Source organism: Pogonomyrmex barbatus, unplaced genomic scaffold (genome assembly GCF_055798465.1).
Source record: "Pogonomyrmex barbatus isolate J1 unplaced genomic scaffold, ASM5579846v1 scaffold1, whole genome shotgun sequence".
Lineage (NCBI taxonomy): Eukaryota > Metazoa > Arthropoda > Insecta > Hymenoptera > Formicidae > Pogonomyrmex > Pogonomyrmex barbatus.
The window spans coordinates 21,601,474-21,662,683 of NW_028297098.1; the positions used below are offsets into that span (position 1 = coordinate 21,601,474).

The 61,210-nt window shown below is 25.8% G+C and overlaps 5 protein-coding genes across 9 annotated transcripts; all 5 read left to right on the forward strand.

Moving 5' to 3' along the window:
• Positions 1 to 13,133: 13,133 nt before the first annotated feature.
• On the forward strand, positions 13,134 to 22,125 carry LOC105422826 (nose resistant to fluoxetine protein 6-like). Of its 3 annotated transcripts, XM_089077535.1 has the most exons (14): positions 13,139 to 13,457; positions 13,531 to 14,152; positions 15,700 to 15,944; positions 17,058 to 17,251; positions 17,432 to 17,544; positions 17,777 to 18,034; positions 18,107 to 18,320; positions 18,664 to 18,829; positions 18,905 to 18,984; positions 19,063 to 19,158; positions 19,228 to 19,357; positions 20,806 to 20,986; positions 21,229 to 21,371; positions 21,461 to 22,125. In XM_089077535.1, exons 2-14 carry the CDS (start codon positions 13,933 to 13,935, stop codon positions 21,608 to 21,610), a joined length of 2,190 nt encoding a protein of 729 aa, XP_088933661.1. In that variant the 5' UTR covers positions 13,139 to 13,457; positions 13,531 to 13,932; the 3' UTR covers positions 21,611 to 22,125. The 3 variants fall into 3 exon arrangements, 2 of the variants coding, with proteins under 2 accessions (XP_088933661.1, XP_088933656.1); XM_089077530.1 differs by having other exon boundaries at positions 13,139 to 14,152; XR_016139399.1 differs by lacking the exon at positions 20,806 to 20,986 and having other exon boundaries at positions 13,134 to 14,152; positions 21,461 to 21,598.
• A 1,641-nt stretch (positions 22,126 to 23,766) lies between these two features.
• Positions 23,767 to 25,779, forward strand: LOC148938239 (aminopeptidase A-like). Its single transcript, XM_089076036.1, has 3 exons — positions 23,767 to 23,824; positions 24,462 to 24,961; positions 25,320 to 25,779. Exons 2-3 carry the CDS (start codon positions 24,471 to 24,473, stop codon positions 25,777 to 25,779), a joined length of 951 nt encoding a protein of 316 aa, XP_088932162.1. The 5' UTR covers positions 23,767 to 23,824; positions 24,462 to 24,470.
• Positions 25,780 to 25,946: 167 nt separating this feature from the next.
• Positions 25,947 to 34,437, forward strand: LOC148938240 (aminopeptidase N-like). Its single transcript, XM_089081008.1, has 9 exons — positions 25,947 to 26,122; positions 26,444 to 26,600; positions 26,857 to 26,938; positions 29,401 to 29,750; positions 30,429 to 30,703; positions 30,899 to 31,080; positions 31,794 to 32,150; positions 32,256 to 32,325; positions 33,402 to 34,437. The coding sequence occupies exons 1-9, from the start codon at positions 25,991 to 25,993 to the stop codon at positions 33,522 to 33,524; spliced, it is 1,728 nt and encodes a 575-aa protein (XP_088937134.1). The 5' UTR covers positions 25,947 to 25,990; the 3' UTR covers positions 33,525 to 34,437.
• Positions 34,438 to 38,268: 3,831 nt separating this feature from the next.
• LOC105422833 (nose resistant to fluoxetine protein 6-like) lies at positions 38,269 to 47,255 on the forward strand. Of its 3 annotated transcripts, XM_089076532.1 has the most exons (14): positions 38,273 to 38,587; positions 38,661 to 39,282; positions 40,830 to 41,074; positions 42,188 to 42,381; positions 42,562 to 42,674; positions 42,907 to 43,164; positions 43,237 to 43,450; positions 43,794 to 43,959; positions 44,035 to 44,114; positions 44,193 to 44,288; positions 44,358 to 44,487; positions 45,936 to 46,116; positions 46,359 to 46,501; positions 46,591 to 47,255. In XM_089076532.1, exons 2-14 carry the CDS (start codon positions 39,063 to 39,065, stop codon positions 46,738 to 46,740), a joined length of 2,190 nt encoding a protein of 729 aa, XP_088932658.1. In that variant the 5' UTR covers positions 38,273 to 38,587; positions 38,661 to 39,062; the 3' UTR covers positions 46,741 to 47,255. The 3 variants fall into 3 exon arrangements, 2 of the variants coding, with proteins under 2 accessions (XP_088932658.1, XP_088932654.1); XM_089076528.1 differs by having other exon boundaries at positions 38,273 to 39,282; XR_016139167.1 differs by lacking the exon at positions 45,936 to 46,116 and having other exon boundaries at positions 38,269 to 39,282; positions 46,591 to 46,728.
• A 1,646-nt stretch (positions 47,256 to 48,901) lies between these two features.
• Positions 48,902 to 59,620, forward strand: LOC148938241 (aminopeptidase N-like). Its single transcript, XM_089080329.1, has 12 exons — positions 48,902 to 48,959; positions 49,615 to 50,114; positions 50,473 to 50,928; positions 51,097 to 51,277; positions 51,599 to 51,755; positions 52,036 to 52,117; positions 54,602 to 54,951; positions 55,630 to 55,904; positions 56,100 to 56,281; positions 57,005 to 57,361; positions 57,467 to 57,536; positions 58,595 to 59,620. Exons 2-12 carry the CDS (start codon positions 49,624 to 49,626, stop codon positions 58,715 to 58,717), a joined length of 2,724 nt encoding a protein of 907 aa, XP_088936455.1. The 5' UTR covers positions 48,902 to 48,959; positions 49,615 to 49,623; the 3' UTR covers positions 58,718 to 59,620.
• The last annotated feature ends 1,590 nt before the right edge of the window (positions 59,621 to 61,210 follow it).

Sequence of the window (61,210 nt, forward strand, 5' to 3'; positions counted from 1 at the left end):
GAAATATTTTTAAGATACACAAATACTGGAAATAGAAATGAGTATAACAAAATTAAAAAATTTTTTTTTTTATTTGCGATATAAGTGATTATTCAGAATTTATAGATATAAATTCAATAGAAAAGAAAGTTATTAGATTAGTCAACCGAATAATGGCCTCTCCGATTTGTTGTTTGAAAATTTGTAATATAATCGCAATAATATTTAATACAACTACTTGCAATATGATTCTAATAATGTAATTCTAATAATTACACCAAAATGAAAGCTAACCGCCGTTGTATTGCCATGAATACGCGATGTATTACATGTGTGCCGTCGCAAACGGCACGAAATGGATTGCAGGCTTCTGCCGGCCACCGCCGGAGATTTATGGGCGCTTTAAAATGCTCGATGCTGTCGACCGCATCGTTAGAACCAGCGGCAAAAATCGATGCATTGGTTAAATATCCCCGTTAAACCCAAAGCGGCACATCCAGCATGTTCTCGCGCGCAAACAAGACCGAGCGTTCTCGACGAAATATTTTTGATCCGCCTATATAGTTCACAAAACTAATATTTTTCATGCGTTATGCAAACGCGTCAAGAACCTTCTATGACTTCCATATTCTATAAAAATAAATGCAAATATCTACATTCCGAACAAAACTTTTAAAGTAAAATATACGTACATCACTATGCAGCTTTATTAACAAAGTACATGAATAATGAAAAATCAAGAATTAGGAAATCTGAGTATATACGTTATTTCTTTACAAAAGACTTTTACGTCCTCTGAAAACCGATATTTTAAAAAATCTTTATAACAACTACATTGATGAAAATTTTATGAAAATGTTTTAAAATTCCTTTGAGAAATATTCACGATATAATATTGTAATATTTTTCAAAGTAACTTTTAAAGAAAAATAACGTATAATAAAGAGCATAAATGTTTTAATTTTATTTAATTTTAAAACAACTTTTCCTCGTGCAATTTATTTAATATAACATCTATTATACGCTCACACAACCGACTAACAAAAATTTTTAATAAAAATAAAATTCTATTTTACTTGTTACTTACAAGAACACGATATTTTTAATTTTCCTTGCGTAACAAATAAAGATTATTCTAATAAAGAAGCATTTATTTTGCACTACCATTATCTATTTGTTGAAATAAAAATGAGAAAAAGATACTAAATTATTATCAGATAATATATCGTCGCGATGTAACAATGTGTCGGCCGCAAACCACGATGTATCCTCGTGGCAAACGGCGATAACGAGCAACGGCGTTGAACGCTTATAATATCGGGACTCCCTACAGAGAGGGAAGAAGTTAGACTGTGAGGGACGAGAAGGTGTGATCCTCCAGGGAGTCGTACGGGAGACCGTAATATTGCATCTCCGATATAAGAGAGATACAAATGAAAATAAGTTACGCTTTGTCGGGAATGAGAAATATTTTACATTCTCGTACTTCAGTTAAAATAGTTCGGCAATCAAATTAGGAATTCTCATGGCAATATTCGTAGCTCGTGATGGCAAAGCTATCTTTTCATTTGGCTTGTATGCGGGAGAGACCGTTAAATAAAGGAGAGACATAAATAAAAAGTTACTTCTTCAGAGGAAAAGGGAGAGAAACAGAGATGTGATGAGAAATTCTTTATGCCCTTATACTCTTTATGTGTGAATGTAAAGAATTTTCAAGTAGAACTGAAAATTTTTAAAGTAATGTTATCGTGTGATGATGAAGTTCTTTTTATTTGTTTTGATAGTGCAGAAAATTAGAATATCGTGGTAAAGGAAAGATATAAAGAGAAAGTTAGAAGTTAGGCGAGCTCCCTTATCATTTTTCAAGACTAAGACATTTTTAGAATGAGATAGAAACATTTTAAAGTAAATAAAACAAGATATATAATAGTTCTAAAATAAGCAAGTCGTAAAAATTGTCTTTTCTTTTTTCTCTCATTGTTCACAAATTATATATGCAGATATATATTTTTATATCCATGTATGTATGGATAAAAAAACAAGGTCAACCTACATACAGATTGTCCAAACTATTATTAAACTATTATTCAAACTATTATTAAATTTCGTTTTATTTGCTTTAGCTCATTTCTATGCTATTCTTGAAATTCTTTATTTCAACTGTGAATAAGAGCAAAAGACACAACGATTCTTCTAAAAATGAATATGTGTAATAAAATAAGAACTAATTAACTTTATATGAAAAAGTAATATTTTACATAAAAAAAGTAAAAAGTATCATGAGTGAAATAAAAAATTCGACCTCGCAGCTCTCTCGCTTACGGTACGTAGCTCGTTAAGAGATGCTACGAAATGCAGATGCATCCGGTTCTCGCCAGCTCAAAGTTCTTTCCCGCTCATCCCCTTTCTTCTCTACTCCTATTTTTCGCAAGGGCCACGAATCCCTTAGGCGTCCCATCGCCCCCCCGCGGAAATGAGTTTTCACGAGAAACTTTCGAACTCAAGTTGGACTTACCGCCGCGGGATATTTCGCATCTCCGTTCCTCAACGACCGAAGTTATTTTTTCTTCGCGATGGGCGGGTCGCGTTGCTCCGCGAATTTTCATCCGATTGAAATTGCACGAATCCCATCTAAAAATACGTATAAAACATCAAGTACTTTCGCATGCGAATAAAAATGTAAAATTAATTCTTACATTTTCATGTAATATAAATATCGTGACTATAATTTTTATATTTCCAACGATGTAACAATAATAGCGATAAAAGAGATGACTATGGTTCTGTTGAAAATAACAATCACGTAATTTTTATGCATAAATAGAAGTACGATAATTAGAACAATCCGTGCATTCCAATGTGCAAATAACATAACAATAATATAAATATTATAATTAGATTTTATAAAAACAATGTAATAATAATAACAACAACCATTTTCCGTTACAGATTATTTTCTATATGAAAAAGCGTAACGTAAAAATTATTGCAAACAAACTGTTGCTATCTTCGCTGTCTGCTTCATTGAAGTATTCAGAGAAAGGGGGAAGGGTTTAAATTAAAAAATTTTTTAAAAAGTTAAAGTATAGTTAAAATTATAATTTGAACTTAATATTAAAATCTAATACCTAAAAACTTTTTCTAATTCAAAATCAAGAACGAGGAGATATTTTAAACCTTAAAACATCCAAAAAAGCAATTTATTTAAGTATTAACAGAATTGATAAACCTCCTCTCCGAAAAGAAATCTTAGATACACCCTGACCTTTTTCATTTCTTCAGAATACTCACGTAGACATGAATCGACTAAAACTTTGCGCTGATCATTGAAAATATAGCACGTATTTCATGTAAAACTAAAAGAACAGTGGCAAAAAAAAATTTGTCACAACGTTCGCACAACATTTCCAACGACACTATAGGCAATTTGAAACAAGGCGGCAACTTCGCGCCATTATGCGAGCACCAATCCCGAAAATCTATCGAACAAATCGCGATGGGACAATCAAGTTGAAAATTTACCCTCCGAGAGTATACATTCTTTTCTCATCCCTCGACACATCCGATGTGCTCGCGTGGAATGTTCGTGGAAAAATGCGCGAAATACGCGGAGCGATCTTCAAAGATGATGCGATACAACAAACTGCGCGATGACGTCATCAGAGGATATTGTAAAATTAAAACAATCAAAAACAACCGAGAATTCAAGCGACGCAGTAAATAAACAGAATCGTTGTACTCCGATTCCCCGTTATACATTTGGTCGATGCTGAGAAACAAACAAAATCGTGTATAAAAATAATCGTTATATAAAAATAATATACTCAACCCTCCCCCCTTCTCTCTCTCTCTCTCTCTCTCTCTCTCTCTCTCTCTCTCTCTCTCTCTCTCTCTCTCTCATATCTAGTAATTCGATACTATTTTTATACTATTACTATTTTATATTTTAAATGTTATTAATGCGATAAAGCACTAATTTAAGATAAGGAAACATAATAACAATCAAATAAATTTTTATAGTTGAAGTATAGTTGAAGTTGCGATTGCCATATTTAATTATAATTTATATTTTTATTTCAATTATTATATTTGATTATTATATTTTATTATCATCTTAATATTATTTTTTATTATTTTATTGTATTTATTGCACAATGCAATTTAAATATCAAACTTCAAGCTTATTTTAAAACGCGCCCATTTTCTTCTTAATTCGCAGCTTAATCGACTGTAGCCTCTTTCCGTATTTCCGTAGCATTTCCGTATTTCCGTTTTCGTTTTTTTCATCATAAGCAAGTTTCAGCGTACGATCGAGTATCGAAAGTGTCGCGACAAATGATGGTTCGTCATGAAGCGTTACATAGACGTATCCAATATTTTTTTAGGGGGGGGGGGGAGGATTTATCAATTCTGTTAACATACAAAAATTTTTTGCGTTAATGAATTGTTTTTTTGAATATTTCAGAGTTTAAAATATTTCCTCGTTCTTGATTTTAAATGAGAAAAATATTAGATTTCGTAAATCGTAACTTTAACTTTAACTTTCTTTTAATTTAGAGGAGTTGGACAATCCAATCCTCCATCGCCGATACGCCCAAGCGTTAATGATCGCCGCGAAAGATCGATGGCAATGCATCGCGGTATATATATCCGATATACAGCATTCCTCAAGATGTTTTCGTCTTTATCAAGGCGTATTTATGTGGATGTAAGAATAGGAAGAAGCGTAATATACTGCGGGAGAAGTACTAAGGGTGAGCGGAACAAAATATCTACTATAACGGATAACAGGAACCAAGATGACAGTGATGAATAATTTTACAGAATGTGATTTATTGAAAAAAATGTTTCTCACTTGAAAGAAGATTTTGTCATACTATTTTGTAAAATATATATTAATGATTTTATCAACATCAAAAAGATTATATTATGCTATCGTATTTATATTTTATATTATGCTATTGTATTTATATTTTATATGTAACAGTTTTTAATGCATATTAATCCGATGTAGTTTAGGTAAACAAATCCATAGTGTATCATTTCATCCGTTGTGTATCAATTACAAAAACATGTTATTTATGTAAACAATATATTTTTTAAATATACGTCAAAATACATCAAACAATAATGAGAGAAGGAAGAAATCGTTGCAAATGGTTAACGTCGGGCAGAAAAATAGATAAAAATAAATAAAAATAGATAAAAAAGATAGACATCGCAGATCGCAGATGGATCGCAATATTTTTTTCTTTCACATCAGATATTTCATTCTTTGTATTTAAAAAGATACTTTATTCTCCTTCCTGTTATTCATTATCCACGGAGGGGGAGGGGGGGGGTGGAATGTTCAATTCTTCCTCCGAAATTTAAAAAAAAAGTTAAAGTTATGATTTACAAAATCTACTATTTTTTTCATTCAAAATCAGGAACGAGGAGATATTCCAAGCTCTAAGTTTATATATTAACATTAATTTAATTGATAACCGCCCTCCCCGAAAAAAAATCTTGGGTGCCCATGCTATTATTCTTATACCCTTAATCAAGATGCATTGCTTCATTCATTTCATGCGAATCGTGCACGTATATGCGACTAGCAAACATACACGACTTGCTAATTAAACTCCCAGAGAGTAATTAGCCGCTCTCATCGACTCTCAAGTTCACGTTTCCTCACAGACGAACCATTCGAATGATTCGCGTATCGATGCGAAGTTGGCGCCAAAGTAATCCGAATTTCTCGTCGGAGTGGAGTTTCAAATGTCTTCTAACGCGAATGTCGCGTCGGGAGTGCCGTGCAAACTGACAGACGATCGCAAGTGTAATTAGTGTTTTATCGCATCCACGCGAATGAGCAATTGAATATCGGAAGCAATAAAATGGCAAGGAACAAAAGAGACGAGAGAGGGGAGAGGAACAGGATACAAAATCGGGTTGTAGAGAGAGCAGCAGTTTGCCCACATCGCGACTAGTGAGTATACTTCATCTTTACATAACTATTGCTTCAGGTTTACGTAATTATTGCTTTTCCCTCCATTCCTATTTTATTGCCTCCCCTCACGATAATTCAATTTGTTTAAATATTCAGATTTTCCTTCGTAATATTTTCTTCATAAATTGCCAGTCCATTGTACATAGCTAACGTCATTCAATGATAATCGACACTGGATGCTTGTTTAACAAGAATATATAAATACTAAAATTATCGATTCGATGTCAATATTAATTTTTCGCTATGTCGAATTCTCATGGACGTTTTTAATAAATTTAAGCCAACAAATCGTTTTCTTTCTGTATTCGTGTGTGTTAATTGGAATAAAATTGCGGTCGTTTCCATTATTTATCGTTATCAATGCATGACCGACGATTTATTTGATTTATTAATACGGTACATATTACATTGCACAATGAAGCGGAACGAGATGAAAATGGCGTAAAATTTGGAAAATAGTTTAATCGAGCGAGAATATAATGTAACTCCGATTAGTAGGTTAACTATGTCTGTAATATTTATTATTTTGTAAGGCTACATTTTACTAATTCAAAAATTAAAAAATTTAACTAAATATTTAAAGCAAAAAAATATAATTTTGAAAGGCAAATTAGAAGGAAAATTAAAGATACATCTGTAAAAATAAATATATATAGACAAATATAGCAGAGAGGAAAAGATAAATTAAAAAGATGTAAGGTAGATTTTAAACTTATCAACAATTTTACAATAATTTTATTGTTTACAATAATTTTATATATATAATTGCAAAATTTTTTTGATTGTAAATATAGTTAAGTTATAGATATATAAAGTTATATATATATATGTGAAAAAAAAGACAAAGACATTTAAAAATTATTGTAGTCATTTTATGTATATTGTATATCTATTTACTTCATATTTACATTTTGAATTATTATATACATAATTATTACATATATATTTATTTCTTTATTATATATGTCCAATAATCGCTTAACTATAAAAAAGTTAATAAGAGTCAAGATCGCTGGTAACAATGTATATTTTATTTTTTTGAAAGAATTTTTTATATTACACTTCTTTACCTTGTACATTTCGGCTTAATTTTATGGCTCAAAAATTGAGCCAAAACGTACAAGATAAAGAATTAATGTAAACTAAAATTAATGTAATTAATGTAATTATGTGTAATATAAAAAATTATTCCAAAAAAATAAAATACGCATCGTTACGCAGCACTCTTATTAGTCTTTTTATAGTTAAGTGATTGTTAGCTTTCGAGAGTCAGTAAGTTATTATATTAATTTGTTTTTATATGTCTAATAATTGTTATATTTACCTAGTATTTTTTATATTTTTGGAATTATTACAAAATGAAATATTATCTCATATAATAGATTTAATATGCAATATATTAAATTTATGGCTTTATGATTTTATTATACCTCAATATTTTGTTCAATTATCTCGTTATATTTTTCTAAATATCTTTTTTTTTAGATATCTTTTGCTTCGTATTGTTATCATATATTTGCTCCAGAAAATCTTAAAATATATATAATAAATTCATTTGGTTTTTTTTTTAATTTCTGAATTTTTGTATTTAAATCTAACATCGGCACATTAGATATCATTCATGATAATACAACAAAATAAGCAATAGCGAAAAATTAGGTCATGATTAGTCATGATATACATCATGCATGATAGCGTTTGACCTCGATAAATTGAACTCGCAAGTCATATTAGTTTCCAGGTCATGATTTTTTCTACGCATCTACGCATTAATTACCAAAATGCCAAAGGCGCTTTCTATATTCAATTTTATTTTCTTATTTATTTGTTATGCAATTTCTTATTTAAACAATTTAACAAATTAAATAATGAAATTTAAGTTGAAATCACGTTATAAATAATAATTACTTAGAACAATATTACTTAGAATTAGCATTCTATTATAATATTAGTATTCTAAAATATTATAATAATAATATTAATATTACAATATTAATATTTTGAAATAATTACTTAAAATATAATTATTTAGAATAATAGCAAATAAAATTGATATTATTTCGAGATTAATCATGAATTTTATGTATACTTGAAACATTATTCATGATTTTCTGTAATTCTTTAGTTGATAAAGTTGAACATTGTGTTGCCGTCAGATTTCTATTGATTTTGCTTCAATACAACAGTTTAGTACACCAGCTGGCACCACACAACGGTCAGATAGAAACTTGAGAGCGGTTCTTCTAGTATTTTTCGTGAGACCATCAAAGTCCTTTGTACACTACTGCTATTACATACATTTTTGAATTTGTAACTTCTTAGTTATATCTATTTTCCGATGCTGATAAAATCACATGTCTGTGCTGCACTCACAATGGATAAAAAATATGCTTAACTTAAAAATTACATACTATGTAATTGTTTTTTGTTGTAGACTAAAGTACTGATTAACTTTAACATAGTATATATATTTATCAATAATTCATATTTAGATACATAACAGATAAATACATAACATTTTTACAAAAAAAGAAATTTTCTTCTTTAACAAAATAATGATATTAAAATAAAATGTTGTATGTTGTATGTTATATTCCTTTTATATAAATGGTATATTGATAAATGTATATATGTAATGTTAAAATTAATTTGTATTTTAGTCTATAACAAACAAAATTACATAAAGTTGGCACGACGTTTTATTAATTTTTAAAACAAAGTATAATAATTTCAGTACTTTTTCTTTTCATACTTTTTATAATTCTACAGGTCTATAGTTCTACAAATTTCTGATAAATATTAAATAAAGTTTTGCATTTTTAAAATTAAAAATAAAAAACGAATGTACAAACTTTGCGTTCCAGCATGACATATCTCTTTTAAAATATAAAAAACAATCGAATATTATGACATTCGTCAAAAATTCTCGTTATTTCAAAGTTAACTTAATAATTACTAACACTTTAAAACAAAATAATCTAATAATTTTGTGTCAGTTACGAATATTCGTAACAGCATAACATTAGGCAAAAATACATCGTGTTGGTTATTTATCATCAGGAGACACGGTAGTGTCTCGGATGTCAAATCAATTGAGAACATTATCGTGTGACTTTACGCGAGTCGGCGAGATGCGAGCATTCGAAATTATCGGATTTCAATAACAGCTAAACCAATCATGTTCTAAGTAGCCTTGATCGATAGCTTGAATTCGACTTGCATGATAAAAGTATTTTTATTTTTCTGCTACGTGCCCTACGAGCGGAGATATTGCTACGCAAAGTTCAATTTGGACATTTTTACTCTAAGAAACGTCATCATTATTATCGTCGTCGCCCATGTATGGTTACAATTTCCGTTACGAGAGACGTTGTCCCAAGTAGATCCAATGTACACTGCCCGCCAATGATTCGCTCGATCTTACAGTCCATTACAGAAATTTATTACTAGTTAACCAGTAATTAATTACTTATTTTGAGTATTAATTGCAGTGTTTTTAAGTATTTCTTAATGATTCAAACCTAGTAGTGCTTCCAAGTAATTCAATGCTTAAGACTACAATGATGAAATACTATATTTTGTTTTACATGAATATTTAAACATTAATGCTAAACATTAATGCTGGTGTAGTAATGAAATTTCAACATGAACTACTGGTCAGAATTAAATTGCTGAAATTAAACACTCATATCAATGTTTAATTTCATATTGAAATTTCATTACTACACCATAAAATACTACATAAAATAATTATTTACAGTTTATTTCTACAGCGGATTTGTACCAACGTCATCCAAGAAAGATTGTTTACTATTACAAATTATTATTTATTATTACATATATTGCAGTAAATTTTTAATTTATAATAAACTTACGATGACAACTTAAATTTCGAGTCTAAGCAAGACATTTCACTCCTTCATTTCCTATGCTTATATGTTAATGAAAAAATTAACTTGAACATACAAATCATTCTCATTTAGTAAATCTAAAAGTGCATAAATACTGAATTTAAATTTTCGTTTTCTTATAAAAAGAATCATTGATTTATTTACATAGATTATTACATAGATTATAAATAATTATATTTATAAATATGTAATTACTAATATATATAAATATTAGATATTAGTACATTTTATTGTTTGCATTATTTTTAAAAAATATTAAATTTTCTCTACGAAAATATAAAATTCAAAATTAAATGAAAACAAAACTTAAATTCTGTCAATATTAATAAATTACGTTTATTAAATTATTATATAAATCATTTGTAGCTAAATCATAAGTTAGTTATTTAGTATTATTTATCATCTAAAACATTTTTTGATAATATAATTCCATTATAACTATAAATAGATAAATTTAAGATTTGAAATGTACTTATACAATTAAATATATATTCAAAATATTAAAATTAAAAGTTTAAGATCTTGTTTATAACATAAGTCGAATAAAAATTCTCTTTAAATTAAGAATACGTACTCATAATTAAAAACACAGAAATAATAAAATTCTTCTAAATTAAGGACGAATTTAGTTACTTATAAATTGAAAAATTGTAATTAATGTTAGTATTATGTCAAAATATAATATAATTAATGCAGTTATATTACATTGTTGTAGAATAATATACAACCAATAATAATAATAATAATAATAATGGTACCAATATTAAATAGCTATACATACATACATACATACATACATACATACATACATACATACATACATAAATATAAATATATATTGCATATGCATATATATTGCATAATATAATTATAGCATTGCGTGTATATGTTTTAATTATCTCTCTAACAAATTACACGAAATTTACAAATTACAAAAGTAAATATATATATATATATATATATACGCCAATATCTATTGACGAATCTTTCATTTTATTTATATATTTATTCAAAAGCTTTCTACAAATAATATCACATAATTAATTAATATAATATAAACGTAATATATAGATGAGATATGTAGCACAAGGAATTACATATTCCTTGAAAAACGTATTATAAAAAAGATAATTATATGCACATATATCATTACGTTATATAATGTTACTTTCAATTATACAGGTCCATGACATTTCTTTTCAATTTTCACATTGCCGATCACATTTTGCCAATTCATTTCAAATTCATATATTCATTTATCATTAAGGTTATGTCTTTTTTTCTTATATCTTTTTTTCTATATCTTTTTTTGTTAGCAATGCAGTTCAGGACCTGCTTCGTATTGATGCTCGCACACAATACATCCGTTAATTATTTCATTTCAAGCGCCATGAGTTTAAAATCTGATTTCTTAAGCTTATATTTTACACATTCATTACATACATTTCCTTACTTTTTTTTATCTGTACATAACATTTATTATTATTTAAGCAAATGAAACCAACTGGATAATTTTGAATTTGGATAATTGAATAGATAATTTTGAATTTGAGCACTGCCAAGCAATAACACATATTTGTATTAGTCAATTAGAAGTAAGACTAACGCTTTTGTCTTTGATAGTTAAAGAATTGTCACTTATATATTTTCTATCATATATGTACGTGGAACGAAGAGACGAGCGAACACCAAAGATTTGATAAGATAAATAAATTTGATCTCAATAACATAATAATAATTTAATTACCGAGTTGAGAAGTCAGTTTCCTGGCTGAGGTAATATTTTTCGCAATAAAAAATTTTCAAAAGTGGGGGATTAATCGATTTCAAATTTGATTATCGATTTAATAGGAAAAGGGTGAATTTAGATTTAGCTTTGAATAGGCTACGTTGTAAGATGATTTAACGACGTAGTTCGCAATAAGCATTGTCTTGAAATTCAGAAAAGTAAAAATTATTCGACTCAGTCTGCTGATGGAAGCCATCTATTGTCTGCTTGTTTGATAAAATAGTTAGTTTTGATAGTGAATAATAATCTATCTTTTATAGCGGATTATATGATATATGATATTATATGCCTCATCTAAAAGGAATTGTTTGCTATTACAAGTCATTATTTATTATAACATATAGCAATACATTTTCAATCTATAATAAGTTTACGATGACAATTTGCAAAATAAATTCCGAGTCTAAGTAATGCATTTTTATTCATTTATTCTCAATACTTGTATATAACGAAGAAATGACTAACTTAAACGTATATAATTCTTAGATTCTCATTTAATAAATTTACAAATGTATAATTGTTGAATTTAAAAGGTTTTCTTATGAAAAAACCGTTGATTTATTTAAGATTCATAAATTACAAATAATCATATTTATAAATACATAATTAAATATTAGATTCATGTATTTAAATATTAGAGTTTACTTTTACATTATTGTTCACCTTATTTATCATAACATTCAATTCACTATAAAAAATTAAAGTAATAAAAGCAACACATCCCAAATTTTGTTAATATAAATAAATTATATTTATTAAATTACTATTACTATACTTATCTAAACTCTTTGTAGATAATTGACTATTTAGCACTAAAGTATTCCCTAATAATGAAATTTTGTTATAATTGAAAATAAATTCAGGGTCTCTCTCTCTCTCTCTCTCTCTCTCTCTCTCTCTCTCTCTCTCTGTCGTAACTCTAATCTTTGTTGCAAAGAAAAGGTAATCACAATTAATCCAATAAAGAAATATCTGCAAAATTAATGTCTCTTTGTTTTGGATTGAACAATAAGATGATTTATATTAATAAAGTATAGTGACTTATGTTCATTAATTACAAAAATTACAAAAATTGTATAAAAGATTTAGATCTTTTTGCTTCATTTAAATTATTCTATCTATACATTAACAATGTATAATTATAAGATTTCTTGTATATCGTTTATTTCTCTTTGTCTAATTAAATGACAATAAAAATTAAATAATGCATCATCACAGAGATCCTGAATATTGATACAATATATTTATACTAATTATATTGTAACGATACTAAGTTTGATTTTTTTTTAAATAAACTTTTGCTCTTCATTTATTCCCCTTTTTTTCATGTTAGAGAAAGAAAGCAGAAAAGATGAATAGTGCAAGAAGTTCAATTTAAAAAGACAAACATACTATTAATTTTTTTGTAAAGTTTTTGTATAATTATGTGTTTACAATATTAACTCACATACTTATGTAACGCTAATGCATTAGACGATTGCATTAAAATAATTGCATTAAGACAATTGCATTAAGACGATTAGATAAAGGAAAATGAATCTTGCTTCCTACTTAACATCTCATGAATTGTATATTGATTCAATTCTCTTCTGTTTATTAAGATGTTTGGATTATTGGACACAAAACATCTATAAAACAAAGGATAAAAAGAGAGTTTTGTATCGCGTGCTATTAGGAAAAGACAATAAAAGAGTTAGAGTTCCTGATGCTAATTACGATCGAAATTCGGCGCTCTCGACAGAATGACACACACACAGTTCGCGAAGAGACACGAAAGAGACTACATGTAAAGTAAAAACATAATAAACTCGTAATACTCGTAAGTTATCTTGATTAGTTTGGCTCATTTATTTCATCAGAAGTTCATCTATCCAAATTCAAGGATCGGAATCAAGTGTTATCTGAGAATTGTCTCAGTGAGACTCGATCTAATAGCGGATCGCAGAAGAATATTTAAAATAATCAAAGGAGCGATTATGATATTTTCTTTGCAACCGGACAAGATTTCGACAAAAAAAAATATACATTAGATTCAAATAGAAAAATCACAATGATCTAGTGATAATATTACTTCTTTGGCGTTAATAAAAAAAACATATTTAAAACAAATGTGTATATCTATATTGTAAAAAAATGTATTATATTAGTAAAACAACTTGATTCTTCTGTATTTTAAAATTAATATGCTGGTTGTCAAAAATACTAATTGAATCGCAATACAAAAAGAAATAAACGTGATTGCTGTTTGCTAGAGCCCCATTATGTTGCCACGACAATTTATTTTGTACATCTGTACAATAAACTTTATCACATTATTTAGTGTCTCTGCTCATAGTCAAAAATTTAGTGACGCTCGTATTCATACCCTACCGGCTTATGCCATTGCTTCAGTAGCTGATCTTATTGATTCGACGATATGTGGAAAGGAATTGCATAAATTTCGAAATGCTATAGATCAACGAATATTATGGGGCTTGAAAGGTAAATAAAGTTTGTAATCATTTTTAATCGTATTGATAACGCACTACTATTTTAAATCAGAAAACATATTTTGAAGAACAATCATTTATGTTTTATCCATAGTGCATAAATTAATTGTTATATTGTAGAGATTTAATTATATTTCAATTAAGGTTAATTCTCCACAAATGTAATGTAATTATTATTTAACATAAATAACAAATAAAAAGCGATTTGAGAGTTCTAACTGAGAGCTTTAATTATTGATATAAATAAGACATAATGTAAGATATGTTACTATCATTTATATTATAATTTATATTATAATTATGTAATTTCATATTATACTCTATAATCGGGTAGTTAAGCCCATATAAATTACTTTTTTATTTATCTGTTATATAAAAAAATAATAAAATATATCGGGTTGTATGTTATATAGCAATTGTTATGTCGTTGCTATATAGAATATCTGTAAACTTCTGCTTTTCCTTTTATGAGCAGATTCTTTAATATTCTAAGACGAAAATTGAAACTATAATAGTTTTTCAAATATTAAAAATTAAAGTTCACAAATAGAACTAAATCATTTTGCGCGCTCAGGCATAGTATATAATAAGCTATTAGAAATGAAGTTTCTTTAACGACATCGAGATTCTTAAATAATGATATTCTTATTAATGATATTCTTATTAAGGGTGGAGTCTTATGTACACTGTTAGATATTAGAGTCAAATTTGACTCAATTCCTTAAGTTAAATAATTTTAGTTGTTTTTAACTACCATATATGTTGAAATTCACTATTTTCAATGAAAAACATGTCAAAAAATACAAAAAACTGGATTGTACGAGTCAAGCTAGGTTGTTTATACATTGAAAATAACTAATATAAACAATAACAATTTACATTTACAAACGTTTCGACTTTTAATATGGTTATCTTCAGTGTGTAAAAAATTCGTTATAACATTCGGAATTCGTTATAACATAATTAAAATTGGTTTTGTTACAAGGAAGAGTGCCGTATGGTTATCAATAGATAAAGTCATTATCGCATAATTGAACTCGGAACAAATCTCTGGTGCAAATCAAGAACAATTGTTTGTTGGTCATGTATGTTCGTTCGAGTTATAAGCAAAGACGCAATCAGAGTTCCAAGAAAAGTCTTAGGATCATGCGTGACCAATAATTAAAATTTATTTATAAGCTAAAAAAAGTAAATCAAATAAAATTTAAAAAATTAAAAAAATTAATTCAAATACTAGATTAAGAAAAATAAAATTCGAAATACAAGTGAGTTATTAAATTAGATGATATGAAATGTCAAACGAAATAAATAGTAATAATATTAACAAATATAAATAATACAAACTAATTACGGAAATAATATAGTATGAATTAAAAATATTGAATAATCAAATATCGAATAATGATCACGTTAAGACAGATTAGTATCAGAACAGAAGGGTGCGAACAAAAATTAAAAATTGGTCATACTAGTATAATAATAATAATAATGTTACTATTTCTAATATTTTATACTAATATTTTATTTCTTGTTTTTAAGTATTAGATTCCAGTGGTGTATTTAATTCTGGTTTCCTTTACGGAAATAACTATTGGCTGGGAAGTCGTAGCCAATGTCTCGATACAATGAATACAGCTCGCCTACTGAATTCAAAGCAGAAAATATTAAATGAAACACTGTATCATGATTCACAACAGCAGTTTCCTTCTTTTAAAGTGAATTATTTTGTTGCTCATTTTAAACACAACAATACTCTTCAATATCATATAAATATACTTGAAGAGGTAAATTTATAAAAAGCTATATATAATAAAATTCAAAAAATAGATAGAACATATTCATTTATAAATGTTAATTTATTGTATTTGTTGAACTTACAAAATTTTTAAATTAAATACAAAATTGAATCAACAGAAAATTAAAATGTAATTAATATTGTACATTATTAATCTTTATATTCTTATTTAAACTTGCATTTATTTGTGTTTAAAAACGGCACAATTTGGGAAAAACAAAGAAATATTAAAATATACAAGGAAAAGAAATTATTTATTAAGAGATTAAATAATTTATATTAATTCTGCAAATATTTGCAAATAGAAGCTTTGAAAACTCAAAAGAAAATTATATGATTTTATTTAAAGAAAAAGGTATTAATTGTTTTGTCTTTTTAAATATATCAGCAATGTTATATTATTTATTACTTAAAAAATCTGAATGACTCATAAAAATTACAAGAAAGATTTTTTTCGCTCTTTAATAGTTTTGAATAAAACATCTTGTAACACTTTACGCGATACAATTTTGATATGAAAATATGTTGACATGTTTTTATCAAAATTCGTAAGATGCTACGCCTAGAGTTGCGACGATCTCTGATTCTTCAATTAGCAATGTCACTACGACAATTTGAAATTTCGCAGTTAGCACACAATATTTTATTTTTGATGTCTCCTCGCTTTATTAACAGAAAACATTATTATTATTAATAGATTTACACATTATTACATATTATTATTAACAGATTTATAAAATGCACACTTCTCTTTTAATTAATCCAGTAATTTAGTCATCTAATGAAAACCGACTATAATTCAATTTTAGACGTATGGTCATTTATTGATTAGAAAGGGGGTCTTTGATACAAGATTGTTCTATTTCGATACAAGACTGATCAATTACAAATATTTTCTTAAAATGTATTTTTATTTTGCAAGAATTTTTATAACATATTTTCTCTATTCTGATACCAGATGTTTTAGATATCCGCGAAGTAGTTAGAAGCCTTGAATTTCCATTTTTATTTAATTAGTAATTCCAGTTATTTCTAATTTTCCTTAATAATTCCTTTCTCTACAAATTTAAATGTAAGAATACAGAAAGTTTTATTCTTTCAGGATGTGATTTCACTCGGACTCTGTTTGCCAGCGTCGTGCTCTATAAATAATTTAAATGTTATTTTGAAAAAAATACTTTATGATAAAATTTTCCTGATCAATGATCTCTATTCCATGGATTTCAAATTGATCGAAATTAAAGAATTTAAAGATGATTATGAATGGTTATCCAGTAAAATGTCATCCTTCGTTTGGTACAAAACATAAATATAGCAACTATTTTTTTTATGATATAAGCAATATATAATATATAGATATAATAAAAAATGCATTTTAGTATTATAAATAATTTTTATTAATTTTTTTAATTTTATTAATTTTTAATCTTTTAAAAATTTAATCAAAATTAAATCAAAAAAAGCTTTTGTTTGTAGTGTTGTTCTAGCGTTTTTTTTCTTCATGACAACAATTGGAACGACATATGATATATTTGTGTATCAAAAATATATAAATAAAAATACGACAAGTAATGATACAACTAATAATGGTATGTATCATATATAAAATCTTTAAAATAATTTGTAAAATGAAAAATATTTTCCGTTTTAACAAACTACTTATCATCTTCTTATTATACAGACTTTATTTTCAAAAAAACTTTTATTATGCGTACTGAATTAAAATTATTAATTATATATATGATAAATTTCAATTTTCTTCATCATTAATATAGACATTTTCTGTATCTCTTATTTAATTGAGGCATTTTTGTTTTTCAGTTAATGTATTATTAAAAACCGAAAAGTATAATTCAGACATAAAAAACATGACTAAGAAAATAGAAACAGATTTATCTTCATATCGAGACAATAAAATTGAAAAAATACTAATATGCTTCTCCGTTTATAGAAATACGAGAGAAATATTTAATACAAAACTAAATGCCGATGAAATACCTCTCATTCACGGGTTAAAATTTTTAACTATGTTATGTATAATTTTCATCCATACTTTTTTTTTCTCAGCAGAATTTGCCAGTAAGTACTTTACAATATTGGAACGGTAAACATTTTAAGATCTGCATAATAGAATTTATTTTGTGAATACAGATAATAAAGGATGGTTTCTGAGATATAGTGGCAGCTTTTGGATTAGTCTATTTGATATTTCATTTCTATCAGTCGATATTTATTTTCTTTCGAGCGGTTGTTTAGTGACCTATTTGTATCTGAGAAATAAAACGGACAAAGAATTGATTAAGCCAATTGGTTACAGACAAAAATTAATTACTTTTTCTGTATATATGATAAAAAGATATATCCGGTATGTATTACCTCACTTAGATAATAAGATAATATCAATAAAATGTTTGTTAAATATTTTTTTTATTTAATTTATATTATTTTTATTTAATAAATATAATTAATAAATTAATTAATAACGGTTAAATTATGATATTTTGATAACAGTATGTAAAATATTATGTTACTTTATGTTGATTGATATCAAATAATACAAAACAACGTAATAGCAACGTTATCCTTTAAAAACAATTATAATTGAATATTATTTAGAAAAGTACAGTAATTGGGAAAAAAATTTTTAATTTTATTTTGTGATCCAATGTAATTTATTTTTATTTCTATAATTAGAATTTTATTTTAAGGCTAACTCCAGCTTACATAATGACATTAGGAATATTCTTATTAAGCTCAATTAAGTTGCATAACACTTCACAATTTTATATGTACGAGAAATCATATGAAACTTGCGAGAAGTACTGGTGGAGAAATCTTTTGTACATAAATAATTTCTTTGGCCTCGAGGAAATGGTACATGCAAGCTATTTAATTAAAAAAAGCTTAAAATTATGCGTATAAATCTTTTACGTTTCATTTTTATTACAGTGCATGATTTGGAGTTGGTATTTAGCTAATGATATGCAATTTTTTATAATTGCTATAATAATATTAATGTTGTCAACTGTGTAAGTTAATTAATTATTGATGGTAATATAGCTACGTGTCTCTAATATATTCGGAAAAATATCATATCGTATTTTCAGATACTTTTATGCCGCTGCTATGCTGTTGGGTATACTTTTAATAGGCTCCGTCATTCTTAATGGTTATATTTCATATACTTATGAATACATTCCAACGTAAGTTATTGAAATATATTTTGCTTATCGAGAAATTAATTATGTTAATGCTTTTTCTTATTTTTGTAGTTGGGGTGAACTGTATAGACTTGCAGATATATTATATTATTCACCATTGGTTAGAATAATTCCATATATTATAGGAATAATTACAGGTTTTATTTTAACGAAAATAAACAATAATTTTGTTTTAGAAAAGGTAATGTATAATTTATATTTTATGTAAGTTTAAGTAAGTTTTGATTAATAAAACTTGAATGTTAATTTATAAAAGCTGTACAAAGCTACAAATATATTCTTTTCTTGCAATTTTATTGATTATAAATTAATTGTTTATAAATTAGTATGCAAGGCGTCGCATTAATCAGTCCAATGGTTGGAATATTTAGATGATTCGTCATTTTCATGAACCTCTTTTTCATTTCAAAAATATTTTTAACTGATTTTTAAATACAATTTATATTATTATATTGCAATTGACAAATTTGAGTATGTAAAACAGAAAATCTAAATACGTCAAATCGATATCAACGTATTCTTGATATATATTAATTCAAAAATAATTAATTCATACCCACACAGCACAAATGACTATTTGCCCAACTAATTGTTGACTTTTTTTAATTGACTTGTAAAGTCGACTATTAGTCAGCTATAAGTTGACATTCAGTCTAACTAAAGTCGACTTTAGACTTCTCCTACCGACTTATAGTATTAACTGTCGACTTTGTGTTGCTTGGATATGTAATAAATGTCAAAAATAATATTTAAAAAATTAAATATAAAAATGTTTTTTTTAATATAAAGTCTTAAAGTCTTTAAACAAAATATTTTTGAAATCATAATAACTTAAGTAGCATCTTATACTTTTTTACTTCATTCAAAATAATCATAGGATTAGAAGCATCTTTCTATAAAAACTTTTTCATAGAAGGAAACATAAAAGTTAAATAATAAATTAATAATATTAAGTTAAAGATATAATAGACATGTTTTAAAAATGTCTAAAGATATCTTTTAAAAGAAAGAATTTAGGTATCTTTAATACCTCAGATGTATTAAATATAGTTAAAATATATCTAAATAGATTTCGGTAAAAATATTCTTATAACAGTTGTCATAAATGTTTTAAAGATATTTTAAATACATCTTTCAAATGATTATAGATGTTTTTTAAAAGTGCTACAAATATCTTTATCGAAATATCTTTTTAGATATCTCTTAAATGGCTTTTAGAGATCTTTTTTAGAAATACTTTAAAAATATTTTTAAACATTTTTAGATATCTTTTAGATATTTTCTCATATTTTTGAAACTTTGATATTCACTGAGATCATATTACGTAACAAAAATATATGATTTCATGTAAAACAATAGCGATCATAAAATATCTCAATAGTGATGCTATTTAAAAATAAATCGATATTAATTATACACTCGATATTCTACAATTTTTGTCTGACATTTTTATCTTAAATTTTGGATTTTGAAATATATATTCTAATAGATTGATTAAAATGGGACATTCTAATACAATGCAATATATAGAATAAAATATAAATAAATTATAATATTTTAATATTTATATCACATGTTTAGGATTTACTATGAATTCTTACTATATTATAATAATATAACAATTTTCAGAAAAAAGTAATATTATGTTGGTTGCTTTCGATCACTAGCATTATTTTTATAATATTTGGTCATTATACATCCTTACAATATACATCTATTATGATTACTGCTATTTATATGGCCTTGCAAAGAGTATTTTGGGCTATAAGTTTTGCATGGATTGTAATAGCATGTTTTACTAAACACGGAGGTTTGTTTATTTTTTGGAACTTATTTATACAGAAACAGTTGTTATTTAATTAATATGTATGAAATGTTATTTAAACATTAAAAATTATTATTTGTTATTTATATTTTACTTATTATATCAGTATTATTTTTTTAGTTTCATTTTACTAATTATTTTTTCATCATAATTATATATTATAATTTCGAATTTCAAATGTGTTTTAAAACATTATTTTAATGTTAATATGTTTGATCTTATTATAGGCATTGTTAATCAGTTGTTATCATTCAAAGGCTGGATTCCTCTCAGCAGACTTACTTATTGCGCTTACCTTTTAAACCCTATCATTATACGATCGATTAATTTGTGTAGTGAAGCGCCAATTTATTTTCAATTTTTGCCTCTAGTAAGTACATTACATGTAAATATTCAAAATCCTAGTAACAACGAATATATGATTTAGAAAAATATAATTATTATTATTTTCGTTTTCAGATTTTTATGTCTCTGGAATATATCTTTCTGAGTTTCTTCTGTGCTTTCGTATTGTCTTTATTGGTAGAAATACCTTGTATCTCATTAACGCGAATGTTCATCCAATACTTTAATGTAAAAGAATATAATATAAATAAGAAAAAATTGTAATATTCAGATATATAATGTTGCAATTTTATAAATATGTGAATGTAAATCAGTTAAGCAAAGTTTCTCATTAAGAGATTTAAAAAATTTGTAATTGTACACGTAATACTTGAACACAGTTGGGAGATAACGTAGTGAAAATATAAATATAAATATTTTTAATGATCACATGAACATATATTTTTAATTATCTATGATTCATTCAATTATAAAACTTTGAATTTACCGATAACGATTTGCGTTCTTTTATATCTATGTTCATATAATGTATAATAAAATTCATCAAATCTATAAATCTATTTTCTATTTATAATGCGCTTAGCGTCGCATTAAGAAGGCTTATGCAATGATTTTCTTACGCAAAACTGTGCTTCAACAAATTTATTACCTGCATGTCAGTATAATTGCAGATTTTGTGAAATGCACAAAATATAAATACCGATCGATCAAATATATTTATAACATTGCAGTAGCTGCTCTCTGGTCAAAATTAAATAAACGATATTTTATAAAAATAATCATTTTTGTAACTTTTGTTTCTAGACTTGTACTTTGTATGTTTTTTGATACCTTATCAAAAATATTTGAATACCGAAACAAAATCTGTTTTCACTATTACTATTCTTATTATTATTATTATTATAAAAAGCTCTTATTTCAATAATTATTGTTGCACTGATACTGTACTGACGAATTGCATTATATTCACCTTTAACATTGTCCCGCGCAGCCAACGCGGTATGAGACGAATACATATGAAGCGTGTATACAGAGATATTTCTCGCTCATTTCTCAAAAATACGATTTTGGAACATAATTTTGTTATATATCATTGTATTCATTCATAATGCGCTTAAATTTTTGTTCTTATAAAAATTTAAAAATTTTTGAAAATTAGGGGGATGGGGAAGAGGTCGAAAATATAACATTTTTAGAAAATTCAAATGCGTCGTTATAAGGTACACTTGCAGCCATAAAATTTTTTTTCATATCTTTAACGGTTTGGACGATATTTACTCAGAAAGAAAACCAATTTTTTTTTCAAGGGATAGTTTCATCCCCTTAACGTGCGAGAACGCAGATAAAAAAAATACTTTATATTTGTCCCTTATTTTTGTCTATATCTTAATATATTCGAAGCTTATTAAAGAGGGGAGAACAGTTGTGTATCTTCCCTTATAAGTAGTAGGAAAGATGTGAATATCAACATGCAATAATTCATTCAACTAAATATTAATAACTTTAAATAGAAATATAATAAATAATATTGCATTCAACAACATTTAAAATTCTAGGTATATATATATATATATATATATATATATATATATATAGAGCATATAAAAAAGTATGTAAGTTAAAATGTAATATACGAATGATAAATATATAAAATAAAATATTTAAATTTTATGGATATTCTTAGATCATTTCTACATATAACAATTATTGAATATAACTTATTAAATTATTAAATTACAATTTTGATAATTATATTATAATATTATCTATATGTTAGGAATTTGTTTAATATAAATATAATTAAAACATGTTTATCAGTATTACTTTAACATGTATTTTAATGTGATGTATAATGTTTTAATCTAATGTTATAAATATTTTATTATCTGCTTCAGTGCAAATTTTTATTTGTTTTAAATTATAAGATTTTTGAAATAATATTAATAAACTTCTAAATAAAATTTACCTTTTATTAAACATATTAAAAGTTTTATTTCAACATTTATATTAAATCCAGTGTTCAATATATTGTTTATTTGCGTACAACGTATATCCTTTATAACTGTATGTTTGTTCTCACAGCTGTCATTTGGCGGTGAACTATCGGAGCAGAAAGATTAGTCTAAGATTTCAAGCCTATTATCAATAATTTCTAACGGTAAATATAATTTCTAATTAAAAATATTATAAAATATTTAGAATACTTATAACGTACATTACATCAGGATAAATTTAATTTCAAAATAAAATAATAAATTGTTCAACTTAATTACATTATAATCTTCATCATTAACGACCGTTATTATATGTTTAGAGCCATCTAGCGATATACATATTTATACTTCATATTACTTATTATTTTATCACTTATGATCTCATATGATTCTGGATGTTTGTTGTCATATTTATTTTATTTTGCAGCAAACCGTCAGAGCAGAAAGGTTGTGATTCTTGTAACAGTATTCTATCTTTTATAACGTAGGTACTATTTGAACTAATTATAAAATATTTTATGTATAAAATATTTTATATATTTTGTCAACACACATAATTTCAATTTATAAATTACTAACAACAGGACAGTTTGTGTGTGTGTGTGTGTGTGTGTGTGTGTGTGTGTGTGTTATATGTATATATATATGCGCGCGCGCGCGCGCACGCACACACACACACACGCACGCACACGCACACGCACACGCACACACACACGCATGCACGCACGCACACGCACGCACGCACGCACACGCACACGCACACGCACACGCACACGCACACGCACACGCACACGCACACGCACACGCACACGCACACGCACACGCACACGCACGCACGCACACACACACACACACACACACACACACACACACACACACACACACACACACATTAAAAATCTAATACATATTTAACATTGCATATTTAATAATAATATAATAATACATGTCAAAGCCATTATCAAAAAAGATTTTCATTTAGATTTCATTTTTCTATAAATTTTTTAATGAGAAATTTTTGCTGCTTTCGAGACTTTTAAAGAATTGAACTTTTACGATCATTTTAAATTTCAGCTTTACATCAGAAACATATTTGGCTAAATTTTAAACATTGTTTTTAGATAAATGTTATGGAATTAATAAAAGTGTTATTATATTCTCTAATATTTAACTATGTCACGGCTTTTCTTAATTATGCTCATAAAGACGTAGAATATCTAAATGATGAAACTGTAGATAATTCTCGTTTGCATGAATATGTACCAGAAATACAGTACAGCGTTGAAATAACATTAGATGCAGAAGAAAATATTTTTCATGGAAAATGTAATCACAGAATTATTATTCCTCAAAATACAGAAAACATAAAATTTCATGCAATGAACTTTAATATAACTGATATAAACTTAATGGAAATTAACACAAAACGCAAAATGGTAATACGTAAGATTTCATATATTAATAAATTGCAAATTGTTATTTTAAACTTCAACTTTTTACAAGCTGGTAAATATATACTGACCATAACATATGATGGTATCATAACATATAGTGGTACTACCGCTAATGATGATGGAGGCTTTGTTAAAATCCCATATAAAAATACGGAAGGATATGACAAGTGAGTGTACAGAGAGACTTATTATAAACATCATTTATAAAATGTTCAAAGTAAATTGATTAAGTATGTTTTTTAACTATTTGAAGTTAATAATGTATATCTTACATAACCTTATGTAACAAGAATATGTTAAATGCATAAGAATTAGGAAGTAGCGTTAGTACTTATTTGGATGAACTTTAATATTAGATCGTATTCAGGAATATTTGCTTAAATAATATAAATACGCTGCTAAAATTATAAAAATTGTGATTCCCAGCTTTCATGTTACAATAATTTTCATTATTTATATGATATCTATAAATTAAAACTTTGTTGTTAACTATGTTATTTTTTATTAATAATTTAAATATATTAGGTGGCTTATTGCAACAGACAACTCGGCTACTGGAACGCGACGTTTATTTCCATGCTGGGACGAGCCAAGAATAAAAGCTGACTTTACCATTGCTATTGAGCATCCCAAACATTACCGTTCTTTTTCGAATATGTCACCCTTCTTTAAACTCTTCTTTGAAACTAAAACGACAACATATTTTAGCAATATTCTTCAGATTCCTACTTATTGTATTGCGATTGTGCTACTCGATAAGAATGACTATTCAAATATTACTTCCGAAAAAATTGATCTCAAATTATGGGGCAGAGAATCAATAATACAAAATCAAACTTTTGCATTTGAACTAATTGAAAATGTCACAAATATCATTAATCACACATGGAAATTACAAGAAAAAAACATAATAGGAGATCACTATGTGATCGCAGGTTTAGAAAATAATGGCGTGGATAAATTTCAATTTGTATTTCATAAGTAATATGTGTAATTAAGAAAATAAATTTCTTATACTTTAATAATAAAATAATTACAAAAAAAGAAACTAGGAATTATGTAATAAATGATAATATTATTTATAGAGCAATGTGTTACACGCATGATTGTAGTATGCATAACATACAATATTTATGATTGGTTTCAGAGAAAAAGATATTGTCTATAATGAAGGAATAGATCCCATTGCGCGAAAAATGGAAATATCGCGTTTAATAGGACGTAAAGTGATGGGTAAATTATTTGCCAAAATCAGTCCACCAACATGGTCTGATATGTGGTTCAATGAAGGTGTTACCACGTTATTTGGAATATATATGGTCAATAAGGTATTTTTTCATGTCTGTAATAATATTTCACTAGGAAACATGCCATAAATTTATATTTAAATAATTTATATGAAATATCTAAATGTACTCTTTGAATATTTCTGATGTTATTTAATATAACTAAACAATTTCATTACAAACTACTTACTTTAGAATCTGTCTATTTATTTAACATTTTTATTTTTAAAAATTGTTTACTAAACTGACTCTAATCATGATCTAATGTAATCATGATTTAATGTAAATTATATAAATTACTTATTAAAATAATATTACTTATATAAGTATATAATTATGTAACAATATACATTTAATGTCTAGGTTATGCCAGACATTCGTTTGTTGGATTTGTTTGTGGTGCAAACTCAACAAGAGTCTCTCCGTTTAGACGATCAACAGATTATGAATTCTCTTACACCAGAAGTAAATAACATCTTTGAAAATGATATTTTTTTCCCTTTGGCTTACTATATAAAAGGTATGCAATATTGCACAACAAATTTAACAAATGTACGATTGTTTAAGTATTATTTTATAAGATAAATTGTATTTTGTCTTTCTTCTAATTTATTAAAAATAAAAATGTATTAATTATATATATATATTGAAAATTGAATCATTTATTCATTTATTCAATGACTTATCGTACCTTTGGAAATATTTGGCAAATTTATTATTACATATTTCATCATTTATTTATTACATATTTGATTTCCAACGCTCATTTTTTACAGCACCTTGTATATTGCGCATGCTAGAACATGCACTGGGTAATCAAATTTTTCAGGGCAGCATTATTAAATATTTGGAAAAACAGTGAGTATACATCATATTTCTCTCCTTTTAATTTCTCTTTCCTCTTTTTTTACTTTCATTTTGATTTGATGATATATCATTATCTAATAATTTGCTATATCTTGTTATTACTCTTCCACAAAAATTAACTTTATATAAAATTATTTTTTATATAAGAGTAAAAATAGCATTATAAATATGCTTTTTATTGTGGAAAAGGATAATTGTTTATTGAAAATTTCAATCTCAGAAATTGATAATAATTTGAAATTGACAAAAAGATTTAATAATGTTATTTAATAATGTATATTGCTATAACACATTACATAATTGTGTTATTCTTCTCTTCAATTTTAGTGAATTACAATTTATATTATAGATAGTCTGCTTACCATCTCAACTCTTTCTACACAATCAGTTTATTTTCCAAGTAAAAACAGTACCTAGATTTTTTGCTTCTAATGTTTCTAAAACATAAATTCTGTGAAAGTGAATCAGCGACATATTCTTGTTGTATATTTAAAGGTATACCAAAGATATACTTTAGTGCCATTGTTCATTATTTTTTAAAATAAATATTACTTATTAATTGTTTATTTTATAATAGCAAATTAGAATACGCAATTTTTATTACATGTTTATTACATGTTCATATATGGTTTCTTCTTTAAAATTTAAAATGTAAATCAATAGAATGTTTTATCTGAGGCTTTTGTCATTAATTTCATATATTCCATCTTTTTCTTAATCATAGTTGCTGTATATCTTTCACTTTAATAATGACAATTTTATAATAATAATTGATAATATATATAATATAATTAAAAATTATCAATAGATCCCTTATGTTAAAAACAACGGTTAAATTAAAGAGAGTAAAGGCAAAAAAAATAACATCCTTAATGTCAAGTCGGTTATATTGAAATCGAGCGAACACTAAACAAACTATAAGTATATAACATAACTAAAAATAAACAATGATTGATATAAATGATAGATAAAAAATGTTTCAACTTTATAATTAAGTAAATTTTAGTATCAAGTTTAGAGTTTGATTCAATATAATCGATTTGACATCAAGAATGTTAGATTTTATTCTTTGTTTTTAAATTTAACTATCTACAAGGTGTTTCGTAAAGACTGTAACGACTTTTAAATATTCTTAATTATTCTTGAAATCATTTTGAGATAAAAATCCTAATAGCAAAATATTGAGGCTACAATGCTTTTTGAATAAATATTTAGAGTTAGTGAATCAAGTCCGCGCAGATGGGCAATGCATATAATACGAAAGACGAAAGCTGATTGTCACTCTCTTGTCAAAATTGATTTAAAAATTATAATGCAAAGATGGTGAATAATTTTTACTGATAGTCACATAAATACACTGTGCATATATCTAAGCAGATTATATTTTACTGAAAAGAAGAAAAAATATTACTGCATAATACGTAAAGCGCAAGCTATGAAATGATTATTATTTATTTTCAGAAATCTACTAATTTCATATCTTGCAAATAAATGAGATTATTATTATAGAAATCGATCAAGATAATATTTTAGAATAATAATAACAAATTTTTTAACACAATTTATAAATAATTTATATAATTTAAATAATAATAATAATTTAAATAATAACAATAAATTATTTTATTTTCGTTTTATTTATTTACAAATGCAAATTGTGCACCATCCATTTATATGCAATATTTAAGATATTTAAGATTTTGTAAGGTATGAAACTAGCAAATTTCTAAAAATAATGTCATTTAACAACTTATACTTTACGTAACATGTAATAATAATATTTTTTCTTCTTTTCAGTAAAATATATTCTGTTGAGATAATCTATTTATGCCAATATCAATAAAAAGAGTCTCATGATCTTTACATTGTAATATCTATGTGAATTTCGACAAGGGGGCGACAGTCAATTTTTGCCTTTCGTGTATTATACCATACCTGAGAGCGCGAACTTAAGACGATTTGACTTGCTAACTCTAAATGTTTATAATTTAAAAGGCATTGTAGCCTCGACATTTGGTATTAGAATTTTCGTTTCAAAATAATCTCATCTTCTAGGGAAGAGAATCTACTTTTAAGCGTTCATGGAAAGAATACTTGCTAGCAAATTTAAAAATTTAATCTGATACAGATCTAAAAATAATTTTGTTGACCCATTAAAATTATTTTGTAGAACACTTAAATATAATGATAATTCTGCAAAAATGTTCTAACAATCAATTTGAACATTATATATAATAATTTTGAAAGTCCAGATGTTATTACGATCTTTACGAGATATTCTGTATAATATATTCTTGTAATATATATATATATATATTAAAATTATAAAAATTTGTGCGTACATCACATTATAAATAATAATGTTCCGTCGGTAATATTTACCAGATTATATAATATATAATAGATTATATAATATACTGTTAATATAATAGATTATTATAAATTTTTGTAAGGACTGGTAATCCGGATGATTTTTGGACTGCTATACAATCCGCCTATGATTTAGAACAGAATAAAACAATGATTGGAGAAATTAATGTGAAAGACATAATGGATCCTTGGATAAAAGAAAAGCAATACCCTGTTCTTGAAATTGATTATAAAAAATGCTGGTTTTTAATAGAAAATATGTCCAAGAAGTGCAAAATACCATTTAGATATATTTTTCCACCACATATTACTTTCCAGAATACTTCGTCTTTGGTGTGGTTAAATGTACAATACAAACATATTTATCGTGGTGATGATATATGGAAGCATATGGAATCTTATTGGCCACTAATAGCCAATCCACAACAAACTGGTAAATAACGAAAATCAAATATTTTATTATATTGAAGAATATTGTCAATTTATTTTCTATATATAATCAAGAATCTCTTATTATGGAAAGAAAATAAAAAGATTTTTTCGCTTTATTTTTGCATTAGGTTTCTATAGTCTGGATTATATGATTTTAAAATTGAATATTTTAATCTTTATTATTTACTTTTTAAAATCACTTATTATCATTTATTTGTATATTGAAATTGTTTAAGTCTTTTTAGATATTTCCATGTATAATTAATTTCTTGTTTAACGAATGTTTATGTTTAATATATGTTGTTATATGTATACTTAATAATTATGTTTATATATTTGATCAAGTTGTTTTATTTGCTCAAATAATTTTAATTTTACTTGAAGAGCAATATTTATAAAGAGAGATTAATTTCTAAAATTTAATATATTCTTACGTATGAGTTTTCAAGTAAATAATCGACAGCTTACATAAAAATTAATATGTTAATTGATAAAGAACATTTTTTTAGTATTTGTAATGTGAGATAATATTTACATAATAGCCTATTATTACATGATAACTTTTTAACATGTTTGAAAATAAAAAAATAATATCTCTAAAATAAACTTTATCTTAAATTTAATATCAAATCAATTCAATTTTATTTGATTTTGATTTTATTTGTTTACTGTGTGATAGGATACTATCGAATAAATTATAATGAGGACAATTGGGTAAAAATAGCACGTTATCTTAATTCCGAGAATTATACAAATATTCATGTCCTAAATCGTGCTCAAATCATCGATGATGCATTTCATTTCGTAACATCACACAAATTAAGTTATTTCATATTTATGGAACTTACAAATTATTTGTCGCGAGAGACAGACTATATAGCATGGTATCCCATGTTTAAAGCTATTGAACGCATGTCATATATTATACCATATCTCAAAAATACTAATTTTCAGGTAAAAACAATTTCAATAAAAGAAATTTTATATTAATGTACTCAAAGCATTAATTTCGTTTTGTATACTTATTTAAATATTTTTCGAAATAACTTCTGTTATTAAGAAATAAAGATTTTACGTTTCTACAGTTTTAGATTGAATTTCCTTGAATAAATAATTAATACAAAATTTATGTTATTTTCCAAAATTTAGATTCAACTATTAAAGCTACTGAATTCCCTTCTTGACAAAATTGAATATGAAGAAAATCCTAATGAAAACGATCATACTAAATGTTTAAGGCAAGAAGCTATAAAATGGGCTTGTGTTCTCGGTGACAAAAAATGCAAAGCAGTTGCTGAAATTAAATTGTATCAGTATTTAACAAATCCGATGTAAATATTCTTATTAGTTATTAATTAATAGTAGTTTTTTATTGTCATATTTTTATACTAGATATAATATAAAATACTCGGCAAATTTTTGAATAAAATTGTATAAGGGAGAACGAAATTCGTGGATAAGATAGCATGTAAATTCGAAAAAAATTAAGTAAAAGCGGATGTAATTTCTTCGTAAAATAATTTTTTACATATAAATGTTTAAAATATAACCAAACATAAATATTGATTAAAAATTATATCTCAGCAAAGTAACTAAATTTTATGCAATATAAATGTTAGTTACAATTTCCCACTCAACAAAGTAACTGTTATATAACACACGCGTTATATTTATCTAACGCTTGCAATTATGTGTTGCTTGCAATTATTAGTATTAGCTAATTCAATAATATATAGTAATGTATATTATTGAGTAAGTAGTTTACAAACGTTTAAACAGCGACAGTGTCAGTAGTTTCAGTGATTATGAAATATTTGTAATGTAATATTTGTAATAGTATTGCACGTACAATACGGACTTTTTAACCAAAGCTTATAATTAATTATACCTTGAAGCTATATGCAGAAAAAATTATTTCATGAGAAAGCATATATTTTTATTATTTAATTTTTCACGAATCTTTATGCTGCAGTTTTATTATTCTCGAATATTTTCCCTATAAGAATATATCATAAATCATATATATTTTATGATTAAATTTCAGGAATGTTAAACTGCTACTGTGGGAAAAAAGATGGATGTATTGTCATAGCTTATTGGCATCTAACACATCTGTTTTTAACAAAGTATTTAATAATTTAGATAAAATATTAGAAAGCAAAATTTCAGAAATATTAGAATTTCTGATTTGTTCAAATCCACCTTCTAACTTCCTCTTTCTCTTAGATGAGCTAAAAAAGTTAAGAAATGATTACGAATCTATTATTTATACAGAAGATAATACAAGAATGATCTCTGTTATTAAAAACCAGATTACTGCATATTGTTATGTTGTTCAGAGACATGCAAATGATTTCTCTATTAATTTCATATTAAGCGATTTGGAAACATTCAAACCCAAGTAAAAATACATTTTCATAGATATCTTTCCTTTGCATTCAATCACAAATATTTGTATTATTTGTATTATTTTATTATATAATGTAATTATTGTTTTTCTTCCTAGAGAAATTAGTATAACTGCAACATTAATTAATGTCATAAATTCTGTTCATTCTTTGACAACACTTGTTGAGGTAAGTTGAGAAATATAATATTCCTTATTTACTACTGTCTCGTACTTTTATTAAATTTTTATTTTTTTATTATATTTAATATATAGTAATATCACAGAAGTTTAAATTTAATATTGGTAAATGTAACAAATCATATAAAAGTAAATATAAAAATGAAATACTTTATTTAAATTTATTTCACATGAAGGTTGAAAAAATATTTATTTTCAATAAATATATGTGTGTATTATGAATATTTTATTATTCTTGACAAACGATGTATTTATAAAAAGTTATAATTATTTTATTTGTAAAAAAACAACTCATTATCTAGAAGTAATGTAACTCTAACATAACTCTAATATACAGATTATCAGATAATTATAATACTATATCACATTATATATCGCATATATTATTATATCATTATCGTTATATTGCAAATTTGAATGCAAGTAGAATAAATAAGCTGAGCAAAAAGATTCTATATTATTTCGCGTTTTTTTCCAAAATTACAAGTTAGTAGTTAGTAATAAAAATCATTCAGAAAGCATACGTGTAGGAACAAGCATTATCTTCATATGCATTTTCGCAGCAGTTACATATGCTGCAAAGATGTTTTCTCTATATAAAAAAGTGAATTGTTTGATATGAGAGTATATCTTAGAGAACATATCTTCAACTCGCATTCTTAGCAACTATATAAATGCATCTAACACGCAAACACACATCTTTGTACAGATATTTATTAATATCTTCCTTTCATTTATTAACATCTTGCTTATTAATTGTGAAACTTGCCTGAAAATGTTTAAGGTCTTTCTACTTAACAAAATTACATGTAATATAAATATAATATGTAATATAAATGTCAGATATAATTTTCCACTCAACAATGTAACTGTTACATAACACACGTGTTATATAACGGTTATAATGTTTTATGTTATTGTCAATGTAATCTCTACTTCTACACAAGTGTTTTGTTAATAATCACTAGATCTGAAAAATACATAAAGAAATACAAATATACGTAATATACAGATGTTATAATATAATTATTTAGTATTTAACATGTGCTCATATTAATTTTGTAGATAAAGGAATGGACATATGAAAACCTACATAACTCCTTATTTTGGAACACTCAAGACAAAATATACAAGCGCTTATTTGAAATCCAGAGACATATAAAATCTTATGTTAACACGTACATATAATTTATTATTCATACTTTAATCGAAAAAAGCTGCATGGTAAACCAGTGCTATTTTAAGTTGCATTTCAATTCACTGTTAGAAATGAAAGCAGCATCATAAATTATCTACATTATCGTTATTAAATATCAAAATATAGGATTTGTAATTTTTTGCGTAAAATAGAAATTTATTGGTATTCACACTTATTATCTTTTTTATTTTGTTACGTCGTAGCGGTCTGTTTGTCGTATTCGATGATTAATTTCAGAAAACAATCTAATTTTCTAATATTATTACAAATTTTTGAACTGTGTACTATATTTTAAAATATATTATTAATATAACAAATAATATATGATTAATATATTAGTGTAGGCTACTAATATTCTTACATATAATATATGTTATAATAATTGGAATGCTATATTGCAAAATTTAAAATTAGGTAAAAAAAGCGACCGTACTAGCGAGTGTATTATTTGAATCTTTTAATATTCTTAGATAACTTTTGTATATAGTAATAACAATTTCAATAGTTATATATTATTTATTTATCTGTTATATATTATATATTATTTTTTTAACAGGATCTATTTTGTTAATTTGATTTCAAAATATTTATCTGCAACACTTTATTATATATTTTAACATAGAAATTGTTTTGGCCAACATTAGAACTCTTAAAAAGTTCCGTCAGACTTCTTTAAGAGTAAACACAAGTTTGTCAGAATATTTATTATGAATTATAAGAATTTTAAAATTGTATTAATAAACTTCTGCAAAAATCTTCTTTTGTAATTATTAATCTTATATTAGTCGTATATCTAAAACAATAGCATAATGGTAAAAGGTAAAGATTGTTAATGTTAAAACGATTATTAAATCAATTTATGAAACAATAATTGATATAAAATAAACGTTTTAACCATACGATTTGGTCATCTTCGATGTAAAAATTAAAGATTATAAGATTATAAGGGCGATAATTTTTGTGAAACATCTATTGATTCGCCGTAAAACATAACTCCAAAACAACATAATGCATAGAAGTACATGAAATCGCAGGTAACAAAAATTTGGATGAAAACTTGTTTGAATCCTCGACCATTGTGATCTCGTTCCGTCATAGATTTTAAACGCAGTCAAGTATTTATATTAGGTGTATAAAAAAGTTCTGAGCTTTAGATTTCATACAACCGAAATAACAATTTAAATTTTATATATCTTCCCGCCCTTTTGCGGTTTTAAAGCGTTGACATTTGGCCTTCTAAAATGCCATATGGTTTGGCGTTTGATGCACATAACTTCAAAAATCAGTAGTGTCCACGATGGCAATAACAAAAGAGCATATTCGATTTTCCATCCACTTCGCGTTTCTCTGAAGAAAAATGCTGCTGAAGTCACTGCAATGATTTGTGCTGCATATGGAGAGAACGCTGTAAGTCATACTACATGTAAAAGATGGTATCAAAAATTTCACCAAGGAGATTTCAGTCTTGAAGATAAACCGCGTGCTGGACGCCCTCAAAAGATTGAAATGGACGAATTGCAAGCACTGCTGGATATAAACTCTGCGCAAACTGAAAAGGAGCTTGCAGAACAGCTTGGTGTTACGCAGCAAACCATTTCTGTATGTTTACATACGATGGGAAAGATTCAGAAGGAAGGCAGATGGGTTCCGCATGAATTGTCCGAAGACAACAAAAATCATCGGCGTGACACTGCACTCACTTTGCTTTCAAAGTGTTCCAGAAAAAAGATTTTCTGCACAAAATCATTACAGGTCATGAAAAGTGGATTCTTTATGATAACGCTAAATGTAGAAAATCATGGGTTGACCCTGGTCAACCTTCGACATCGACGCCAAAGCCCAATATCCACGCTAAGAAGGTTTTGCTCTATCATCTGGTGGGATTGGAAAGGTGTGTTGTATTACGAGTTGTTACAACCGGGTGAAACAATAACAGACCGCTACCAACAACAATTGACCAATTTGAGCGATGCATTAGAAGAAAAGAGGCTATTTACTGGCCAAGGACGTCGTAAAGTGATCTTGCTTCATAACAATGCTCGATCACATGTTGCGAAAGCGACTCAGGATCATATCTTTGCGTTAGGCTGGAACTTCTCCCGTACGCGGCGCATAGCCCAGACATGGCGCCTTCCGATTACTACCTATTCCGCTTGCTGCAGCATCATTTGGCTGACACATTTCGTGAGATTTGAAGAGATACGAAAATGCATTGATGACTTTATCGCTTCGAAGCCGGTGAGCTTCTATCGTCAAGGAATTCGCAAGCTACACGAAAGATGGCAAAAGGTCGTTGATGCAAACGGGAAATATTTCGCTGATTAATATTTTTTTGTTTGTTTTTGAATAAAAATTGAATTTTACAAAAAAAAGCTCAGAATTTTTTTGTAACCTAATATATATACACCTAACACCTAATATATATACGCCAATATCTATTGACGAATCTCTCATTTTATTTATATATTTATCCAAAAGCTTTCTACAAATAATATCACATAATTAATTAATATAATATAAACGTAATATATAGATGAGATATGTAGCACATATTACATATTCCTTGAACAAAAACGTAAAAAAGATAATTATATGCACATATATCGTTACGTTATATAATGTTACTTTCAATTATACAGGTCCATGACATTTCTTTTCAATTTTCACATTGCCGATCACATTTTGCCAATTCATTTCAAATTCATATATTCATTTATCATTAAGGTTATGTCTTTTTTTCTTATATCTTTTTTTCTATATCTTTTTTTGTTAGCAATGCAGTTCAGGACCTGCTTCGTATTGATGCTCGCACACAATACATCCGTTAATTATTTCATTTCAAGCGCCATGAGTTTAAAATCTGATTTCTTAAGCTTATATTTTACACATTCATTACATACATTTCCTTACTTTTTTTTATCTGTACATAACATTTATTATTATTTAAGCAAATGAAACCAACTGGATAATTTTGAATTTGGATAATTGAATAGATAATTTTGAATTTGAGCACTGCCAAGCAATAACACATATTTGTATTAGTCAATTAGAAGTAAGACTAACGCTTTTGTCTTTGATAGTTAAAGGTTCGAATTGTCACTTATATATTTTCTATCATATATGTACGTGGAACGAAGAGACGAGCGAACACCAAAGATTTGATAAGATAAATAAATTTGATCTCAATAACATAATAATAATTTAATTACCGAGTTGAGAAGTCAGTTTCCTGGCTGAGGTAATATTTTTCGCAATAAAAAATTTTCAAAAGTGGGGGATTAATCGATTTCAAATTTGATTATCGATTTAATAGGAAAAGGGTGAATTTAGATTTAGCTTTGAATAGGCTACGTTGTAAGATGATTTAACGACGTAGTTCGCAATAAGCATTGTCTTGAAATTCAGAAAAGTAAAAATTATTCGACCCAGTCTGCTGATGGAAGCCATCTATTGTCTGCTTGTTTGATAAAATAGTTAGTTTTGATAGTGAATAATAATCTATCTTTTATAGCGGATTATATGATATATGATATTATATGCCTCATCTAAAAGGAATTGTTTGCTATTACAAGTCATTATTTATTATAACATATAGCAATACATTTTCAATCTATAATAAGTTTACGATGACAATTTGCAAAATAAATTCCGAGTCTAAGTAATGCATTTTTATTCATTTATTCTCAATACTTGTATATAACGAAGAAATGACTAACTTAAACGTATATAATTCTTAGATTCTCATTTAATAAATTTACAAATGTATAATTGTTGAATTTAAAAGGTTTTCTTATGAAAAAACCGTTGATTTATTTAAGATTCATAAATTACAAATAATCATATTTATAAATACATAATTAAATATTAGATTCATGTATTTAAATATTAGAGTTTACTTTTACATTATTGTTCACCTTATTTATCATAACATTCAATTCACTATAAAAAATTAAAGTAATAAAAGCAACACATCCCAAATTTTGTTAATATAAATAAATTATATTTATTAAATTACTATTACTATACTTATCTAAACTCTTTGTAGATAATTGACTATTTAGCACTAAAGTATTCCCTAATAATGAAATTTTGTTGTAATTGAAAATAAATTCAGGGTCTCTCTCTCTCTCTCTCTCTCTCTCTCTCTCTCTCTCTCTCTCTCTCTCTCTCTCTCTCTGTCGTAACTCTAATCTTTGTTGCAAAGAAAAGGTAATCACAATTAATCCAATAAAGAAATATCTGCAAAATTAATGTCTCTTTGTTTTGGATTGAACAATAAGATGATTTATATTAATAAAGTATAGTGACTTATGTTCATTAATTACAAAAATTACAAAAATTGTATAAAAGATTTAGATCTTTTTGCTTCATTTAAATTATTCTATCTATACATTAACAATGTATAATTATAAGATTTCTTGTATATCGTTTATTTCTCTTTGTCTAATTAAATGACAATAAAAATTAAATAATGCATCATCACAGAGATCCTGAATATTGATACAATATATTTATACTAATTATATTGTAACGATACTAAGTTTGATTTTTTTTTAAATAAACTTTTGCTCTTCATTTATTCCCCTTTTTTTCATGTTAGAGAAAGAAAGCAGAAAAGATGAATAGTGCAAGAAGTTCAATTTAAAAAGACAAACATACTATTAATTTTTTTGTAAAGTTTTTGTATAATTATGTGTTTACAATATTAACTCACATACTTATGTAACGCTAATGCATTAGACGATTGCATTAAAATAATTGCATTAAGACAATTGCATTAAGACGATTAGATAAAGGAAAATGAATCTTGCTTCCTACTTAACATCTCATGAATTGTATATTGATTCAATTCTCTTCTGTTTATTAAGATGTTTGGATTATTGGACACAAAACATCTATAAAACAAAGGATAAAAAGAGAGTTTTGTATCGCGTGCTATTAGGAAAAGACAATAAAAGAGTTAGAGTTCCTGATGCTAATTACGATCGAAATTCGGCGCTCTCGACAGAATGACACACACACAGTTCGCGAAGAGACACGAAAGAGACTACATGTAAAGTAAAAACATAATAAACTCGTAATACTCGTAAGTTATCTTGATTAGTTTGGCTCATTTATTTCATCAGAAGTTCATCTATCCAAATTCAAGGATCGGAATCAAGTGTTATCTGAGAATTGTCTCAGTGAGACTCGATCTAATAGCGGATCGCAGAAGAATATTTAAAATAATCAAAGGAGCGATTATGATATTTTCTTTGCAACCGGACAAGATTTCGACAAAAAAAAATATACATTAGATTCAAATAGAAAAATCACAATGATCTAGTGATAATATTACTTCTTTGGCGTTAATAAAAAAAACATATTTAAAACAAATGTGTATATCTATATTGTAAAAAAATGTATTATATTAGTAAAACAACTTGATTCTTCTGTATTTTAAAATTAATATGCTGGTTGTCAAAAATACTAATTGAATCGCAATACAAAAAGAAATAAACGTGATTGCTGTTTGCTAGAGCCCCATTATGTTGCCACGACAATTTATTTTGTACATCTGTACAATAAACTTTATCACATTATTTAGTGTCTCTGCTCATAGTCAAAAATTTAGTGACGCTCGTATTCATACCCTACCGGCTTATGCCATTGCTTCAGTAGCTGATCTTATTGATTCGACGATATGTGGAAAGGAATTGCATAAATTTCGAAATGCTGTAGATCAACGAATATTATGGGGCTTGAAAGGTAAATAAAGTTTGTAATCATTTTTAATCGTATTGATAACGCACTACTATTTTAAATCAGAAAACATATTTTGAAGAACAATCATTTATGTTTTATCCATAGTGCATAAATTAATTGTTATATTGTAGAGATTTAATTATATTTCAATTAAGGTTAATTCTCCACAAATGTAATGTAATTATTATTTAACATAAATAACAAATAAAAAGCGATTTGAGAGTTCTAACTGAGAGCTTTAATTATTGATATAAATAAGACATAATGTAAGATATGTTACTATCATTTATATTATAATTTATATTATAATTATGTAATTTCATATTATACTCTATAATCGGGTAGTTAAGCCCATATAAATTACTTTTTTATTTATCTGTTATATAAAAAAATAATAAAATATATCGGGTTGTATGTTATATAGCAATTGTTATGTCGTTGCTATATAGAATATCTGTAAACTTCTGCTTTTCCTTTTATGAGCAGATTCTTTAATATTCTAAGACGAAAATAGAAACTATAATAGTTTTTCAAATATTAAAAATTAAAGTTCACAAATAGAACTAAATCATTTTGCGCGCTCAGGCATAGTATATAATAAGCTATTAGAAATGAAGTTTCTTTAACGACATCGAGATTCTTAAATAATGATATTCTTATTAATGATATTCTTATTAAGGGTGGAGTCTTATGTACACTGTTAGATATTAGAGTCAAATTTGACTCAATTCCTTAAGTTAAATAATTTTAGTTGTTTTTAACTACCATATATGTTGAAATTCACTATTTTCAATGAAAAACATGTCAAAAAATACAAAAAACTGGATTGTACGAGTCAAGCTAGGTTGTTTATACATTGAAAATAACTAATATAAACAATAACAATTTACATTTACAAACGTTTCGACTTTTAATATGGTTATCTTCAGTGTGTAAAAAATTCGTTATAACATTCGGAATTCGTTATAACATAATTAAAATTGGTTTTGTTACAAGGAAGAGTGCCGTATGGTTATCAATAGATAAAGTCATTATCGCATAATTGAACTCGGAACAAATCTCTGGTGCAAATCAAGAATAATTGTTTGTTGGTCATGTATGTTCGTTCGAGTTATAAGCAAAGACGCAATCAGAGTTCCAAGAAAAGTCTTAGGATCATGCGTGACCAATAATTAAAATTTATTTATAAGCTAAAAAAAGTAAATCAAATAAAATTTAAAAAATTAAAAAAATTAATTCAAATACTAGATTAAGAAAAATAAAATTCGAAATACAAGTGAGTTATTAAATTAGATGATATGAAATGTCAAACGAAATAAATAGTAATAATATTAACAAATATAAATAATACAAACTAATTACGGAAATAATATAGTATGAATTAAAAATATTGAATAATCAAATATCGAATAATGATCACGTTAAGACAGATTAGTATCAGAACAGAAGGGTGCGAACAAAAATTAAAAATTGGTCATACTAGTATAATAATAATAATAATGTTACTATTTCTAATATTTTATACTAATATTTTATTTCTTGTTTTTAAGTATTAGATTCCAGTGGTGTATTTAATTCTGGTTTCCTTTACGGAAATAACTATTGGCTGGGAAGTCGTAGCCAATGTCTCGATACAATGAATACAGCTCGCCTACTGAATTCAAAGCAGAAAATATTAAATGAAACACTGTATCATGATTCACAACAGCAGTTTCCTTCTTTTAAAGTGAATTATTTTGTTGCTCATTTTAAACACAACAATACTCTTCAATATCATATAAATATACTTGAAGAGGTAAATTTATAAAAAGCTATATATAATAAAATTCAAAAAATAGATAGAACATATTCATTTATAAATGTTAATTTATTGTATTTGTTGAACTTACAAAATTTTTAAATTAAATACAAAATTGAATCAACAGAAAATTAAAATGTAATTAATATTGTACATTATTAATCTTTATATTCTTATTTAAACTTGCATTTATTTGTGTTTAAAAACGGCACAATTTGGGAAAAACAAAGAAATATTAAAATATACAAGGAAAAGAAATTATTTATTAAGAGATTAAATAATTTATATTAATTCTGCAAATATTTGCAAATAGAAGCTTTGAAAACTCAAAAGAAAATTATATGATTTTATTTAAAGAAAAAGGTATTAATTGTTTTGTCTTTTTAAATATATCAGCAATGTTATATTATTTATTACTTAAAAAATCTGAATGACTCATAAAAATTACAAGAAAGATTTTTTTCGCTCTTTAATAGTTTTGAATAAAACATCTTGTAACACTTTACGCGATACAATTTTGATATGAAAATATGTTGACATGTTTTTATCAAAATTCGTAAGATGCTACGCCTAGAGTTGCGACGATCTCTGATTCTTCAATTAGCAATGTCACTACGACAATTTGAAATTTCGCAGTTAGCACACAATATTTTATTTTTGATGTCTCCTCGCTTTATTAACAGAAAACATTATTATTATTAATAGATTTACACATTATTACATATTATTATTAACAGATTTATAAAATGCACACTTCTCTTTTAATTAATCCAGTAATTTAGTCATCTAATGAAAACCGACTATAATTCAATTTTAGACGTATGGTCATTTATTGATTAGAAAGGGGGTCTTTGATACAAGATTGTTCTATTTCGATACAAGACTGATCAATTACAAATATTTTCTTAAAATGTATTTTTATTTTGCAAGAATTTTTATAACATATTTTCTCTATTCTGATACCAGATGTTTTAGATATCCGCGAAGTAGTTAGAAGCCTTGAATTTCCATTTTTATTTAATTAGTAATTCCAGTTATTTCTAATTTTCCTTAATAATTCCTTTCTCTACAAATTTAAATGTAAGAATACAGAAAGTTTTATTCTTTCAGGATGTGATTTCACTCGGACTCTGTTTGCCAGCGTCGTGCTCTATAAATAATTTAAATGTTATTTTGAAAAAAATACTTTATGATAAAATTTTCCTGATCAATGATCTCTATTCCATGGATTTCAAATTGATCGAAATTAAAGAATTTAAAGATGATTATGAATGGTTATCCAGTAAAATGTCATCCTTCGTTTGGTACAAAACATAAATATAGCAACTATTTTTTTTATGATATAAGCAATATATAATATATAGATATAATAAAAAATGCATTTTAGTATTATAAATAATTTTTATTAATTTTTTTAATTTTATTAATTTTTAATCTTTTAAAAATTTAATCAAAATTAAATCAAAAAAAGCTTTTGTTTGTAGTGTTGTTCTAGCGTTTTTTTTCTTCATGACAACAATTGGAACGACATATGATATATTTGTGTATCAAAAATATATAAATAAAAATACGACAAGTAATGATACAACTAATAATGGTATGTATCATATATAAAATCTTTAAAATAATTTGTAAAATGAAAAATATTTTCCGTTTTAACAAACTACTTATCATCTTCTTATTATACAGACTTTATTTTCAAAAAAACTTTTATTATGCGTACTGAATTAAAATTATTAATTATATATATGATAAATTTCAATTTTCTTCATCATTAATATAGACATTTTCTGTATCTCTTATTTAATTGAGGCATTTTTGTTTTTCAGTTAATGTATTATTAAAAACCGAAAAGTATAATTCAGACATAAAAAACATGACTAAGAAAATAGAAACAGATTTATCTTCATATCGAGACAATAAAATTGAAAAAATACTAATATGCTTCTCCGTTTATAGAAATACGAGAGAAATATTTAATACAAAACTAAATGCCGATGAAATACCTCTCATTCACGGGTTAAAATTTTTAACTATGTTATGTATAATTTTCATCCATACTTTTTTTTTCTCAGCAGAATTTGCCAGTAAGTACTTTACAATATTGGAACGGTAAACATTTTAAGATCTGCATAATAGAATTTATTTTGTGAATACAGATAATAAAGGATGGTTTCTGAGATATAGTGGCAGCTTTTGGATTAGTCTATTTGATATTTCATTTCTATCAGTCGATATTTATTTTCTTTCGAGCGGTTGTTTAGTGACCTATTTGTATCTGAGAAATAAAACGGACAAAGAATTGATTAAGCCAATTGGTTACAGACAAAAATTAATTACTTTTTCTGTATATATGATAAAAAGATATATCCGGTATGTATTACCTCACTTAGATAATAAGATAATATCAATAAAATGTTTGTTAAATATTTTTTTTATTTAATTTATATTATTTTTATTTAATAAATATAATTAATAAATTAATTAATAACGGTTAAATTATGATATTTTGATAACAGTATGTAAAATATTATGTTACTTTATGTTGATTGATATCAAATAATACAAAACAACGTAATAGCAACGTTATCCTTTAAAAACAATTATAATTGAATATTATTTAGAAAAGTACAGTAATTGGGAAAAAAATTTTTAATTTTATTTTGTGATCCAATGTAATTTATTTTTATTTCTATAATTAGAATTTTATTTTAAGGCTAACTCCAGCTTACATAATGACATTAGGAATATTCTTATTAAGCTCAATTAAGTTGCATAACACTTCACAATTTTATATGTACGAGAAATCATATGAAACTTGCGAGAAGTACTGGTGGAGAAATCTTTTGTACATAAATAATTTCTTTGGCCTCGAGGAAATGGTACATGCAAGCTATTTAATTAAAAAAAGCTTAAAATTATGCGTATAAATCTTTTACGTTTCATTTTTATTACAGTGCATGATTTGGAGTTGGTATTTAGCTAATGATATGCAATTTTTTATAATTGCTATAATAATATTAATGTTGTCAACTGTGTAAGTTAATTAATTATTGATGGTAATATAGCTACGTGTCTCTAATATATTCGGAAAAATATCATATCGTATTTTCAGATACTTTTATGCCGCTGCTATGCTGTTGGGTATACTTTTAATAGGCTCCGTCATTCTTAATGGTTATATTTCATATACTTATGAATACATTCCAACGTAAGTTATTGAAATATATTTTGCTTATCGAGAAATTAATTATGTTAATGCTTTTTCTTATTTTTGTAGTTGGGGTGAACTGTATAGACTTGCAGATATATTATATTATTCACCATTGGTTAGAATAATTCCATATATTATAGGAATAATTACAGGTTTTATTTTAACGAAAATAAACAATAATTTTGTTTTAGAAAAGGTAATGTATAATTTATATTTTATGTAAGTTTAAGTAAGTTTTGATTAATAAAACTTGAATGTTAATTTATAAAAGCTGTACAAAGCTACAAATATATTCTTTTCTTGCAATTTTATTGATTATAAATTAATTGTTTATAAATTAGTATGCAAGGCGTCGCATTAATCAGTCCAATGGTTGGAATATTTAGATGATTCGTCATTTTCATGAACCTCTTTTTCATTTCAAAAATATTTTTAACTGATTTTTAAATACAATTTATATTATTATATTGCAATTGACAAATTTGAGTATGTAAAACAGAAAATCTAAATACGTCAAATCGATATCAACGTATTCTTGATATATATTAATTCAAAAATAATTAATTCATACCCACACAGCACAAATGACTATTTGCCCAACTAATTGTTGACTTTTTTTAATTGACTTGTAAAGTCGACTATTAGTCAGCTATAAGTTGACATTCAGTCTAACTAAAGTCGACTTTAGACTTCTCCTACCGACTTATAGTATTAACTGTCGACTTTGTGTTGCTTGGATATGTAATAAATGTCAAAAATAATATTTAAAAAATTAAATATAAAAATGTTTTTTTTAATATAAAGTCTTAAAGTCTTTAAACAAAATATTTTTGAAATCATAATAACTTAAGTAGCATCTTATACTTTTTTACTTCATTCAAAATAATCATAGGATTAGAAGCATCTTTCTATAAAAACTTTTTCATAGAAGGAAACATAAAAGTTAAATAATAAATTAATAATATTAAGTTAAAGATATAATAGACATGTTTTAAAAATGTCTAAAGATATCTTTTAAAAGAAAGAATTTAGGTATCTTTAATACCTCAGATGTATTAAATATAGTTAAAATATATCTAAATAGATTTCGGTAAAAATATTCTTATAACAGTTGTCATAAATGTTTTAAAGATATTTTAAATACATCTTTCAAATGATTATAGATGTTTTTTAAAAGTGCTACAAATATCTTTATCGAAATATCTTTTTAGATATCTCTTAAATGGCTTTTAGAGATCTTTTTTAGAAATACCTTAAAAATATTTTTAAACATTTTTAGATATCTTTTAGATATTTTCTCATATTTTTGAAACTTTGATATTCACTGAGATCATATTACGTAACAAAAATATATGATTTCATGTAAAACAATAGCGATCATAAAATATCTCAATAGTGATGCTATTTAAAAATAAATCGATATTAATTATACACTCGATATTCTACAATTTTTGTCTGACATTTTTATCTTAAATTTTGGATTTTGAAATATATATTCTAATAGATTGATTAAAATGGGACATTCTAATACAATGCAATATATAGAATAAAATATAAATAAATTATAATATTTTAATATTTATATCACATGTTTAGGATTTACTATGAATTCTTACTATATTATAATAATATAACAATTTTCAGAAAAAAGTAATATTATGTTGGTTGCTTTCGATCACTAGCATTATTTTTATAATATTTGGTCATTATACATCCTTACAATATACATCTATTATGATTACTGCTATTTATATGGCCTTGCAAAGAGTATTTTGGGCTATAAGTTTTGCATGGATTGTAATAGCATGTTTTACTAAACACGGAGGTTTGTTTATTTTTTGGAACTTATTTATACAGAAACAGTTGTTATTTAATTAATATGTATGAAATGTTATTTAAACATTAAAAATTATTATTTGTTATTTATATTTTACTTATTATATCAGTATTATTTTTTTAGTTTCATTTTACTAATTATTTTTTCATCATAATTATATATTATAATTTCGAATTTCAAATGTGTTTTAAAACATTATTTTAATGTTAATATGTTTGATCTTATTATAGGCATTGTTAATCAGTTGTTATCATTCAAAGGCTGGATTCCTCTCAGCAGACTTACTTATTGCGCTTACCTTTTAAACCCTATCATTATACGATCGATTAATTTGTGTAGTGAAGCGCCAATTTATTTTCAATTTTTGCCTCTAGTAAGTACATTACATGTAAATATTCAAAATCCTAGTAACAACGAATATATGATTTAGAAAAATATAATTATTATTATTTTCGTTTTCAGATTTTTATGTCTCTGGAATATATCTTTCTGAGTTTCTTCTGTGCTTTCGTATTGTCTTTATTGGTAGAAATACCTTGTATCTCATTAACGCGAATGTTCATCCAATACTTTAATGTAAAAGAATATAATATAAATAAGAAAAAATTGTAATATTCAGATATATAATGTTGCAATTTTATAAATATGTGAATGTAAATCAGTTAAGCAAAGTTTCTCATTAAGAGATTTAAAAAATTTGTAATTGTACACGTAATACTTGAACACAGTTGGGAGATAACGTAGTGAAAATATAAATATAAATATTTTTAATGATCACATGAACATATATTTTTAATTATCTATGATTCATTCAATTATAAAACTTTGAATTTACCGATAACGATTTGCGTTCTTTTATATCTATGTTCATATAATGTATAATAAAATTCATCAAATCTATAAATCTATTTTCTATTTATAATGCGCTTAGCGTCGCATTAAGAAGGCTTATGCAATGATTTTCTTACGCAAAACTGTGCTTCAACAAATTTATTACCTGCATGTCAGTATAATTGCAGATTTTGTGAAATGCACAAAATATAAATACCGATCGATCAAATATATTTATAACATTGCAGTAGCTGCTCTCTGGTCAAAATTAAATAAACGATATTTTATAAAAATAATCATTTTTGTAACTTTTGTTTCTAGACTTGTACTTTGTATGTTTTTTGATACCTTATCAAAAATATTTGAATACATTGAATACCGAAACAAAATCTGTTTTCACTATTACTATTCTTATTATTATTATTATTATAAAAAGCTCTTATTTCAATAATTATTGTTGCACTGATACTGTACTGACGAATTGCATTATATTCACCTTTAACATTGTCCCGCGCAGCCAACGCGGTATGAGACGAATACATATGAAGCGTGTATACAGAGATATTTCTCGCTCATTTCTCAAAAATACGATTTTGGAACATAATTTTGTTATATATCATTGTATTCATTCATAATGCGCTTAAATTTTTGTTCTTATAAAAATTTAAAAATTTTTGAAAATTAGGGGGATGGGGAAGAGGTCGAAAATATAACATTTTTAGAAAATTCAAATGCGTCGTTATAAGGTACACTTGCAGCCATAAAATTTTTTTTCATATCTTTAACGGTTTGGACGATATTTACTCAGAAAGAAAACCAATTTTTTTTTCAAGGGATAGTTTCATCCCCTTAACGTGCGAGAACGCAGATAAAAAAAATACTTTATATTTGTCCCTTATTTTTGTCTATATCTTAATATATTCGAAGCTTATTAAAGAGGGGAGAACAGTTGTATATCTTCCCTTATAAGTAGTAGGAAAGATGTGAATATCAACATGCAATAATTCATTCAACTAAATATTAATAACTTTAAATAGAAATATAATAAATAATATTGCATTCAATAACATTTAAAATTCTAGGTATATATATATATATATATATAGAGCATATAAAAAAGTATGTAAGTTAAAATGTAATATACGAATGATAAATATATAAAATAAAATATTTAAATTTTATGGATATTCTTAGATCATTTCTACATATAACAATTATTGAATATAACTTATTAAATTATTAAATTACAATTTTGATAATTATATTATAATATTAATTATATTATAATATCTATATGTTAGGAATTTGTTTAATATAAATATAATTAAAACATGTTTATCAGTATTACTTTAACATGTATTTTAATGTGATGTATAATGTTTTAATCTAATGTTATAAATATTTTATTATCTGCTTCAGTGCAAATTTTTATTTGTTTTAAATTATAAGATTTTTGAAATAATATTAATAAACTTCTAAATAAAATTTACCTTTTATTAAACATATTAAAAGTTTTATTTCAACATTTATATTAAATCCAGTGTTCAATATATTGTTTATTTGCACAACGTATATCCTTTATAACTGTATGTTTGTTCTCACAGCTGTCATTTGGCGGTGAACTATCGGAGCAGAAAGATTAGTCTAAGATTTCAAGCCTATTATCAATAATTTCTAACGGTAAATATAATTTCTAATTAAAAATATTATAAAATATTTAGAATACTTATAACGTACATTACATCAGGATAAATTTAATTTCAAAATAAAATAATAAATTGTTCAACTTAATTACATTATAATCTTCATCATTAACGACCGTTATTATATGTTTAGAGCCATCTAGCGATATACATATTTATACTTCATATTACTTATTATTTTATCACTTATGATCTCATATGATTCTGGATGTTTGTTGTCATATTTATTTTATTTTGCAGCAAACCGTCAGAGCAGAAAGGTTGTGATTCTTGTAACAGTATTCTATCTTTTATAACGTAGGTACTATTTGAACTAATTATAAAATATTTTATGTATAAAATATTTTATATATTTTGTCAACACACATAATTTCAATTTATAAATTACTAACAACAGGACAGTTTGTGTGTGTGTGTGTGTGTGTGTGTGTGTGTGTGTGTGTGTGTGTGTGTGTGTTATATGTATATATATATGCGCGCGCGCGCGCGCACGCACACGCACACACACGCACGCACACGCACACGCACACGCACACACACACGCACACGCATGCACGCACGCACACGCACACGCACACGCACACGCACATGCACACGTACACGCACACGCACGCGCACACACACACACACACACACACACACACACACACACACACACACACACACACACACACACACACACACACACACACACACACACACACACACACACACACACACACATTAAAAATCTAATACATATTTAACATTGCATATTTAATAATAATATAATAATACATGTCAAAGCCATTATCAAAAAAGATTTTCATTTAGATTTCATTTTTCTGTAAATTTTTTAATGAGAAATTTTTGCTGCTTTCGAGACTTTTAAAGAATTGAACTTTTACGATCATTTTAAATTTCAGCTTTACATCAGAAACATATTTGGCTAAATTTTAAACATTGTTTTTAGATAAATGTTATGGAATTAATAAAAGTGTTATTATATTCTCTAATATTTAACTATGTCACGGCTTTTCTTAATTATGCTCATAAAGACGTAGAATATCTAAATGATGAAACTGTAGATAATTCTCGTTTGCATGAATATGTACCAGAAATACAGTACAGCGTTGAAATAACATTAGATGCAGAAGAAAATATTTTTCATGGAAAATGTAATCACAGAATTATTATTCCTCAAAATACAGAAAACATAAAATTTCATGCAATGAACTTTAATATAACTGATATAAACTTAATGGAAATTAACACAAAACGCAAAATGGTAATACGTAAGATTTCATATATTAATAAATTGCAAATTGTTATTTTAAACTTCAACTTTTTACAAGCTGGTAAATATATACTGACCATAACATATGATGGTATCATAACATATAGTGGTACTACCGCTAATGATGATGGAGGCTTTGTTAAAATCCCATATAAAAATACGGAAGGATATGACAAGTGAGTGTACAGAGAGACTTATTATAAACATCATTTATAAAATGTTCAAAGTAAATTGATTAAGTATGTTTTTTAACTATTTGAAGTTAATAATGTATATCTTACATAACCTTATGTAACAAGAATATGTTAAATGCATAAGAATTAGGAAGTAGCGTTAGTACTTATTTGGATGAACTTTAATATTAGATCGTATTCAGGAATATTTGCTTAAATAATATAAATACGCTGCTAAAATTATAAAAATTGTGATTCCCAGCTTTCATGTTACAATAATTTTCATTATTTATATGATATCTATAAATTAAAACTTTGTTGTTAACTATGTTATTTTTTATTAATAATTTAAATATATTAGGTGGCTTATTGCAACAGACAACTCGGCTACTGGAACGCGACGTTTATTTCCATGCTGGGACGAGCCAAGAATAAAAGCTGACTTTACCATTGCTATTGAGCATCCCAAACATTACCGTTCTTTTTCGAATATGTCACCCTTCTTTAAACTCTTCTTTGAAACTAAAACGACAACATATTTTAGCAATATTCTTCAGATTCCTACTTATTGTATTGCGATTGTGCTACTCGATAAGAATGACTATTCAAATATTACTTCCGAAAAAATTGATCTCAAATTATGGGGCAGAGAATCAATAATACAAAATCAAACTTTTGCATTTGAACTAATTGAAAATGTCACAAATATCATTAATCACACATGGAAATTACAAGAAAAAAACATAATAGGAGATCACTATGTGATCGCAGGTTTAGAAAATAATGGCGTGGATAAATTTCAATTTGTATTTCATAGGTAATATGTGTAATTAAGAAAATAAATTTCTTATACTTTAATAATAAAATAATTACAAAAAAAGAAACTAGGAATTATATGTAATAAATGATAATATTATTTATAGAGCAATGTGTTACACGCATGATTGTAGTATGCATAACATACAATATTTATGATTGGTTTCAGAGAAAAAGATATTGTCTATAATGAAGGAATAGATCCCATTGCGCGAAAAATGGAAATATCGCGTTTAATAGGACGTAAAGTGATGGGTAAATTATTTGCCAAAATCAGTCCACCAACATGGTCTGATATGTGGTTCAATGAAGGTGTTACCACGTTATTTGGAATATATATGGTCAATAAGGTATTTTTTCATGTCTGTAATAATATTTCACTAGGAAACATGCCATAAATTTATATTTAAATAATTTATATGAAATATCTAAATGTACTCTTTGAATATTTCTGATGTTATTTAATATAACTAAACAATTTCATTACAAACTACTTACTTTAGAATCTGTCTATTTATTTAACATTTTTATTTTTAAAAATTGTTTACTAAACTGACTCTAATCATGATCTAATGTAATCATGATTTAATGTAAATTATATAAATTACTTATTAAAATAATATTACTTATATAAGTATATAATTATGTAACAATATACATTTAATGTCTAGGTTATGCCAGACATTCGTTTGTTGGATTTGTTTGTGGTGCAAACTCAACAAGAGTCTCTCCGTTTAGACGATCAACAGATTATGAGTTCTCTTACACCAGAAGTAAATAACATCTTTGAAAATGATATTTTTTTCCCTTTGGCTTACTATATAAAAGGTATGCAATATTGCACAACAAATTTAACAACTGTACGATTGTTTAAGTATTATTTTATAAGATAAATTGTATTTTGTCTTTCTTCTAATTTATTAAAAATAAAAATGTATTAATTATATATATATATATATATATATATATATATATATATTGAAAATTGAATCATTTATTCATTTATTCAATGACTTATCGTACCTTTGGAAATATTTGGCAAATTTATTATTACATATTTCATCATTTATTTATTACATATTTGATTTCCAACGCTCATTTTTTACAGCACCTTGTATATTGCGCATGCTAGAACATGCACTGGGTAATCAAATTTTTCAGGGCAGCATTATTAAATATTTGGAAAAACAGTGAGTATACATCATATTTCTCTCCTTTTAATTTCTCTTTCCTCTTTTTTTACTTTCATTTTGATTTGATGATATATCATTATCTAATAATTTGCTATATCTTGTTATTACTCTTCCACAAAAATTAACTTTATATAAAATTATTTTTTATATAAGAGTAAAAATAGCATTATAAATATGCTTTTTATTGTGGAAAAGGATAATTGTTTATTGAAAATTTCAATCTCAGAAATTGATAATAATTTGAAATTGACAAAAAGATTTAATAATGTTATTTAATAATGTATATTGCTATAACACATTACATAATTGTGTTATTCTTCTCTTCAATTTTAGTGAATTACAATTTATATTATAGATAGTCTGCTTACCATCTCAACTCTTTCTACACAATCAGTTTATTTTCCAAGTAAAAACAGTACCTAGATTTTTTGCTTCTAATGTTTCTAAAACATAAATTCTGTGAAAGTGAATCAGCGACATATTCTTGTTGTATATTTAAAGGTATACCAAAGATATACTTTAGTGCCATTGTTCATTATTTTTTAAAATAAATATTACTTATTAATTGTTTATTTTATAATAGCAAATTAGAATACGCAATTTTTATTACATGTTTATTACATGTTCATATATGGTTTCTTCTTTAAAATTTAAAATGTAAATCAATAGAATGTTTTATCTGAGGCTTTTGTCATTAATTTCATATATTCCATCTTTTTCTTAATCATAGTTGCTGTATATCTTTCACTTTAATAATGACAATTTTATAATAATAATTGATAATATATATAATATAATTAAAAATTATCAATAGATCCCTTATGTTAAAAACAACGGTTAAATTAAAGAGAGTAAAGGCAAAAAAAATAACATCCTTAATGTCAAGTCGGTTATATTGAAATCGAGCGAACACTAAACAAACTATAAGTATATAACATAACTAAAAATAAACAATGATTGATATAAATGATAGATAAAAAATGTTTCAACTTTATAATTAAGTAAATTTTAGTATCAAGTTTAGAGTTTGATTCAATATAATCGATTTGACATCAAGAATGTTAGATTTTATTCTTTGTTTTTAAATTTAACTATCTACAAGGTGTTTCGTAAAGACTGTAACGACTTTTAAATATTCTTAATTATTCTTGAAATCATTTTGAGATAAAAATCCTAATAGCAAAATATTGAGGCTACAATGCTTTTTGAATAAATATTTAGAGTTAGTGAATCAAGTCCGCGCAGATGGGCAATGCATATAATACGAAAGACGAAAGCTGATTGTCACTCTCTTGTCAAAATTGATTTAAAAATTATAATGCAAAGATGGTGAATAATTTTTACTGATAGTCACATAAATACACTGTGCATATATCTAAGCAGATTATATTTTACTGAAAAGAAGAAAAAATATTACTGCATAATACGTAAAGCGCAAGCTATGAAATGATTATTATTTATTTTCAGAAATCTACTAATTTCATATCTTGCAAATAAATGAGATTATTATTATAGAAATCGATCAAGATAATATTTTAGAATAATAATAACAAATTTTTTAACACAATTTATAAATAATTTATATAATTTAAATAATAATAATAATTTAAATAATAACAATAAATTATTTTATTTTCGTTTTATTTATTTACAAATGCAAATTGTGCACCATCCATTTATATGCAATATTTAAGATATTTAAGATTTTGTAAGGTATGAAACTAGCAAATTTCTAAAAATAATGTCATTTAACAACTTATACTTTACGTAACATGTAATAATAATATTTTTTCTTCTTTTCAGTAAAATATATTCTGTTGAGATAATCTATTTATAGATATCAATATCAATAAAAAGATATCAATAAAAAGAGTCTCATGATCTTTACATTGTAATATCTATGTGAATTTCGACAAGGGGGCGACAGTCAATTTTTGCCTTTCGTGTATTATACCATACCTGAGAGCGCGAACTTAAGACGATTTGACTTGCTAACTCTAAATGTTTATAATTTAAAAGGCATTGTAGCCTCGACATTTGGTATTAGAATTTTCGTTTCAAAATAATCTCATCTTCTAGGGAAGAGAATCTACTTTTAAGCGTTCATGGAAAGAATACTTGCTAGCAAATTTAAAAATTTAATCTGATACAGATCTAAAAATAATTTTGTTGACCCATTAAAATTATTTTGTAGAACACTTAAATATAATGATAATTCTGCAAAAATGTTCTAACAATCAATTTGAACATTATATATAATAATTTTGAAAGTCCAGATGTTATTACGATCTTTACGAGATATTCTGTATAATATATTCTTGTAATATATATATATATATATATATTAAAATTATAAAAATTTGTGCGTACATCACATTATAAATAATAATGTTCCGTCGGTAATATTTACCAGATTATGTAATATATAATAGATTATATAATATACTGTTAATATAATAGATTATTATAAATTTTTGTAAGGACTGGTAATCCGGATGATTTTTGGACTGCTATACAATCCGCCTATGATTTAGAACAGAATAAAACAATGATTGGAGAAATTAATGTGAAAGACATAATGGATCCTTGGATAAAAGAAAAGCAATACCCTGTTCTTGAAATTGATTATAAAAAATGCTGGTTTTTAATAGAAAATATGTCCAAGAAGTGCAAAATACCATTTAGATATATTTTTCCACCACATATTACTTTCCAGAATACTTCGTCTTTGGTGTGGTTAAATGTACAATACAAACATATTTATCGTGGTGATGATATATGGAAGCATATGGAATCTTATTGGCCACTAATAGCCAATCCACAACAAACTGGTAAATAACGAAAATCAAATATTTTATTATATTGAAGAATATTGTCAATTTATTTTCTATATATAATCAAGAATCTCTTATTATGGAAAGAAAATAAAAAGATTTTTTCGCTTTATTTTTGCATTAGGTTTCTATAGTCTGGATTATATGATTTTAAAATTGAATATTTTAATCTTTATTATTTACTTTTTAAAATCACTTATTATCATTTATTTGTATATTGAAATTGTTTAAGTCTTTTTAGATATTTCCATGTATAATTAATTTCTTGTTTAACGAATGTTTATGTTTAATATATGTTGTTATATGTATACTTAATAATTATGTTTATATATTTGATCAAGTTGTTTTATTTGCTCAAATAATTTTAATTTTACTTGAAGAGCAATATTTATAAAGAGAGATTAATTTCTAAAATTTAATATATTCTTACGTATGAGTTTTCAAGTAAATAATCGACAGCTTACATAAAAATTAATATGTTAATTGATAAAGAACATTTTTTTAGTATTTGTAATGTGAGATAATATTTACATAATAGCCTATTATTACATGATAACTTTTTAACATGTTTGAAAATAAAAAAATAATATCTCTAAAATAAACTTTATCTTAAATTTAATATCAAATCAATTCAATTTTATTTGATTTTGATTTTATTTGTTTACTGTGTGATAGGATACTATCGAATAAATTATAATGAGGACAATTGGGTAAAAATAGCACGTTATCTTAATTCCGAGAATTATACAAATATTCATGTCCTAAATCGTGCTCAAATCATCGATGATGCATTTCATTTCGTAACATCACACAAATTAAGTTATTTCATATTTATGGAACTTACAAATTATTTGTCGCGAGAGACAGACTATATAGCATGGTATCCCATGTTTAAAGCTATTGAACGCATGTCATATATTATACCATATCTCAAAAATACTAATTTTCAGGTAAAAACAATTTCAATAAAAGAAATTTTATATTAATGTACTCAAAGCATTAATTTCGTTTTGTATACTTATTTAAATATTTTTCGAAATAACTTCTGTTATTAAGAAATAAAGATTTTACGTTTCTACAGTTTTAGATTGAATTTCCTTGAATAAATAATTAATACAAAATTTATGTTATTTTCCAAAATTTAGATTCAACTATTAAAGCTACTGAATTCCCTTCTTGACAAAATTGAATATGAAGAAAATCCTAATGAAAACGATCATACTAAATGTTTAAGGCAAGAAGCTATAAAATGGGCTTGTGTTCTCGGTGACAAAAAATGCAAAGCAGTTGCTGAAATTAAATTGTATCAGTATTTAACAAATCCGATGTAAATATTCTTATTAGTTATTAATTAATAGTAGTTTTTTATTGTCATATTTTTATACTAGATATAATATAAAATACTCGGCAAATTTTTGAATAAAATTGTATAAGGGAGAACGAAATTCGTGGATAAGATAGCATGTAAATTCGAAAAAAATTAAGTAAAAGCGGATGTAACTTCTTCGTAAAATAATTTTTTACATATAAATGTTTAAAATATAACCAAACATAAATATTGATTAAAAATTATATCTCAGCAAAGTAACTAAATTTTATGCAATATAAATGTTAGTTACAATTTCCCACTCAACAAAGTAACTGTTATATAACACACGCGTTATATTTATCTAACGCTTGCAATTATGTGTTGCTTGCAATTATTAGTATTAGCTAATTCAATAATATATAGTAATGTATATTATTGAGTAAGTAGTTACAGTAGTTTTACAAACGTTTAAACAGCGACAGTGTCAGTAGTTTCAGTAATTATGAAATATTTGTAATGTAATATTTGTAATAGTATTGCACGTACAATACGGACTTTTTAACCAAAGCTTATAATTAATTATACCTTGAAGCTATATGCAGAAAAAATTATTTCATGAGAAAGCATATATTTTTATTATTTAATTTTTCACGAATCTTTATGCTGCAGTTTTATTATTCTCGAATATTTTCCCTATAAGAATATATCATAAATCATATATATTTTATGATTAAATTTCAGGAATGTTAAACTGCTACTGTGGGAAAAAAGATGGATGTATTGTCATAGCTTATTGGCATCTAACACATCTGTTTTTAACAAAGTATTTAATAATTTAGACAAGATATTAGAAACCAAAATTTCAGAAATATTGGAATTTCTGATTTGTTCAAATCCACCTTCTAACTTCCTCTTTCTCTTAGATGAGCTAAAAAAGTTAAGAAATGATTACGAATCTATTATTTATACAGAAGATAATACAAGAATGATCTCTGTTATTAAAAACCAGATTACTGCATATTGTTATGTTGTTCAGAGACATGCAAATGATTTCTCTATTAATTTCATATTAAGCGATTTGGAAACATTCAAACCCAAGTAAAAATACATTTTCATAGATATCTTTCCTTTGCATTCAATCACAAATATTTGTATTATTTGTATTATTTTATTATATAATGTAATTATTGTTTTTCTTCCTAGAGAAATTAGTATAACTGCAACATTAATTAATGTCATAAATTCTGTTCATTCTTTGACAACACTTGTTGAGGTAAGTTGAGAAATATAATATTCCTTATTTACTACTGTCTCGTACTTTTATTAAATTTTTATTTTTTTATTATATTTAATATATAGTAATATCACAGAAGTTTAAATTTAATATTGGTAAATGTAACAAATCATATAAAAGTAAATATAAAAATGAAATACTTTATTTAAATTTATTTCACATGAAGGTTGAAAAAATATTTATTTTCAATAAATATATGTTTGTATTATGAATATTTTATTATTCTTGACAAACGATGTATTTATAAAAAGTTATAATTATTTTATTTGTAAAAAAACAACTCATTATCTAGAAGTAATGTAACTCTAATATAACTCTAATATACAGATTATCAGATAATTATAATACTATATCACATTATATATCGCATATATTATTATATCATTATCGTTATATTGCAAATTTGAATGCAAGTAGAATAAATAAGCTGAGCAAAAAGATTCTATATTATTTCGCGTTTTTTTCCAAAATTACAAGTTAGTAGTTAGTAATAAAAATCATTCAGAAAGCATACGTGTAGGAACAAGCATTATCTTCATATGCATTTTCGCAGCAGTTACATATGCTGCAAAGATGTTTTCTCTATATAAAAAAGTGAATTGTTTGATATGAGAGTATATCTTAGAGAACATATCTTCAACTCGCATTCTTAGCAACTATATAAATGCATCTAACACGCAAACACACATCTTTGTACAGATATTTATTAATATCTTCCTTTCATTTATTAACATCTTGCTTATTAATTGTGAAACTTGCCTGAAAATGTTTAAGGTCTTTCTACTTAACAAAATTACATGTAATATAAATGTCAGATATAATTTTCCACTCAACAATGTAACTGTTACATAACACACGTGTTATATAACGGTTATAATGTTTTATGTTATTGTCAATGTAATCTCTACTTCTACACAAGTGTTTTGTTAATAATCACTAGATCTGAAAAATACATAAAGAAATACAAATATACGTAATACACAGATGTTATAATATAATTATTTAGTATTTAACATGTGCTCATATTAATTTTGTAGATAAAGGAATGGACATATGAAAACCTACATAACTCCTTATTTTGGAACACTCAAGACAAAATATACAAGCGCTTATCTGAAATCCAGAGACATATAAAATCTTATGTTAACACGTACATATAATTTATTATTCATACTTTAATCGAAAAAAGCTGCATGGTAAACCAGTGCTATTTTAAGTTGCATTTCAATTCACTGTTAGAAATGAAAGCAGCATCATAAATTATCTACATTATCGTTATTAAATATCAAAATATAGGATTTGTAATTTTTTGCGTAAAATAGAAATTTATTGGTATTCACACTTATTATCTTTTTTATTTTGTTACGTCGTAGCGGTCTGTTTGTCGTATTCGATGATTAATTTCAGAAAACAATCTAATTTTCTAATATTATTACAAATTTTTGAACTGTGTACTATATTTTAAAATATATTATTAATATAACAAATAATATATGATTAATATATTAGTGTAGGCTACTAATATTCTTACATATAATATATGTTATAATAATTGGAATGCTATATTGCAAAATTTAAAATTAGGTAAAAAAAGCGACCGTACTAGCGAGTGTATTATTTGAATCTTTTAATATTCTTAGATAACTTTTGTATATAGTAATAACAATTTCAATAGTTATATATTATTTATTTATCTGTTATATATTATATATTATTTTTTTAACAGGATCTATTTTGTTAATTTGATTTCAAAATATTTATCTGCAACACTTTATTATATATTTTAACATAGAAATTGTTTTGGCCAACATTAGAACTCTTAAAAAGTTCCGTCAGACTTCTTTAAGAGTAAACACAAGTTTGTCAGAATATTTATTATGAATTATAAGAATTTTAAAATTGTATTAATAAACTTCTGCAAAAATCTTCTTTTGTAATTATTAATCTTATATTAGTCGTATATCTAAAACAATAGCATAATGGTAAAAGGTAAAGATTGTTAATGTTAAAACGATTATTAAATCAATTTATGAAACAATAATTGATATAAAATAAACGTTTTAACCATACGATTTGGTCATCTTCGATGTAAAAATTAAAGATTATAAGATTATAAGGGCGATAATTTTTGTGAAACATCTATTGATTCGCCGTAAAACATAACTCCAAAACAACATAATGCATAGAAGTACATGAAATCGCAGGTAACAAAAATTTGGATGAAAACTTGTTTGAATCCTCGACCATTGTGATCTCGTTCCGTCATAGATTTTAAACGCAGTCAAGTATTTATATTAGGTGTATAAAAAAGTTCTGAGCTTTAGATTTCATACAACCGAAATAACAATTTAAATTTTATATATCTTCCCGCCCTTTTGCGGTTTTAAAGCGTTGACATTTGGCCTTCTAAAATGCCATATGGTTTGGCGTTTGATGCACATAACTTCAAAAATCAGTAGTGTCCACGATGGCAATAACAAAAGAGCATATTCGATTTTCCATCCACTTCGCGTTTCTCTGAAGAAAAATGCTGCTGAAGTCACTGCAATGATTTGTGCTGCATATGGAGAGAACGCTGTAAGTCATACTACATGTAAAAGATGGTATCAAAAATTTCACCAAGGAGATTTCAGTCTTGAAGATAAACCGCGTGCTGGACGCCCTCAAAAGATTGAAATGGACGAATTGCAAGCACTGCTGGATATAAACTCTGCGCAAACTGAAAAGGAGCTTGCAGAACAGCTTGGTGTTACGCAGCAAACCATTTCTGTATGTTTACATACGATGGGAAAGATTCAGAAGGAAGGCAGATGGGTTCCGCATGAATTGTCCGAAGACAACAAAAATCATCGGCGTGACACTGCACTCACTTTGCTTTCAAAGTGTTCCAGAAAAAAGATTTTCTGCACAAAATCATTACAGGTCATGAAAAGTGGATTCTTTATGATAACGCTAAATGTAGAAAATCATGGGTTGACCCTGGTCAACCTTCGACATCGACGCCAAAGCCCAATATCCACGCTAAGAAGGTTTTGCTCTATCATCTGGTGGGATTGGAAAGGTGTGTTGTATTACGAGTTGTTACAACCGGGTGAAACAATAACAGACCGCTACCAACAACAATTGACCAATTTGAGCGATGCATTAGAAGAAAAGAGGCTATTTACTGGCCAAGGACGTCGTAAAGTGATCTTGCTTCATAACAATGCTCGATCACATGTTGCGAAAGCGACTCAGGATCATATCTTTGCGTTAGGCTGGAACTTCTCCCGTACGCGGCGCATAGCCCAGACATGGCGCCTTCCGATTACTACCTATTCCGCTTGCTGCAGCATCATTTGGCTGACACATTTCGTGAGATTTGAAGAGATACGAAAATGCATTGATGACTTTATCGCTTCGAAGCCGGTGAGCTTCTATCGTCAAGGAATTCGCAAGCTACACGAAAGATGGCAAAAGGTCGTTGATGCAAACGGGAAATATTTCGCTGATTAATATTTTTTTGTTTGTTTTTGAATAAAAATTGAATTTTACAAAAAAAAGCTCAGAATTTTTTTGTAACCTAATATATATACACCTAACACCTAATATATATACGCCAATATCTATTGACGAATCTCTCATTTTATTTATATATTTATCCAAAAGCTTTC

What these genes read in the sequence shown, in the direction of transcription:
- LOC105422826 (XM_089077530.1), top strand. Translation starts at nt 13,933, where the DNA reads ATGTTGCCACGACAATTTATTTTGTACATCTGTACAATAAACTTTATC. An exon ending in AAAATGTCATCCTTCGTTTG is followed by an intron (nt 17,252 to 17,431) that starts GTACAAAACATA and finishes TTTTGTTTGTAG; the next exon opens with TGTTGTTCTAGCGTTTTTTT. An exon ending in TAATGATACAACTAATAATG is followed by an intron (nt 17,545 to 17,776) that starts GTATGTATCATA and finishes TTTGTTTTTCAG; the next exon opens with TTAATGTATTATTAAAAACC.
- LOC148938239 (XM_089076036.1), top strand. Translation starts at nt 24,471, where the DNA reads ATGGAATTAATAAAAGTGTTATTATATTCTCTAATATTTAACTATGTC. An exon ending in AATACGGAAGGATATGACAA is followed by an intron (nt 24,962 to 25,319) that starts GTGAGTGTACAG and finishes TAAATATATTAG; the next exon opens with GTGGCTTATTGCAACAGACA.
- LOC148938240 (XM_089081008.1), top strand. Translation starts at nt 25,991, where the DNA reads ATGGAAATATCGCGTTTAATAGGACGTAAAGTGATGGGTAAATTATTT. An exon ending in TCAAAAATACTAATTTTCAG is followed by an intron (nt 30,704 to 30,898) that starts GTAAAAACAATT and finishes TCCAAAATTTAG; the next exon opens with ATTCAACTATTAAAGCTACT. An exon ending in CAGTATTTAACAAATCCGAT is followed by an intron (nt 31,081 to 31,793) that starts GTAAATATTCTT and finishes ATTAAATTTCAG; the next exon opens with GAATGTTAAACTGCTACTGT.
- LOC105422833 (XM_089076528.1), top strand. Translation starts at nt 39,063, where the DNA reads ATGTTGCCACGACAATTTATTTTGTACATCTGTACAATAAACTTTATC. An exon ending in ATATAAATATACTTGAAGAG is followed by an intron (nt 41,075 to 42,187) that starts GTAAATTTATAA and finishes TTATTCTTTCAG; the next exon opens with GATGTGATTTCACTCGGACT. An exon ending in AAAATGTCATCCTTCGTTTG is followed by an intron (nt 42,382 to 42,561) that starts GTACAAAACATA and finishes TTTTGTTTGTAG; the next exon opens with TGTTGTTCTAGCGTTTTTTT.
- LOC148938241 (XM_089080329.1), top strand. Translation starts at nt 49,624, where the DNA reads ATGGAATTAATAAAAGTGTTATTATATTCTCTAATATTTAACTATGTC. An exon ending in AATACGGAAGGATATGACAA is followed by an intron (nt 50,115 to 50,472) that starts GTGAGTGTACAG and finishes TAAATATATTAG; the next exon opens with GTGGCTTATTGCAACAGACA. An exon ending in ATTAAATATTTGGAAAAACA is followed by an intron (nt 52,118 to 54,601) that starts GTGAGTATACAT and finishes AATTTTTGTAAG; the next exon opens with GACTGGTAATCCGGATGATT.